Genomic DNA, 72,089 nt, shown 5'->3' with positions numbered 1-72,089 from the left:
AATCATTTTTGGCTTGTGGCGACGCAAAAAAAGAGAATTGGAGAACAACTAAACTATTTTTGAAACATGTGTCCTAAATCCTTTTCATGGGCAAAAAATAAAAGAAAACTTTTTTCCGACGGGAAGTCGAGAGGACCGCTCTTAGCGAGAGTGGCACTTAACTGTTCTAAATCAGCAAAAACGAAAGCAAATTACCCCAATTTTAGGAATTCATTTCCTTAAGGTTCAAACAACTATTAGACAAAATAAGATTAAAATCCATGGAATTCTATTAGCGTGAGAGATATTTGTCGGAAGTGCATTTTTCGAGCTAATTTCAGCCTTTTAGCCTAGGGACTTGCTGTGGGGGCTCTAATACCCCAAGGATAAGCCGGGAGCCCAAACTGCTCAGGATTCTTGAATAACTTAATGACCCCAATGAACTGTGATAAACTATGAAGGTTTGAAAGAAATCGGTGAGATGGCATGTATCACGGCTGTCCGGTCCTCTCGTGGACAGACTCTTAAATATATTTTGAGGTCTAAATTGTCGTGGAAGCCTTCTGAAATTATCAGTTATTTATTATGGGTAGCTGTGTAGTGGTTTTTCGAAATTGTCTTTGGGCAGCCACGGAGCAGACTAAATATTTCAACCTGTAGAATGACAGGAAGGATAGTCCTAGCATTAGATCTAACTAATAGCCAATTTGCGGAGATTTTTCTGCATCAAAGCGTCGACAAGCTTCGTGCAGGATACATATCACATGAGGCAAGTGACCAGTTAAAACTTGAAGTATTGACGAGCCTGCGTGACACTCCTGACATCCGCAAGCGATTTTAAACTTCTCTCTTCACAGATTAGTATGTTAACAAAAACAGAACTGTGGTTGGCAAGGATTCTTTGAGATGCTTCATCAAAATCATTCCTCAAATATTTAAGGTTTTGTCAACTAAATCTTATAAAAGCCTTAAAAAAAATCAAACCAGATTTTAGTGGTTCGTCTTATACCTAACTAATTTACTGATTTCGCTTTATATAAAAGCCTTACGTACCCTAATTTGGGATAGCTCTTTTTTTTAACTTCAATGAAATACAGGATAGAGTATTGTCTCTACTTGTTTCTATTTAATTTATCCATCTAAAAGTCTTTTAGCTCTGTTTCCTTCGATTAACTCTTATTATTTACTCTGTCGGGGTCTGTTTTCCTGTAAAAAAACGAAAAACAACAATTTATTATTAACTCGATTAATATTAAGGATATAAAGCAAATACAAATGAACCAAGCACAATATGTAAAATGTAGATGGCTAACACTTGTATCTGATTGGCAGTCTATGGTAACTTTTCGAAAAAAAGAAAAAAAATATATATATATAAGTGAAAGAATCAAAGAGGACGCATCGATTCTCTGTTACTCAGAGTTTCGCGCCTAAACGCTCGTCAGATAGAACTATATATATATGTTTGACTAGTCAAGGTAACAAGGATCTCCGCCGGGACAGTCAGCGACCAGTAAGCCGTAGCCACATTCACATCTAACTTAACTTTAATTTATGAAATACCTGTTCTCACCGAGTCTTACCTCTGTTTGTGAACTCGAGCCTAACATCATCTCCAATCAGCGTAAACGAAGCCCACTCAGACACTTTGGTCAAGCCGTTTTTTCTCATCCACTTCATGGCCTGATGAAGGGATTCACTGGCACTTTCTCCTTCAACAAGGTGTTCGTAGAACCGACTCATCAGCTTCTCTGTTGCTGAGTCTGAAATGGCCCACAGCGCAACCAACACCGAGCGAGCACCGGATCCTAAGAACGCACGGGCAATTCCAATAACTCCCTCGGCTGTTATCTCTCCACTTCCACTGTGACAGCAGCTAAGTACCACCAGTTTGGCTTTGACTTTCACTCGTGAGACATCAGCCATCGTCAACATGTAAGCTTCCTTAGGTAGGATAGCGTTTCGACTGTTGACAGAAGGAATGGGGGAGAGGGCAATTTCTCCCCTTTCGGCGCTACCATGGGCAGCAAAATGTATTAGGCTCACTGAACTTATCCGCTCTAATACTGCCTGCTTCGTTGCTTCCCCTTCAACCAGGGGGGGAACGCCCACCAGTCGTCCGACCATTTCCGCTTCCTTTCTTGCACCTGGCAATGGCGACAGCCCATCAACCGTGGGATTGCCTATTATCAAGGCACCAGTGTTGCTGTGATAGTCCTCTGGACTATCTTGAATCATCTTGAGTGTCGTCAAAGAAGGAATGACACGGATCCTACGAGTCTCTGACAGGTATTTGGCTCCCTCCTTTTCACTCAGGGCAGCAAAGGGAACTTTGTACAAACTGCGGTCAGGAACAATAATCACTTCAGGCTCCTCAAGCAAATCATAAACGGGGGCAATAAACATTTTGTAACACAAGGATAGACTTGAAATGACTTCCTCGTCCTCGCCCTCCTCCAAGAGTCGCAACCTTGCTGAGCTTTTTTGTTCGGGGGAGAGAGGTTGCGATTCAACCACATTTAAAGACCGATCTTCACAATCTTCAATGGGCAAAATACCAAGACTCCGGAAATTTTTAGCCAAAAATTTACTCAGAGGCAAGTCTTTGGGCAACCCGGCCTGAACTAGATTCTCTTCAGGTGATATTCTTCTATAGTGAAGGACTCCACCTGTTTTCAAGATCCACAAATGCAGATGATTTTGAAAATAAGAAATGTACAGACAAGTACAGTTGTTTTTCGTTCTAAAAATGTTTTCAATGCCAAACCAAGATTGTGGATTAGCAGAGATGTGCGTTTTAACCGAGTACTTCTCTGCCATCAAGTCTGATAGGCCTCTAGCTCGACCCAACTCCTCAACATAAAGAGCATCACGAGTTTTTCCGGTGACACAAAGTAGAGTGCAAAGCAGCTTGTAGGGAAATATTCCTAAGTGCTCCAGAAATGATGTTTTGAACTGATCATTGGCGCCCAAGAAAGATCTCAGCTCCTCATACTTTTCAATACAAAATTGAAGACACGAAAGGGAGTCTTCGACTTTATTTTGAAATAAATACAAAATGGCGTATTCTTGAAGAATTTGGAATACTCTCCTTCTATCTCCAATATCTCTGGAAATGGATAAAGCTTTCTCCAAGCATACTTCTGAAGCTTCATAATCTCCAACAAATCTGGAAATATTTCCAAGATTTGCAAGAACTGCTGCCTCCCCTCTCTTATCACCGATTTCAGTTCTGAGATTAAGCGCTTTTTGTTGATACTCTTTAGCCTTGTCGTATTGCCCGAGCGAATGAAACACAATACCTAGGTTTCCGTAGTCAGATGCCATTCCTTTTCTGTCGCCAATCTCAGTACTGATGACAAGCGCTTTTTGAAGATACTCTTTAGCCTTGTCGTATTGCCCGAGCGAATGAAACACAGTACCTAGGTTTCCGTAGTCAGCTGCTACTCCTTCTCTGTCGCCAAACTCAGTTCTGATGACAAGCGCTTTTTGATGATACTCTTTAGCCTTGTCGTATTGCCAGAGCGAATGAAACACACTACCTAGGTTTCCGTAGTCAGCTGCCATTCCTTTTCTGTCGCCAATCTCAGTTCTGATGACAAGCGCTTTTTGATGATACTCTTTAGCCTTGTCGTATTGCCCGAGCGAATGAAACACAGTACCTAGGTTTCCGTAGTCAGCTGCTACTCCTTCTCTGTCGCCAATCTCAGTTCTGATGACAAGCGCTTTTTGATGATACTCTTTAGCCTTGTCGTATTGCCCGAGCGAATGAAACACTGTACCTAGGTTTCCGTAGTCAGCTGCTACTCCTTCTCTGTCGCCAATCTCAGTTCCTATGACAAGCGCCTTTTGAAGATACTCTTTAGCCTTGTCGTATTGCCCGAGCGAATTAAACACTGTACCTAGGTTTCCGTAGTCAGCTGCTACTCCTTTTCTGTCGCCAATCTCAGTTCTGATGACAAGCGCTTTTTGAAGATACTCTTTAGCCTTGTCGTTTTGCCCGAGCGAATGAAACACAGTACCTAGGTTTCCGTAGAATAATGCCTCTCCTTTTCTGTCGCCAATCTCAGGTCTGATGACAAGCGCTTTTTGATGATACTCTTTAGCCTTGTTGTATTGCCCGAGCGAATGAAACACAGTACCTAGGTTTCCGTAGCATAATGCCTCTCCTTTTCTGTCGCCAATCTCAGTTTTGATGACAAGCGCTTTTTGATGATACTCTTTAGCCTTGTCGTATTGCCCGAGCGAATAAAACACACTACCTAGGTTTCCGTAGTCAGCTGCTACTCCTTCTCTGTCGCCAATCTCAGTTCTGATGACAATTGCTTTTTGAAGATACTCTTTAGCCTTGTCGTATTGCCCGAGCGAATGAAGCATAGTACCTAGGTTTCCGCAGCATGATGCCTCTCCTTTTCGGTCGCCAATCTCAGTTCTAATGACAACGACTTTTTGATGATACTCTTCAGCCTTGTCGTATTGCCCGAGCGAATGAAACACAGTACCTAGGTTTCCGCAGCATGATGCCTCTCCTTTTCGGTCGCCAATCTCAGTTCTAATGACAAGGGCTTTTTGGAGATACTCTTTAGCCTTGTCGTATTGCCCGAGCGAAAGAAACACAGTGCCTAGATATCCGTAGGCAGCTGCTACTCCTTTTATGTCGCCAATCTCAGTTCTGATGAAAAGCGCTATTTGAAAATACTCTTTAGCCTTATCGTATTGCCCGAGCGAATGAAACACAGTGCCTAGGTTTTCGTAGTCAGTTGCTACTCCTTCTCTGTCGCCAATCTCAGTTCTGATGACAAGCGCTTTTTGATGATACTCTTTAGCCTTGTCGTATTGCCCGAGCGAATGAAACACTGTACCTAGGTTTCCGTAGTCAGCTGCTACTCCTTCTCTGTCGCCAATCTCAGTTCCTATGACAATCGCCTTTTGAAGATACTCTTTAGCCTTGTCGTATTGCCCGAGCGAATAAAACACTGTACCTAGGTATCGGTAGTCAGCTGCTACTCCTTCTCTGTCTCCAATCTCAGTTCTGATGACAAGCGCTTTTTGAAGATACTCTTCAGCCTTGTCGTATTGCTCGAGCGAATGAAACACAGTACCTAGGTTTCCGTAGCATAATGCCTCTCCTTTTCTGTCGCCAATCTTAGTTTTGATGACAAGCGCTTTTTGATGATACTCTTTAGCCTTGTCGTATTGCCCGAGCGAATAAAACACATTACCTAGGTTTCCGTAGTCAGCTGCTACTCCTTCTCTGTCGTCAATCTCAGTTTTGATGACAAGCGCTTTTTGAAGATACTCTTTAGCCTTGTCGTATTGCCCGAGCGAATGAAACACAGTACCTAGGTTTCCGCAGCATGATGCCTCTCCTTTTTGGTCGCCAATCTCAGTTCTAATGACAAGGGCTTTTTGATGATACTCTTCAGCCTTGTCGTATTGCCCGAGCGAATGAAACACAGTACCTAGGTTTCCGCAGCATGATGCCTCTCCTTTTCGGTCGCCAATCTCAGTTCTAATGACAAGGGCTTTTTGGAGATACTCTTTAGCCTTGTCGTATTGCCCGAGCGAAAGAAACACAGTGCCTAGATATCCGTAGGCAGCTGCTACTCCTTTTCTGTCGCCAATCTCAGTTCTGATGACAAGCGCTTTTTGAAAATACTCTTTAGCCTTATCGTATTGCCCGAGCGAATGAAACACAGTGCCTAGGTTTTCGTAGTCAGTTGCTACTCCTTCTCTGTCGCCAATCTCAGTTCTGATGACAAGCGCTTTTTGATGATACTCTTTAGCCTTGTCGTATTGCCCGAGCGAATGAAACACTGTACCTAGGTTTCCGTAGTCAGCTGCTACTCCTTCTCTGTCGCCAATCTCAGTTCCTATGACAATCGCCTTTTGAAGATACTCTTTAGCCTTGTCGTATTGCCTGAGCGAATAAAACACTGTACCTAGGTATCGGTAGTCAGCTGCTACTCCTTCTCTGTCTCCAATCTCAGTTCTGATGACAAGCGCTTTTTGAAGATACTCTTTAGCCTTGTCGTATTGCCCGAGCGAATGAAACACAGTACCTAGGTTTCCGTAGCATAATGCCTCTCCTTTTCTGTCGCCAATCTCAGTTTTGATGACAAGCGCTTTTTGATGATACTCTTTAGCCTTGTCGTATTGCCCGAGCGAATAAAACACATTACCTAGGTTTCCGTAGTCAGCTGCTACTCCTTCTCTGTCGTCAATCTCAGTTTTGATGACAAGCGCTTTTTGAAGATACTCTTTAGCCTTGTCGTATTGCCCGAGCGAATGAAACACAGTACCTAGGTTTCCGCAGCATGATGCCTCTCCTTTTTGGTCGCCAATCTCAGTTCTAATGACAAGCGCTTTTTGGAGATACTCTTTAGCCTTGTCGTATTGCCCGAGAGACTTAAGCAACACTCCTATGTTTCCGTGACAGGATGCTTCTCCTCTTTTGTCGCCAATTTCGGTTGTTATGGTAAGGGCCCTCTGAAGATATTTCTTCGCTTTAAGGTTTTCGCCAAGTTTATTAAACATATATCCGAGTCTTATGCAGGCGCTTGCTTCTCCATTTTTTTCACCAGTTTGTCTCTTTATATTAACTGCTCTTTCATAAAGCTTTTTGGCATCTGTAAACCTGTTTTGACTCTCAATTATCTCTGCTAGAGCCATGCTTACATCTCCTTCTGTTACTAAGTCACCAGTCTCGCTGAGTAAGACAAGCAGTTTCATGCCGTATCTTTCCGCACTGATGTATTCAGAGATACTACGATAAGCGCCGAAAAGAGCAGAATAAATGGCCTCGTATATTAGTGGGAGTCGTGAAATGAATTGGTCTTTGCTGTTTTGATCGGTGTTATTTAGCAAAATCAAACATTCGTTCCATATCTCAATGGCTTTCTGAATGCGATCTGAGTTGAGCAGGAACAGGCCAACTACTAAGGCGATGTACATGAAAGCTATCATGGCTTCCATCTGCTGTTTGGTTTCCATTGCCATCCTCTCCTGTTTTTAAGGAAACATTACTTTTAGTAACACAAGTTAACCAAGTGATTCGCTAATCTGGATTCATAATGAGTCACTACAAACAGGGACCCACATGTGAAGTTACAAAAACGGGCTGAGTCGATTACACCTGGAAACTTCTTGTAACGAGCTGAAAGTGTTAGAATTCAAAATATCGACTTAACACAAAAAAATAAGTGAAGAAGAGGCGTGGATAAGTACAACTGAAGTACATCACAACGGATTACATTCGGTAAAACTTGTCAAATCAGTTTGACCTGCACAGTTTTTTTTTTAAAACGGACTGTGTGACTGTCACACTGTGAGAGTCAACTTTTATCCGAGTGATTTTTGATCTAGCTGTTTTGCTTGTTCATCTTATCAAGTAAAAAAAATAAAAGACGCGCGCTTGAGTTGACTAATGATCGTGCGTCGAGGGCTCGCGCCATCAATTGGGAGCTTTTTAAAGGTCGCAGGTTTCTTAAAAAGAAAAAAGGGTATCACGACCATGACACGTTTGTGTACATAGAGGTTACTTCATGGAAAATGCGCGCGTACGATTTTTATTCACGAGTTGTGTAGTATCAGAAAGCGAACGAGTGAGTTTTCTTATACGTATCAACGAGTGAATGAAAATCGTACAAAGCATTTTCCATGCTGTAATGTGTTTATTTCATAGGTGCTGAGATTTTTTCGTGTTGTCTTTGGTAGACAAATAGCACAAATGGGGCGATGGACAGCGTAAAAAGTAGTTTAAAAATTTCTCAACAACAAGTTAATAAAGGTGCATAAAGTTCATAACACTTAAGCTTTCCTGTGTTCATCAGATATCAATCAAGTTCAATGTCTATTAATACATATTATAATAAAGTTCGGATATAACGTGCGCTGTCATTGGTTGAAAGAGCGTGCTCTATGAGAGTATAGAGCATAGGGCTGAGCTAAAGCTGTCACGCCATCTGCCAATTGTACTGTGTTCGAGCTTTTCCGGGACTTCTTTTTAGCTTTTTTCCGATAATTGAAAGTGAAATTTCGGAACTGAAGCGAGCCGGCAAGTAGCAACAAAAGAATCAAACAAAGGTTTGTAAACATACTAGGCGCCGTAATTTACGTTATTAAAACGTGAGCAGATACGAAAATCCTCAAAGGAAAAACAAAATAAACATTCCGAGTTTTAAAGATTTTCACGCTCAGTTAAATTGCAAGCTTACGTACGGTAATAAAAATCAAACACAGCTAACATTCGAAAAGTATATAAAGTTCAGTGTTAAAAAACAAAACAGAACAAAACAGAAATTATGACAAATATAACCAAACTGGCAATTGTTAAAATTCATACTAATCATGACGGTGTCTGAGCGAATATTATCATGCTAAGTTCATCGCAGCTCGCTCATCATGGCGATCTCCGGTCATCACAGTAAAGCAAGCCTCAGAAACTACATCGGCCACCCTTCGAGTGAAAAAATAAGAGCTTGCTCTGATATCCCTTCCGATACCTTGAGTGGAAAGTCACATCAGTCAGTGCAGCCGAGTTTTGCAGCGCTGTCATCACGAGCGATCTTCATGTTCCAGTGAATTCGGCTATCGTTCATTCAAAAAACACTCGCCTTGAACAGTTTTTTTTCGACCTTGTCATGTGAAAAAACTCGCGTGTTTCTATGAGCCATAATTCGGCTGAAGTTCACTGAACATTTCACTACAAGATTCTGTATTATAGACTTAAAAACTTCAGGCAAAAGTGTTAAATTCGACTTGCCGAACTATTTTAGTTTGTAAACTATCGTAGAATGTGAACTTTTGATGGTTTGACACTTTTGACAGCTTTAGTCTTGTACAGCCAATCAGATTATTTGAACCATTCTAACAAGGATTCTTATTGGCTTATTGTAGCGTGCTTTATGAGAGTATAGAGCATGCTGACGACATTGTTGTTCGCTTTGGAAATAAAGTTTGTTTTGAAAATTGAAAGTAATGCTTGGGTAATTTAACGGATTCTTTATTATAAAACAAATAGAGAAGCCTTGACTGTGCTCTGTTCTGTTATAAAGCACTTAGGAAGCGGCTAGAGCACTCAAGAAGTGAGAAGAAACACTCGACTACGTCTCGTGTTTCTCCCTACACTTCTTTCGTGCTCTAGCCGCTTCCTGCGTGCTTTATAACAGAACAGAGCACAGTCAAGGCTTCTCTATTTGTTAATCAAACTCTTTCCCCAGTGTGACGAACATTTGTTTTTCTCGGTTCCAGGTGTACGCAACCACTAACCCCACGTAATGCGCATGCTCTCCGTTACGAATTTTCAAAATGGCGGACAAGCCAAAGAAAGAAAAAAACAAAGCGATTTTGCAATGAATACTCAACATAAACCCTCGTTAGAAAGGCGAATCCACAGAGGAAAGATACAAAACTGTATGATACTGAGATCGATATGATATTAAATCGATACCGAAAGCCCGTTTCCAACTTGCTAAGAAGCGCATTTAATTGCCTTCCGCCACGATCACTAGCTTTCTTGACAGCCTTCTGAAGACAGAATACCTTCTTTCTAAAGACTTCTAATGTGCGGCTATTGATTATTACACCTCGTATACCTGATTGCTCAAACACTTTGTTTACGATTGTTGAAAGGACCGATTCATGGTTCTCCGTCTTCGTCTTTACATTGCTTTGAAATAGTATAGATTAGTAAGCTGAAACGAAAAACTAATCAGGGATGTTTACGAAAAATCCAGCAAACAAGCTTAAAAAAGGCATTTATTTAGACTTCGTACTTCAACGAACTTCACAAATCTTACTTGTTCATCTTGTAAGTAAACGATGGCAGACTAATTCCCGAAGCGCTTTCTGTGTTTCCCGATCCCTCTCCTACTGCTTTCACGCTTACAAAACAGGAAAAAATCAAAAGGAGGAAGATACAGCTGTTTTGAAACGCCATTTGACGAGGGTAAATCTGCTTTTTGTTCGACACTTTACATATCAAAACAAAGGAAATTTGTTCCTCTTTTTGATTCTGGTGGTATATTTTTAATTTGCGCCTTGCGTAAAAGAGATATCGCCCGAGACCCTTCGCTCGGTCGTGTTTTGATCAAAAACGCTTTGTTAATTTCACGCAACCGCTCGGAGAAAAGGTAAAAATGACGAGGGAAAAACTTTACCTTCAAGTTAGAAAATTAGCGAAATAGAAAGCCACAATATTATAGTTTAATATTTCAGAGGTACATTGAGTGCTTTTTCCGTAGAGAATCCGCACAATGGTAAAACATTCGAAAATTACACTCGATTTGAGTGGGGTGTTGAAGTGGGCGTGGTCACTACATTCATTTTAAGACTATTTGTACCCCATGAGTTTGATATGTATAATAAAGGAAGCCATGCCAACAAACTACTTAGTGTCATGTAAAGAAAGCCAATATTCAGTTATCATCAGAGTCACTTTCCAGTTCTCGTACTCGTTGCCATCTTTAGTGCTTACGGAGATAATAAATTCGCTAATGAATTCGTTCAACTCAGCCGCTGGAATATCTTCAATTTTCCTGTCTTCGTCCTTCGTTTTCAAAAAAACTTTTCAAGCAATCTTACATCTCTTTCATTTTTTTGAGCGGTATTTTTGTTTTCGTGTTCTAAAATGAATTCTTCAACTGAGTAAACAGAAGCGAACCTTCCCTCGGCCATTTTTCAAAGCGCGCGGGTTTTGTGCAACGGCTCTCGCATGACGTTCTCTTCAGTACGTTCATTCATCATTAGTGAAATTTCGTCGTTCGCGTTGCTGATTGGACGAACGATAATTTTTTACGGTGAAATTTTGTCGTTCGTACTCCTGATTGGCTACATTTAGAATCAGTACGAATTTTATTCACTACGATTTTTGTGGGTAAATCTCAGTACCTATGAAATAAAATTCGAATCTGCCGCGATCTCTGAATCGTTCGTTGATCTCATAAAATCAAGTCAAATTAAAAGCTAATGCAGGTCAAAGCCACAGGAAAGCCACGTAATGAACCACCACGGATTTCCTTCAGCGAGGAACAGTCCACAACATAGATAGAGGTCTGATTTTATTTTTATAATCATCAATTTCTCAAATTGAACGATACTCAATAACCTTAGTTAACGAGGATAAATTATACGGTATAAGCCACAGAGATTTGAAAAAGTCGCCGTAGAATGAGTCTATTTCATTGTGGTGGCGATTCAATTGCGCCATTTACCGCTTTAACGAAGGGCTAACGCTCGAAACGAGTCAACTTCATATTGCAAACACAAGGATCCAAAAAGCATTTACTGGGCTTTGCCATAAGAGCCTTACCTCTCTACAGCTACTAAATAACGATAGCTGATAAAAAGCAAGTGACTAGAAAAGATTTCCAATCGCACTTACCAAGATGTTGACAACGTGGCTGATGCTTTGAAAATGAATCAACAAAAATTAACGAATTACAGTTGGGATTTTTCTCAACCTTCCAAACTTCTGCTGTCGCAGTGTTTTGGGTATCCAGATCACTTGTGTTTTAGGTTATTCTCTTCCCCCCTCTAGGCTAATCGAAATAAAAAGGAAAGTTTTAATTGTATAATTTTTTTGTGTGCTCCTATACCTATTTATTGCGTCCTATTTTGGTTGAAATTTTCAGCAGATAGTGGTCATATGATAAAGTGCTTATTGATGTGAATTTGGTTTAACTCTCGTTCACGAAGCAAGGACCTCGCTGTGCTTGGTCCGTAGGTTAGGACCCCGAGCCAAATATTAGTTCCTGTCCGACCCTACCACTCAACCAATGAGTACACAATATTTGGGTTTTGTACGTCACACTATCATCACTAATGATGTAATTGAACATGAAAAATGAAAAGTGTTATTCTTTTTTATTCTTTTTTAATAGGGAGCGTCAGGCTTTAGTGTGGGCCTCTTTCAAAGGTTTGATTTTCATCACAAGATCGACCACAGTACAACCTAAGTTTCTTTCTTTAAACGGTTAACTATTTGTGCGTGACAATCGACTCCTGGTCTTCGTAAACTTTTCACTTTCTGGCGAGTGTGATTTGCATGATCGAAGCCAGAAATGCTAAAAAAACTAAGTGACTGTATTTCGGTTTGGCACGTTACACTTTTATAACTAAGGATGAGAAATGAAACATTTTACCCTGTTTATGATGGGAAACGTCAGGCTTCAGTGTTCATCCCTTTAGGAACGGTTGGATTTGCATCACGAGATCGATCAGATCGAGAGTACAAATTAAGTTTCTGCCTTTAAACGGTAAGCTATCTGTGCAAGAAAACTGACCCGTTGTACTCATGAACTTTTCATTTTCTTGCGAGTGTGATTTGCATGATCGAAGACAAAAATAGTAACTTTTGTAATACATAAAAAAACGGACGGAATGGATCGGTAATTTGCTCGAAAATAACTTCATCACTTGTCTTAACTTTAAGGGGAATTTTAATACAGTGACTGATATATGGCAACAAACAAAAACCAAATGACAGAGAAAGGAGGTAGCTTGACTTTCAGTGATAAACAATAGTTATAGTAAATAGTTTAACATATTTCTTTTAGGAAGAGGAGAGACGTGGAGAAAATGGACTGGACCACAGTTAAGTTGTAGGATCCGCGCATCCGGAAGGCACTCTCTTGAAAACTCCTAGCGGAACTTCGCGCTACTTTAACCTTTTTATTCCCTCTTTTCCTCAGACAATTGCAAGAAACTTGCAACTAGAGGGCACTAACACCGAGCGATTATTTGAATGATAAAAATTATATATGGCTTGGGTTCTTCCCTGTCTTCGAAAAATAACAAACAATTGCAAGCTTGACAGGCTTGCTTCCCGTTTAATTTAGTATTGATGTCAACATTACCTGATTTCTCCAAATTCGGGGAAACTTCGTGTTCCAAGGCTACACGGTCAAAGCCAAACAAGTCACATTTGAGAATTATGGGCTCACTGTAGTAGAGGGAGGATCTCAATGGGGTGATGGCTTTTACGGCTGAAGGTTCCAACTCAAGCGAATGAATTTCGGTTTCTTACGTCACGCTTCTATAACCAATGATTGAATTGAAAATGTAAAAATAACTTATTTCATTAATTTTTAACAGGGAACGTTCAAACGTCAAAACAAAGCCATGAGGATTATTCTGGGGGCCAACAGAACCACCTGCACACAATATGTGAGGAACAGTCTAGGGCTGTTAACCACCTGCACACAATATTATTGTATAGTTATTAACATTATACAAAAGAGACGATTCCTCAGATTTGTTTTTATTTTTAGGATTGTACACGACTAAAACTTCCCCAAGCAACAAGAGGTTTACCTAACCAGTGGGGCTGAGCTCCAAAACAGAAATCTACGGAACCAAGGCACTCTCGACGTACTACAATCTAAGACTTCTTCAGGAAGAAAGACTTTCCAAATTGCTGGTGCAAGTGACTGGAACTCACTTCCCTCAGAACTTAGGAAAACAACTAGTATAGGCTCTTTTTAAATTAAAATTGATGCATCTTTGAATTTATGTGTCACGCTTGTCATGCAACTGATATAATACGATTGAGAGGATTTTAAAACTGGAACTCAAATCTGGCCAGAAAGTGATAGAGCATAACGTGATCATCGAAACAGCTCATAAAATCATAAATAAACAAGGTAAGAGTGTTTTGTTAGATTTTTTACAAATTGTACTGATTTATGCCAGTAAACGGTGGCGACAAATAAATATTTCTTTGCCAGCTTCAATAATGACAGAGGATTAAGTTTGGATGATAAAACAACGGATTAGGTTAACAGAAATACCGGAGGTCAAGTGTATTCGCTACATGAGGTCACACAACTCAGTTAATGTTCACGGTGAAAATTTGCATATTTGAGCGGTCGAACGAAAAAGATAATTTCTCGAAAACTGAAATATATTTTCACAAAAAAACTACACCACAATTATTAGGACATATTGGGCTACAAAATATGAAAGTGGGGGTGAAAGCAAATTTTGGGTGACTTGCCGCTGTTTGTCTGATGCTTGCTGACATTAGCTCTTAAAGCGGGGAAGCCCCGAAGATGTTTTTGCGGGTATTACAGATCGGAAGACCTACTTCTTCAATGAAATCAGCTTTCATAAAATATTTTGCAGGATTCCTTTTTCGCCAATGTTTTTTTATCTCTTTTACCAAGAAATATAGTTTAACAGAAGGCACACTTCAAGAAAAGCCAGTCTAATGCGAACGGTTTTAATTTGTTTTTAAGTCTTCACCTTGACAAAGCCAGGACTAGCAACAAGAATGCACTTGATGACTGAAAAATTAAATCAGAAAATAATTTTTTAATAATAAAAGGGTGTTGATGATCAGCAATAAAAAGTGCATGCATCCATAAGTTAATAGCACATACACAACAAAAAAAACCTTGGCCAATGTTTTGGAGTAGGATGCAAAAATCTGAACAAAAATTTGGATTGTGGGAGTGAAGGACCATGGAATGTTTGCGGTAAAATGTAAGGGGCGGGGGGGGGGGGGGTTTGCACAAGACTGAGGAGAATGGAGAACCTCTGTCAAGGACAGATATTAACTTTTTTTTACCTGGGTGCTGCGTGGCAATCAAATATTTTTACTCTAATTGGCTAATTGAACAATTTGGTTACACAAAAGTTAGATTCATAAAATAAAAAACATGAAAAAGTGAGGTTGTAAAGATATTTCCTTGCGTCACGATAATTTACCTGATCCCTCGAGAAGCTCTCTGATATTCTTCAAGTTATTCCTTCCCTCATTGGCAGTTAATGGGCAGTCAATTATCTACAGGCTGCCCTCTATACTCTGTAAGCAACAACGGATTTCCCCACCGTTCCCCTTGAAAACCATGAGATTTACCCCAAACTTCCAGTTGAACTGAAATAAATTTCCATGCTGTTTATGAAGAATAGCAAAACATTTTAGACATCGTAAGAAGGTCAAAGGATTAATTTTTAATAGCCCAGCCTCACTTCCATTCTCATTTAGTCACGTGAGTTACCAAATGAGCGTTTAAGACATCAACGAGAGCATAGATTTACATGAGGGTCTTATATCTTTGGTTCTATTTTGGTGCTATCTTCCTATAATAAACGAAGTTACAAGATGTTTTTTTTTAGTAGCCTCGTTTTCATACACGGTCTACAGGGGCATTTCTAAAAGCGTTTGAGCATTTTTTATTACCTTAAGCCTTTACACCCTAACATCAGTATGCATATTCTCTACACTGATCTCTAGACATTTCCTAAGGTGTTGACAAGGAGAATTTGTCGGACAACCAAGAACTTCTTTGGAAGGTGATCAGTTTCTTTATTCTCCTGACTTCAATGTTTGATTCAGGGGGGTATGGTGAGGAGAAAATAGGTATAAGTCACCCACAGGGGACAAAGGGTTAAACACCTATTAAGTTTATGTTAATGTTTTTAAAAACCCATGAAGGCGCTGAAAATGGAAAAAATTTTCTTACTGTGGAAACGGAAGAGGTCACGTAAATAAAGATGCAATCGCGTGACAATTGATCCTGGGACACCTCTTGGACGTTGTTAAGTAAATATACATCACACACTGAATTGAGTTATTTTTTCATCAACTAAGAGATCTTTCGATAAGAGTAGTTTAGACAATGTTGTGACGAAAAGTAAATACAGACTAATGAATTCACATTGTCCTCTCTTACGTAGTCTCAGTCTGCACGGATTCTTTTACCGGAGGAGTTCGACTTATGTTTTTTAAGTTCAACTTGTTTCGGCTATTACGAACAGAAGCTTTAAGAATGTCTTTCCAATTGTCATGTTCGTTCGCATCATATTCCGACGCAAGGTGCGATATATCAGCGAAGTATCCAGGAGGAAATGAATTTTTTACCTTGTCTTCCTGTGAGAAAGATGTAAAATCTCACCTGCGACAGCTGAAGGTGCCTCAGACATCTGTTCGGTCAGAAAAGGAACTTATTTCGGCCGGGGCAGGATTATTCGATCAGGACGAGGCTGTTGTAACCGTTTGTCCAAAGCATGGCGCAGCGCTAGGTGCTTAGTGGAGTGCAAATCTGAAACGCCACCATCCGTTGCACGGAAGTGAACGAAGAAAACCGGAGAGAGGAGCGGATGTCCAGAGAAGTAATGGTAAAAAGGAATGTACTTGTTCCCGTCAGTGGAGGTATGTTTTTAATCTATTATCTGATTTTGTTCTTGCATTTGCTTGTTCTTCGCCTTCTGATGCATTTCATTTCCATTCAAGAAAAATAACGTAAACTTTGTTTTCTATAATTAGTCAAAGATGACACCGGACCAATAGAATTATTTCGCTAATCTGGCTGGTTAATGTATGACGCTATCTGAATCTGAATATTTTTGTGACGGAAAAGTTGCCCGATGGTGAATTTTGGAATGGGCTGAAAAAGCAATTGAATATGGACAAACGAAACTTGTAGACTGGCCAGTCACATCGTAGGAAGGTCAAAGGAATATTTTTAATAGCCCAGCCTCACTTCCATGCTCATTTAGTCGCGTGACTAATCTTATGACGCCCAGTTACTAAATGAGCGTTTAAGACATCAACGAGAACATAGATTTACATGAGGGTCTTATATCTCTGGTTCTATTTTGGTGCTATTTTCCTATAATAAACGAAGTTACAAGATGATGTATTTAGTAGCCTCGTTTTCATGCACGGTCTAAGGGGCATTTCTAAAAGCGTTTGAGCATGTTTTATTACCTTAAGCCTTTACACCCTAACATCAGTATGCATATTCTCTACACTGATCTCTAAACATTTCCTAAGGTGTTGACAAGGAGAGTTTGTCTGACAACCAAGAGCTTCTTTGGAAGGTGATCACTTTCTTTATTCTCCTGACTTCAATGTTTGATTCAGGGGGATATGGTGAGGAGAAAATAGATATAAGTCACCCACAGGGGACAAAGGGTTAAACACCTATTAAGTTTATGTTAATGTTTTAAAAAAACCCATGAAGGCGCTTGAAAATGGCAAAAAAATTTCTTACCCGGGAAACGGAAGAGGTCACGTGAACTCACTAAAATTTACCTGGAAGGTATATTAAAGTTCACACGGCAACCAGGTGGACAATCAGACATAGTTTGAAGCTACACTGGTTTGCAGATTTAATGAATGTAACCGAAGAAGTTACAATTCATAGACCCAACGTTTCGACACTCCTGTCTAGTGCCTTCATCCTGTCTAGTGCCTTCATCATTACCTGGAAGGTATTGACTCTCTTTTGTCGCGAAACTCGTGGATTCTAAAACTTTGAAACGACGTTCGATGAATCCTGAAACTGGAGTTTGAGTCCATTGGTAAACTATGCTAGCTGGTTTCATGAGCAGATCAAGCTCTAACGAAATTTGACAGTTTTGAAGTTTTAAGCGGATGCAAAAATCGAGACAAAAATTCGTCATGACACAATTTGTTCTTTGATTTTGTCAGGAGAATTCTGGTTTTGTCTGCTATTGCATATAGCCCAGATAGGCACTTACGAACCAATTTTTAGTTAAATGATAGCCTTCACTCTCGAGAAATTGCAAATATATTACCCATGTGATCCGAGTACAACTTAAATTCCAAAAACTTCAAAAACATCTCCAGACAGTCTGGCTTTCTTTTATTGCCTCACATTTTCCCTTGTGCTGTGGTTGTTAACAAGTACCTCCACCGCATTTTTAATGTTTCTTAAAGTGTTCAGATGTTTAGAACATACCAATAACTGTTAAATTTTTTTCCATATCGTGGTCAAACTGACCGGAACGAAACAAAATTAACTTGTAATCGAGGATTTCGCTGGATAGCTGATAGTACTTCAAATAACTCGTTATGTCGTCCTGGCATTCTAAGTGAGAAATCAGGCCACTCCGATCTTTGCTTCCCATGAATCAAGTAACCTTTTTAAAAGTTAAAATTCTCATTAAAATGTAATTCAGTCCGTTTTAATAACTTTCGATTCTAATTCGTTACACTAACTGGTTTCAATTTGTAGAACCCGCGGAACAGGCCATATGGCAAGGGGAAAAATTTGCACAATTACGTCATGCAATATATCAAGCTGGGTTTGTCCAGTTGATTTTGATGGTCGCAGGGAAATGTCGAGTTTGTCGCTCAAAACCGTTGTGGTCCATGAGAGCGTAACATCATTAGTGATGGAAACAAATCTGCGGAAAGGAGGGTTAGTTCATCGGGTTCCGTATGCTAAATCTCGGGAGAAACTGCAAGAATTATTTCAGAGTGTATGCGTGTTGTTTTGTAAATATAAAGACTGCAACCTATTTACTGGGATACCTGTGGTAGCCCAGTCATAAAATGCCTTTCTTTTTTTGTCGTCTTTTTTTTTTCCTCCGCCACAAAATGGAAAAATTGCGCAATAGTACTCAGAGGTCGTTGGGCCCTCAACACCATGACAACTAACTGTAATCCATGTTCACATGCTGATCACGATCACGCGTGTTATCTTGATGATGATTGACGTTATCATGCACGGACAGGGCCGGGTCAAATGACGAACCACGAAATTTTTGCTGATAAAAATCTTTTGCCGGTCGTTTTGTATTTGAACGTGTTTGGATAACGGTCACCTGGAGTATTATGGCGCAAACGCTCAAAATACTTACAGACGCATACACAAGTCGTATTGTTCACGGCCAATCCTCACTAAAAGATGTTATTGAGCAGTAACTTTGGAACGGATTGAGTCGCGAACGCTTGAAAGCCTTGTATGCCTTGTATGCCTTGTATGCCTTGTATGCCTTGTATGCCTTGTATGCCTTGTATGCCTTGTATGCCTTGTATGCCTTGTATGCCTTGTATGCCTTGTATGCCTTGTATGCCTTGTATGCCTTGTATGCCTTGTATGCCTTGTATGCCTTGTATGCCTTGTATGCCTTGTATGCCTTGTATGCCTTGTATGCCTTGTATGCCTTGTATGCCTTGTATGCCTTGTATGCCTTGTATGCCTTGTATGCCTTGTATGCCTTGTATGCCTTGTATGCCTTGTATGCCTTGTATGCCTTGTATGCCTTGTATGCCTTGTATGCCTTGTATGCCTTGTATGCCTTGTATGCCAAGTATGCCTTGTATGCCTTGTATGCCAAGTATGCCAATGTCTTAGTTGAAAAACGTACACTTGTTGTAAAAAGCAAATCTGAAATCTGAAACCAAACTGTATATACTCTATGCAATCTACTGAACAACACTACTACCGTGAGACTGAAGAACAAAACTCTAATGGATGCAAACTGCTGGTGAAGAAGGACGCCATGTTGGATTCACTTGATGCCAGGGAACGTAGCTGCGATAACAGTGCGAATGGTATTAATTTCACGATCAGTAAGGTGAATCTTATGTTTGTTTTCATTGTAGTTGTATGGATATTCTTTTTTAATAGATACATGATCCAAAATCCTGTGTTTTTTGTGTATAATGTTATTATGCTAAGTATTGTTTACGCAATTGTCTTGTCACAGGCAGCCCAAGCTCACGCCTCGAGAAAAAACCAACGATTAATTCATGAACGCGTCATGCGTTGTGTGACTCGGTGTTCAGTTACGAGAGAATTTGAAAACTTTCAAAACATCACGAGTGACCATAAATCACGAAATGCACGAGCAGGTTAATACGATTTTTTATTTATTATATTCTCGATTTTTTTATAATTTGGTGTTCAAATTTGGCGCTTCCCCGGTGTTTCCATGGCAACTTCTCCATATTGCACTCTATAACTTCTATTGCACTCTATAACCTATTTATGCATTCATCATTGACCAATCAGAAACGCGATATTTTGTTGAGTATATGATAATAAGGAATAGTATAGGGAACGAAATATGGTCGATTTACAACGATAAATATTTCGAAATATGAACATTTTTCTCGTAAAATCAATAAAACTTTCTCATACCCTGTGTATCCGTTGTAGTTTCTGGCGATTTCTGCCGTTTTAAGCTTGCTTCAGTACCATCACTGTTATTCACGTCATCTACTTTTATTACGTTGGTAAAATCTATACAGACATCACACCAACCAACTCGCGCGTACTGTAAGAAGACTATATTGAAGGCTTGAAATTATATTACGGTCGATTTTCATCAAGAAATGGGCCAGGAATATTCCACAATAGTGCAAATAATTGTGAAAGCTGATCGCGGAAAAGCGATTGCGTGACGCTCGGTAAGCTGTAAGATGACATGATATTATATACCAGACGTAAAAACTCTTCAGATTCTCAGTCTGCATTTTATACTTACTCTGCAGTCTGCAGTCTGCAGTCTGCAGTCTATATTTTGTATCCGGTCTGCAGTATGCTGTCTGCAGTATGCTGTCTGCATTTTGTACTAACAGGTATCCGTGGCACCAATACAGTTAGTTTTGGTTACATTTATTCGCACAACACATAAAATCTACAAAAAATTCCTGTGTGTGAGTTAATTCGACATTTTTGTTCTTTTCCGCGTTAATACTCTTCTTTCCTTTTGTAAAAATGTAGACATCACTTACAATGTTTCAAGTAATCCACCCACCCTACAAAAAATAACTCTTGCATGCATAGCATGCCTATTTTTAGAAATAGGTGTATGCCCTTGGCCAGACGCTCACTGTTTCAGTATACTAGTCCGACACCCGTAGTATCACTACACTTGATTCCAAGGATCCATTACCATCCAGGTATCCCAGTTACCCTGCTCACAGGGTCTAGTTTAACTTGTTTTTGCGTCCTTTTAAGCAGCGCGATATGTCTGTTATGACCAGAGTGCCAAATTTTATTCTTTAATTTTGATCTTCTCCGCACTGTGCATAGTTCATGACCTGATATTTCAACGTAAATTATCGAGAAGGCGCCTTCCGATCACCTTTGTCTACTTTGTAAGTCACGCAAGCGCGCTAGCGTTGCGACCGATCACGTTTACGCAACGTTTTAGGACAACTCGGCATCTAATCTCCACACAGTTGCAGTGAAAACCTAAAATCCTCAACGTAGAAGATAAACGAACGAAGTTTGAACTGTCAAAAGGAGATCTTGGTCTATTCCAAGAATCATGCAAAGGATCTTTGACACGAGCGCAATTGAGCAAACACGTGGATTTGCATTGTTTTTAAGAAGTTGATGGATGGAAGCTAGAGATATACCCGCGGGTTTGAGGCAATCCATGACCTCATTGGTGTATAAACTATACACTGATAAGCTTTTCCAGCCCGATTAACGCCTGCATTTTGAGAATTCTTTCGTACAAAGTAGTGAATTTTTGACATGCAAATTAAGGTCAAAGAGAAGGGTCTCCTGTGACGGTGGTATGAAAAATATTTCAGCTGAAGTTTCCATATTTTGTCTGTGAACTAACTGAATACACCTTGTAACTTGTAGCAAGATAGAATTCCGTGAGCTACATTGTTGCAGTCGCTGCGCGCTGGACAAAATCTTTGAAATTTACACTTTCGATCGCTGTTCATAGGGGTGGTCTGCCCAAAAATCATTTTTGGCCTGTGGCGACGCAAAAAAAGAGAATTGGAGAACAATTAAACTCTTTTTGAAACATGTCTTACACCCTTTTTATGGGAAAAAAAGAAAAGAAAACTTTTTTCCGACGGGAAGTCGAGAGGACCGCTCTTAGAGGGAATGGCACTTAATAGCTGAAGTCACATTCCCTTTGCTTTTCTCCTAAGATAAGATATAGGAATTGTTACTTAACTTTTCTCTTCTCTCGACTGTTTTGTTTTCATAATTTTGACAAGACGCTTACTATGCTTACACATGGGAAATAATAGATTTAGCGCTGACTCTTCAAAGTACAAGAATAAAATCTAAATATTGAGGCAAGGAGCACGGGACTAATTTTCATATATGACTACGACGACACTTAAGTGAATTTTTAATATGGTCTACCACAGGCACACATTTGGTTCGGTGCTGATCTGCAATCAGGATCACCTTACTTCCCGCAGTCGATCGGCGATGCATCAGTGGCCCAATCCCCCGAGATGAATTATATATATTTACCTTTTATCTTTTTTGAAAAATAATTACACAACTAAATACCCCTCAATTGGGACTAGAAATCCCATAACTAATGAAATGAGAGTTGATATTTCAAACGTAAAATTATCTTCGCCTGTAATAGACACTTTCATAATCCTGTAGATTTTGCTTAAGTGTATCATTTCAAATATAGAATCAGCAGGCAAGTTCCCATCACGGGTTTGGGTGGAAAAGGAACACCTGTAGACGGGGTCGACAGGTAAGTTAACTTTCGATATGTAAAAAGCTGATAAAGTAGAAACTTTCTTGGCAGCTCTCGTGAGTGGTTAGCTACACTAATAACCGCCTTTGCAATGCCTGTCGGAACTGCCATATTACCTACTAACTGCACATTTCCTTACGCTGTTGCAGACACTTTTTTAGTTACGATCTAGAACTTTCCTTTCTCTTTAAGCCCCTGTAAGAAGAAGCCCTAAAGCAAGTCCCTTCATTTTCTCGCGCTTACTTAATTCCAAGGAACATGATCAATTTCCGAACTTTATTGATTCTTAGTGTTGTTTACTTCTATGAAGTCCAATAAATAAACATAATGAGATACAAGGGTAGAAAAGTGTTTGAGATCAATGTTTGTAAAAAAAATTTCTCTCTTGTAGGTGCTGTAAGGAGCATGATGACTGTTACCAACGCGTTAAAGACTCCGGAATCTGTTTTTTTAGCTTTGATGTTTACATCGATGTTTACAGAAGGGTCGGATGCAGCGGATGTGGTATGGAATAATACATTTTGCTTTCTTTCCTTCTTTCTTTGCAAATTGTATAGCCAGAGTTAAAAGATTTAGTCATGATATGAGTCTTGGCTGCCTGTAAAGTCATTCTAATTTGGCAAGATATGAATCGTCGCTATTGTTGTCAATAATCATTGATATAAATTTTATTCCAATGTTTCAGCTAGTGAACCAAGCAATAATGCATGTGAACTTGCCATCTGCGAATGTGACAGTGTTGCAGCTAAATGTTTGGGCAAGAACACATTCGATTCGCGGTACAAATATTATCCCAATTTCCTATGTTAAGAAAAAATTATGGAAAAGAGTGACAACCTCTCCCTCAAACACTTGTAAATGTTAATGTTATTAAGGCAAATAAAAAGTGACTTTAGATGTGCAAATATACTTTCAGTCATTGGCGCACAAAAATCTTTTTTAGATTATCCTCACTTGAACGATCAGACCACAAGATCAACGGTTATTCTCGGCTTCAAACAATTCACAGTCGAAAACTTGTGTCCTCAAAATTGTTTTTTGAATTTACTTGTTATAAAACGAATAAAATCTTTCCATGTTTCATTCCAGAGCCATAATGTATAATACAAAAACGTGCTGGGTTCACAAACCACCCAGTAATTTTTAGCGGGTTGGGATAACTCTTTCTTCCCAGGCTTTCTCTGAACGATTTCCGCAACGGATCTTATAATCAAATACCACGCACTCTGCGCTAAGCTTCTCTGCTTCGTAAGAAAGGGATTACCTTCAACAACTTAAGCTTTCAAAATGGTGATAGTGGCAACAACGATCGAAACAAGAAAATACCATCCGCAAAAAGCCTATAGAAAAATAAATATAATATGACGAGCTAATGGACAAAACTTTGGATCTATTAAAGCTTTTCCTGCTATTCATTAGTGCTGTAACTGATTTCCTTCTCAAATTGGAGGCAATTCTTCTCGAAAACTCTTGCAGGAATTAGCGAAAACTTAGGCCGAGTTCACATAACCTCACCTGAACACGACAGAGGTTGGGAGAATATAATTCAAAGTAATAAAGAATGTCTCGTGGAGGACATCATAGGAATCCAAAATTACCTTGAAAAACGCTTACTGCGCATTTTTTTGCCCATTTCGTCGTCTTTGCTTGAGTTCCCTCGACGAGATCATCCTTTCTTTTGCTTTTTTTGACGGTGGGGAGGGGAGGGGGGCGATGATAAAAACCAAATCAAAATTTGGCTACTCTTCTCCATTTCCTTAACATTTATACTTGAATTTTTTGCGATCGTTGCAAAAGACTTGAAATATTTTCAAATTGTGCTGTAAAACAAAAATTGTGGCGTTAAAAACCATGTTTCATACTTCCATCTAAACACATTAATCGAGCAATGAGCGCGCCCGCTCTATCTAGATATTTTATAAAGCTACACAACTTTCCACTGTTGGATGAAAATTGCTTTTACTAAATGATCTTTCCCTCTAACTTAACTGTTCTGAAAGGTCATCGTAAATGCGCGTGCTTTAATGGCTTAGTGATAACTGCTGATCATGAACAATGCACCAATCACACGCAGCGCTAACTCCCTTAAAGCGCGGTCGGCACAGCCTCAATTTAATCAATGTTTTTAATTAAGGAGGAAGTAGTGACTGGCTAAATTTTATCAGTTTGTCAGAAATGAACGAACAAATAATTATTGGCTAGGGCGTTGTAAAAACGAGGTAACTCTTTAACATACTTGTCGTCCAACGGGCGGTCGATTAGTCCTAAAATAGACAGTGGGCAAGCTCACGCTCAATGGAGATCACAGCTATTGGCAGCGAGCGAAAATCATCTGCCCTCTCAGTTTACCTATGTTTTTCCTCTGCTCACCCTGCCTGTTTTCTCGCCCCACTAACTGAGATCTTAGAGGAGCTACTGCTGCTAGAGAGCAGGATTTAATTTGCAATACAGCAAAAGCAGCGAGGACCACAAGATTCGAGTCAGTGATCGAATTTCGAGAAGTCTGAGAGGGGTCCGTGCGAGACTCCTCGAAAAACTCTCGCTGAGTCGGACCGAGTTGAAATGTAAAAGCAGAAACTCAGCGGAAAACTTTAAGATGAACTGTATATTTTCGCTAGTAATCAATTGATTTCTCGAAAAGACTCTTGCTTCCATATTCCTAACGGCTGCACTTGACTGATCATCCTCTCAAAACTGAAGCAGAATATTTCCTCAGTCAATGAAGGTCACGTAGGAATGTGTACAAGGTTCCTGACATGTTGAAGTATACCATTCTTTCTCATTTATACCAAGTTGCAAAATCTCGCTGAGAAGGAACAATTCCCAATGTAAAAGCGGAAACTCAGCGGAAAACTGTAAGGTTAACTTTATATTTTCACGAGTAATCGATTGATTTCTCGAAAAATTGACTCTTGCTTCATCTGTTCTTAATTGCACTTGAAAGATAATCCTCTTAATACTGAAACAGTATACTTCCTCAATCATTGAAGGTCACGCAGGAACGTACACAAAGTTCCTGTCATGTTGAAATATGTTATAAGTCCACTCCGACTTTCATATGTAAAGGAAGGTGAACTGAAGGGAATCTTGCAACGGCGGAATCTTAGCAATAATTCCACGTGCAAGTTTTATGATGTATTGACAATTTCGCTGAATGTTTATCGGTGTCAAAGTAATACTTTCCGTTTGCACTTTTCTTTCCGATTGAGGGGATAGTATAAACAAACGTACACTTACTCAGAAACTCAGAGCACAAAATGTAGTAAGTTAAACATTTCCATTTTAATTATTTTTCAAATCGATGTTGTGGATAACCGAAAGTGGACACCTAAAATCAAAGAAAATCGTGCACGAAACGGCATACTAAAATTCTCCGCGCTACAGCTCACTTTCTTATAAGGCTAAAGGCAAAGTAACAGCTAATCATAGATTACCTAACGTTCTTGGGACTGCAGTAAGTGCTTGAACTATCGAGGAAGAACTTCTTGATTATTTGAAGCCTCCAGGAGTTTTCAAAACTGCTGTTGAATCGAACTACGAAGAGTGGAAACTTCGATCACTTGCCTGGTGCAGAAAGTTTTGAGAAAATTAACTTAGAAATCATGGTAATTTGATGAGTGTTGATGCACCGTTAAATTTTAGATGCCTTTATTCTGATCTGTTTGGTTAATTTTTCTTATTTTTCAGGCCTTTCGTTATCTTTTTGTATTAGTACTTGCTGTTTTCACTATCCTGAATATTGAGGAAGCTCAAGGTAAATCAATTTTCAACGAGTAAAGCTATTTTTTTTTCTTTTTTTTTCTCAGTGATTTGATTTAATACTACAGAAACTCAAGGAGTAAATTCATTTTCATGACAAAAGACTTCATGTCGGTGATTTAGAATGTGGTTGTGCATTGTGTGACTTGGACCGAAGCTAAGCTTGCAATCAATGTTTTGAAAGCTGTCTTAGGTGAACACACAGAGTCATGATTGTGAATGTTTGGCGATTGAATTTTAGGTGACTGCTATAAAACATGGAGCAGGTGTTCGAGATGGAGTAGCTGGGGCACTGGAACATTGTGGAAGACCTGCAATGATAAGTAAGTTTTGATTCACGAATTCTTCGTTTGTAACTTGATGTCATTGTGAGCAGGCCTGAGTAGACCTGGTAGGAAATATAGACAACAAGCTATTCAGAAAAAGAAAATTAGCCACAAGTATTGAAAAGTAAAATCATGATCCGAGGAAATGGTCAAAGCTGAACAAATAAAACTAAGTATATAGAAAACTTGAAGCCAGGTTCAACTACGCGAGGATACAAAAAGGTGTAATAAACACTAGCACGACTAGCTGCCCGTGGGTGTAACTGAGCTATTCGGGCGGTGTGCGTTTCCAATTATCGTAGTCCTAAAATTAGGTTGTATTACAAGATTTAAGATTGTCACGAAGGGTTTCGTTTTAATTCGCAGATGCATTGAGCTGGGTTACCCTGGTGGAAGTTGTCAGCTCTGTCCCAGCACTTGTTGAATGAGCGACAAAGCTTACCAGTGCAAGTGTTTTGGAACCGGATCCTGTTGAAAACGCAGTCATGGTTGTTTGGAACAACAACGACAAGAATTTCAAAATAATGCAGCTTTTAAAACAAGATAGATGATTAGTTTTTCCTGCGGTTTAATTTATAAAGCTAGAGTGGAGTAAAGTGTATGCATAGCCATGTGAATCTTGTTTATGAATAAAATGCTTTGTCATATCGCTGGTTCAGTGTTACTCATGATTTGTTCCTAATTCCTCACGGAATAACGTGTTACAACCTGACATCGGTATTGAAGTTCTCCATACTGTTCTCTGTACTTTCGTATGGTTCTTACAAGGAGAATTTCTCCATACTGTTCTCTGTACTTTCGTATCGTTCTTACGAGGAGAATTTCTCTAACAATGAAGATCTTCTTTCGTTCTCGAGAATTTCCTTTATTCTAATGATCCTAATGGGAGAGTAATACTGTGGGGAGAAATTAGATGCTTATCACTCTTAGAGGTTAAGGGGTCCAGTTGCATTCCTTGGCGTCCTTTCCAGTCTTTCTTTTCAAGTAGTTATTTGAATTTTGGTTTGGAGGAGATGTTTATTGCACAGCCAAACAGTCATGAGAAAGTTTTACTGCTATTCACTTTTTAATTTGTGCGTTGAAAACTCGTGATATGATTGATATGATTGGCCCAGACAAAACTAAAACAAAGTGATGTGACCGAGAGAGGATTGGAACGATACTTTTTCTTGCTATCTCCCTCTTAGAGGGCATATTGTAATGCTCGGCAGAACAGATTTTAAAATTTTAAGAGACATCATTGACTCATTTTTTCTGTATTACTGTACTACAGATCTTATTTTCGATGGACATGTCATCTTTATTCTCGCCCCCCGTTATGTGTTGCACGTACACGTATGAGCTCTCCGCAAAAAAAATTATTAAATTTGATACGGATCCTTTCCGGTGAGATGTCTTAAGAGCGAATTTTTTTTATCACCGCGTGGGAGGTGGCACATGATCGGAAAAATCACTATCCTCATATTTCGCTCAGAGATACCTTAGGGTAAGTCTATAAACGTGGTATAATTTTTTTGTTCAAAGCTGTTTTTATTTTCTAGAAAATCACCAAACACTACATCGAGCCCCAACCGCCATAAAATGACCGAAATGAAGTCGACGAGAAGGGCAACAAAACCTTTATTCCTCAAAAGCGCAAAAGAAAGCAAGTCTTTCTGAATTTTACCTATTTGTATACGAGGTATTAAAAAATGATTTGAATTTAATAACGGGCTTGTTGACATAACTATGAATTATTGGCGAATATTTGAAAATAGCCAAAATTTGATTGATTAAAAATTACATTTTGGAGCAGTTTTTCAATAAAAATTTTTCCTACCTGGTATAACTCGGAATCACTTGAGATGAGCATTTTTACAAAGTGGAAAGAATGTTCTTTCCATGGATATAAAAATTAATTTGGGGCTCTTAATTACTGCGAAGAAGTAGCTCGGTCTATTTCGTGCAAATCGCAATGCCGCCATGTAAACAACCGCAGATAATCCAATTAGGCTTTTTATTATCGAAGCCATAATTCCAACAAAATCTTATCGCTTTGACCTATGCTAGATTGTAAACTGGATTTCTTAGGCTCACCTGGCGAAAAACACCTTTCTAAGATTGGTTCCTTGCCTCAATCTTGTTATAAAGAGACTTGACAACAGCTTCGATAGTACAGCACTACAGGCGGTGTATACCAAATCACAGTGAAAACATCTCACGAAGGTTCCTGCCGGAAACGTCGCATTGCTGGACAGTTATAACCATATTTCAGCTTGGAACACTCACATTTTACATGTCTTCCTTTCACAATAAGAATGGAAGTTTGGTTTTTTTATAGAACGAGCCAGAGCATCCTGACAGATGAAATGAATCATTGACGTTCGTTTTTTGCGATGGTGTCACGCAATAACATGTCACTCGAAAGGAGACTCGGTTACCAATACGCTCTTATTTTCTTTCCTTCTTATCCCCTATTTTTTATTTCCGGGAAAAAGTTTTAAATCCAGAATTTAAAATTACCGTTGTTTGCATTTTTTAAGCGCGATACCACTCATGCGTCACCCTAGACTGCTAAATGAATTAGGTATATGTTACTACAGCATAGAGGAAATTTCACTGCATTAATTTTTAACGACGTAAAAAAATGTGTTATCCTATTTTGTAAATTGTGACGGCTTGCAGGGTAGACAGGTGCAGGAGTGGAAAAATTAAATTGGGAGTAGCTTTCTAAATAATAATAATGCGCTAAAAAAATAAATTAGATTAGGCACGGTTTCTAACCATATAATGAGCGTCGCGCCATAAATTTTCCAAAGCAAACTAAAATGGTGTTTTCGTTTGGCCGCCGATTTTTTTAAGAGGTAAGCGTACCAAATGGAAATCAATTACTCCTTTCAAAGATTAGTTGGGAGATGCTGCTCCCAAGATAAGCGAAGTCGAGTTGCAGGAAAAGCTTCTCTTATAGTCCCTCTGCGCTTATGTGAGAAAAACATCTCAGCGCACAAACAGGCTGTGGGCGTGAATGATGTTGAATCAGAAGTCGATCTCATTTTAGCACGGGCATCGATATTCACTTTGCCTTCCAATATTTCGGTTTCTCGATATCTCCGTTCATCGTAAGCAGCCTTACGTGAGCAAGATCGAAGCCCTTTGTTTTAGCTGTACCTGTCAGCAGTGACGAACTTCATGTAGCTTGAATATTGGTTTCATTGACCAGGAAAACACCTAAAGTATATGACACTGTATTCTTTTCCTTTCTTTCTTTCTTTCTTTTTTTTTTGTTTTGCTTTATAAAACCCATTCAGTTAGCTGGTATGGAGGAACTTCCTGATTTCTTGAATCTCCGAGGGTACGCCGCCTCTGTCTTGTCGAGAATTCGGGATCTCAAAGAATGGCCGATTAATTGATTAAGGGACGGGAAACAACTTTTTCCGAGTTCGAGTTGAGAAAACTGTCAAGTTTCTAGCGATGGCCATTATCATCGTAGCAATCAAGGTACAAAATCGAAAGGTTTAAATTGATGAGCACGCTATCGTAAGGAAAATTAAAAAAAAACAACAACAACAACAAAAACAAAAAACAGAGATTGTGTAAGTCCAAAGCTTTAAAAAATGTAATTGTAATGACCTACAGTCAGGCGATATCAAATAACACGTAATGTCTCACTCGAAGATTTACGTTTTTAGTGAAGTTTAACGTTCAAAGTGCTTAGATAAAGCACGAAATTGTTAGTCTGTTGTTCTGTTTACATAGTCGGTAGAATTTTTCCTGTGTCATTAGAAAAGAACGCCTCACCGTGGAACCTGTCTGCCTGCCACTGAAGGTCATGGTAGACCTTATCGATCCACTAGGGACACGTAGGTGATGTATATAATCACGGAGCACTAGACAATTAACTTCCAGTTGTTTTAGTTAACTGGGAAGTTCGTCATTTGAGAGGTTACGCATGACGTTTGTTTTTCCCGCGAACGTCAAAAATTCAATTTCTGTCGTCTGTCTCTAGGCGTGTGTACACGGAATTAAGTAGGTTTGTGTTTGTCGTGAATGTGTTATTTTATTTTATTTTTTGTGCAGGATTCTTTTAAGAATTCCATAAATAGGTAACAAAATGAAAGGCAAGCTTGCGTTTGCCGTTTGCCGTTAAACGTCATGCTTAGAGTGCCTATTGATAAATAGAATCTTTGCAAGCGCGAAGTCGTGGAAATAAAGTCGATAACAACGCATGTATAGTCAGTACCAGGGGGTGACTAAATTTACGAAAACGTCAAATAGTAGTTTTTCAGAATAGCACTGATTCAAAACACTCAAAAGAGATCTACAGCGTTTTTTAAGTGAATTCGTGCAGGTTTTTTTAAAACATAACACTGACTAAGAAATAAATATTAGTTGGCCCTGCACTCGGTACAGCGATGTCTGCAGACGAATGCCTGTCTGGGTGTCCTGTGCACGTTTAGCGTGATTGCGTGACAAACATGAGTGATGACACACGACTTCGTTGGTGAACATCATTGTGCCATTTGGGGAGCCAAACGTTTCTTAAATGAAACTGTAAGCAATCAAAGCATCTTGGTTTATCGTGCTAAAAAGACTTTTGTATATACTGGAGTTGTATGGAAGCAGAAATAAGTCAAGAGTTGCGATGGTTTGCGATGATTTATGAACAGCTCCGAGCCGGACGTTGTAAACACTTTTCAAGTGAACATGGCGATTTGAAACAAAAATAATGGAAACATCACTCCTTAATCACTGGTTTCAGAAGGTAAGGGTAACATATTGAGTTTCTGATAAAGCACAGCTCAAAGCGGTAAGATTTTGCAGAAATTATGGCTTCGATAATAAAAGAATAATTGGATTATCTGCGGTTGTTTACACGGCGGCGTTGCGATTTGCACGAAATAGATCGGGTTATTTCTTCGCAGTAATTAAGAGCCCCAAATTAATTTTTATATCCTTGAAAAGAACATCGTTTCCAATTTTCAGTAATGCTCATCTCAAGTGATTCCGAGTTATACCGAGTAGGAAAAATTTTTATTGAAAAACTGCTCCAAAATGAAATTTTTAATCAATCAAATTTTGGCGATTTTCAAATATTCGCCAATAATTCATAGTTATGTCAATAATCCCGTTATTAGATTCAAATCATTTGTTAATACCTCGTATACAAATAGATAATATTCGGAAAGACTTGCTTTCTTTTGCGCTTTTGAAGAATAACGTTTTTGATGCCCTACTCGTCGGCTTCATTTCGGCCACTGTTATGGTGGTTGGGGCTCGATATAGTGTTTGGTGATTTTCTAGAAAATAAAAACAGTTCTGAACAAAAAAATTATACCACGTTTATAGACTTACCCTAAGGTATCTTTGAGCGAAGTATGAAGGTAGGGCTTTTTCTAGGCATGTGCCACATTTTTTTGATTTCACGCGGTCTCCAGAAAAATTCTCTCTTAATGACATCCTTAGAAAGTAGCGACCGATGAAACAATGAAATGAAATGTCTCGCTCAAGAAGTAGTTCTGCAAGAATTTCAGGGAACACACTCAGGCCAGCTTTAGCCGGTCTTCAGCTTTTGCTTTATTTGAGGGTGCCATCTATATTTTTCACACAAGGGTACTCTTGTTCGCGATAAAATCTTCGCAAAAAAAAACTATCAAACTCGATATATTTCCGGTGAGATGTCTAAAGGACACCTCGTGGAAGGTAGCAACTGATGAAATAACATATTTACTTCAATCTCATCTGCAATTTCTTGGGATGAATTTCCTCAGAGTTCTGATCGATATTATTTTAAATTAAACCGGAAGCTCACTTTTGAATAGGCTATTGTAAGGCCGTCTTACTCGACAGTTTTTTAGGGGAAATTACAGTTTTATGAAAAATCTGAAAGCCAAAACACGGCAAAGGATCGGGCTTGCAAAGTTTGCTTTGAGACATACACCACGGTCTGCAGCGCATAGTTAGGTTTAATTTTTTAGTGAAAATTTTTTAATAAAGAATGTCTTGTAGAGGACATCATAGTAATGCAGAAATTACCTCGAAAAACACTTACTGCGCATTTTGTTGCCCATGTTGTCGTCTTTACGCAGGCAAAGTGCTGAAGTTTTTCTTTCTTTTGCTTTATTGCGGGGAGGCTATAAAGACCAAATTAAAATTTGGCTGTTCTTTCTCCATTTCCTTAACATTTGTACTCGAAATTTTTTGCGATTTTTGCGCAAATTGCGCCGTGAAACACAGTGTGACGTCACGACCGTGTTTCGTACCTCCATCTGAACACATTAATGGACCGATAAGAGCGTCCGCTTTATCGCTTCACGGGTTTTTCAGAACCAACATAGTGACCAGCTTCCAGTTGGCTTGTTAGTTCAACTGGTAGAGCACTGCACCGGTATTGCAGAGGTCATGGATTCAAATCCCATACAGGCCTGAATTTTTTTTCAGGGCTTATTTTCATTACTGCTCAAGTAGTGATCATTACTGCGAAGATCGCTTTCACATTCACGTCTTCATCCGCAGTTCACGTATATGATTTTCATGTATTCACAGATATTTAAAATGTTTTATAAAGCAAAATAAGTTTTCCACTGTTGGATGAAAATTGCTTTTACTAAATGATCTTTCCCTGTAATTTAACTGTTCTGATAACTCATCATAAATGCGCGTGCTACGATGGCTTAGTGATACCTGCTGATCATGAACAATGCACGAACCGCACGCAGCGTTAGCTCCCTTAAATCACGGATGCATAGAGACTAGAGCTATTGGCAGCGAGCGATAATCATCTGCCTTCTCAGTTTACCTACGGTTTCCCCTGCCAGCCCCGGTTTTTTTTATTTTGTTTTGTTTTGTTTTTTTTTGCCCCACTGACTCAGTTCTAAGAAGAAGTTACTCCTGCTAGAGAGCAGGTTTTAATCAGTGCTGTGGCAAAAGCAGCAAGGCACGCGAGATTCGAGTCGGTGATCGAATTGCGAGAAGTCTGTGGGGAGTTCGTCTCGACTAAAAAAATCTCGCTGAGTCGGACCAAGTCGCATTGTAAAGGTAGAAACTCAGTGGAAAAGCTTTAAAGTTAGCTGATTATTTTCACTATTAATCAATTCATTTCCCGAAAAGTTTACTCTTGCTTCCATATTCCTAATTGCACTTGATTGATTATCCTCCTGTATTGTCCTCCTTGATTGATTATCCTGTACTTCCTCAGTCAAGGACTGGATCACGTAGGAACGTGCACAAAGTTCCTGACATGTTAAAATATGCCAAGTCTACTCCGACTTTCACATGTAAAGGAAGTTGAACTGAAGGGAATCTCGCAAAGAATCTTAGTAATAATTCCACGGGCACGTTTTATGTGATGTAGTCACGTTTTCGCTAAATTTATATCAATGTATATTTATCTCCCGTAACGCCCGTTGTTTTTCATAGCAGCAAAGGTCAACTGAAAATGATACACGTTAGCTACCTTTAATCTTATCGACTTCACATAGTACTACGAAATGTACCAAGAAAATCTGGAGGTCAAATGTACAACATTATCAATTGAAGAAGCTTTCGATTGAGGAAATATTCAAGATTGGTAGAACTATATTCATTCAATTCCGCATCAGAAACTTGCTAACCGTGATTGACAACTCATTTGCAAGTAGAGAAGAAAACGCACTGTTACATGCATGCTCAAGAAACAAGTAAATAAATAATTATAGTACATCGACTTTGGTTATAATTGGAAAGCTTGAATGAAATTTTTCATGACCGTACCATGAACTGTGCTTCATAAGTTGATATCTGTCTGAAATCATGGTCAAATAAGAGATCGTTTTGTCCACTGCCTTAACTTCGCGTCAAGATTGCTTCCGAATTAGGAAAATAACACAACTTGAGACCGAAGTTAGAAAAGTTGGAGGGAAGTTAATCAGCGATTCATTTGCATTCAGTTTAGGAGAGTCGATTAATGTTAGCCACTCACCCGTCAGCTCCGAGATATTTTAGTTTGGATCAGTTCACTGACTGCGTGACAGGCGATCAGTGAACGGTTGAGCTGTAAATCACAATCAGGTGCGTATTTCACCGCAATAGGATCGTGCATTTCAAAAATTAGACATAACGTTGCGTTAAATAATGCTGGATATCCCTTCGGCTGACTAATCGTCTCTTCAACTTAATATATGGCTTGAAAGAATTATATCACCACTCACATAGAGGTGCAAGGAAAATTGTTCAGGACTGAAATCAAGTTACAGCCGAGGTATGACTGCTGCGCTGTAACTAATCCATATTAGAAAACTTTAATTCCCTCATCGTTCCTCTATCTTCGTTCCATGAGTCAGACTCTCGTTATTTAATGAGGAGATCTGTGAGTTCGGTAACTGACCTTTTTGGAATACCTCTGTCTTTAATCTCCCACGGGTGGTTTGCCTTCGACCGTTGTCTTAAAACGTTACTTCCAATGATTTTTGGAAATACGAGGAAATCTGGGTCTCACGTTCCGGGAATCTATATTCAATGTTATGTCCCACTTTTGTCTTCATTCCACAATTGGATTTTCTCAGCACATTTTACGCACTTATAAAGAGTTGAATTCAGATAAGCTGTATATTTTTCGTTTGACCCAAGCTGCTCCTAAAACAATTATGCGCGTAATAGGACAAGGAATCGAAATACACAGATGAACAATGTAAACTTGATGTCATAACAAAAACATCAAATGGGGTGAAATTTTCAGGTCAAATATTTTGTAAGATACGTTACAAGAGTCCCTTCTGTCTATTTTCCTTTTTGGCTGAGAGGGAAGTTTAAACAGACCTTATATTCTTAATCCTTCTCAGAAACTGAGTTCGTGTTCCTACGTGATCTGGTATTGTTCGAGGAAGTGCTGTTGTAGTATTTATAGGCTCTATGAGTGTAACATCGTAAATGCAGAACGAGTTACTTACGAAGAGAGAATAATTCAAACATAGTGTCTGATCTCTCCGAAAAAATGGTAATACCAGCTATTCTCCGTTTCAAGCAAACCGTAATCTAGTATGCTGGAACGTGAATTCAGGGTTGAATTTAAAAATTCCACTTTATATGCCGCGGGACAAAAAGGCAAATGCTATCAAAATGTCGCGAGCTCAACCAATGTTAAGAGATATTTTACTCCCTTAGCATAATTTTCTCTTTAACCTTTGAATTTTCTTCGCAGGTTTTCCGCCTTGGATGTTACCTACTTCTTCTCCTCCCTGCTCATTTTAACGCCTTGGGATTATCAGTTGTTGAAGGTAATATTTGCATCGTAGTAAATGTACCATCAATATTCAATGATATTATATGCTGCTGTCAAAATGCAGCGTAAAACCAACATGATTTTTAAACAGTTAAAACTGTTCTAAATCAGCAAAAACGAGAGCAAATTACCCCAATTTTAGGAATTCATTTTCTTAAGGTTCAAACAAGTATTGGACAAAATAGGATTAAAATCCATGGAATTCTATTAGCGTGACAGATATTTGTCGGAAGTGCATTTTTCGAACTAATTTCAGCCTTTTACCCCAGGGACTTGCTGTGGGGGCTCTAATACCTCAGGGATAAGCCGGAAGTCCAAACTACTCAGGATTCTTGAATAACTTAATGACCCCAATGAACTGTGATAAACTATGAAGGTTTGAAAGAAATCGGTAAGATGGCATGTATCACGCCTGTCCGGTCCTCTCGTGGACAGACTCTTAAATATATTTTGAGGTCTAAATTGTCGTGGAAGCCTTCTGAAATTATCAGTTATTTATTCTGGGTAGCTATGTAGTGGTTTTGCGAAATTTTCTTTGGGCTTAAAGCCACGGAGCAGACTAAATATTTCAACCTGTAGAATGACAGGAAGGATAGTCCCAGCATCAGAGATCTAACTAATAGCCAATTTGCAGAGATTTTTCTGCATCAAAGCGTCGACATGCTTCGTGCAGGATACATATCACATGAGGCAAGTGACCAGTTAAAACTTGAAGTATTGACGAGCCTGCGTGACACTCCTGGCATCCGCAAGCGATTTTAAACTTCTCTCTTCATAGATCAGTATGTTAACAAAAACAGAACTGTGGTTGGCAAGGATTGTTTGAGATGCTTCATCAAAATCATTCCTCAAATATTTAAGGTTTTGTCAACTAAATCTTATAAAAGCCTTTAAAAAAATCAAACCAGATTTTAGTGGTTCGTTTTTTACCTAACTACTTTTCTGATTTCGCTTTATATAAAAGCCTTACGTACCCTAATTTGGGATAGCTCTTTTTTTTAACTTCAATGAAATACCGGATAGAGTATTGTCTCTACTTGTTTCTATTTAATTTATCCATCTAAAAGTCTTTTAGCTCTGTTTCCTTCGATTAACTCTTATTATTTACTCTGTCGGGGTCTGTTTTCCTGTAAAAAAACGAAAAACAACAATTTATTATTAACTCGATTAATATTAAGGATATCAAGCAAATACAACTGAACCAAGCACAATATGTAAAATGTAGATGGCTAACACTTCTATCTGATTGGCAGTCTATGGTAACTTTTCGAAAAAAAGAAAAAAAAAATATATATATAGAAGTGAAAGAATCAAAGAGGACGCATCGATTCTCTGTTACTCAGAGTTTCGCGACTAAACGCTCGTCAGATAGAACTATATATATATGTTTGACTAGTCAAGATAACAAAGGATCCCCGCCGGGACAGTCAGCGACCAGTAAGCCATAGCCACCTTCACATCTAACTTAACTTTAATTTATGAAATACCTGTTCTCACCGAGTCTTACCTCTGTTTGTGAACTCGAGCCTAACATCATCTCCAATCAGCGTAAACGAAGCCCACTCAGACACTTTGGTCAAGCCGTTTTTTCTCATCCACTTCATGGCCCGATGAAGGGATTCACTGGCACTTTCTCCTTCAACAAGGTGTTCGTAGAACCGACTCATCAGCTTCTCTGTTGCTGAGTCTGAAATGGCCCACAGCGCAACCAACACCGAGCGAGCACCGGATCCTAAGAACGCACGGGCAATTCCTATAACTCCCTCGGCTGTTATCTCTCCACTTCCACTGTGAGAGCAGCTAAGTACCACCAGTTTGGCTTTGACTTTCACTCGTGAGACATCAGCCATCGTCAACATGTAAGCTTCCTTAGGTAGGATAGCGTTTTGACTGTTGACAGAAGGAATGGGGGAGAGGGCAATTTCTCCCCTTTCGGCGCTACCATGGGCAGCAAAATGTATTAGGCTCACTGAACTTATCCGCTCTATTACTGCCTGCTTCGTTGCTTCCCCTTCAACCAGGGGGGGAACGCCCACCAGTCGTCCGACCATCTCCGCTTCCTTTCTTGCACCTGGCAATGGCGACAGCCCATCAACCGTGGGATTGCCTATTATCAAGGCACCAGTGTTGCTGTGATAGTCCTCTGGACTATCTTGAATGATCTTGAGTGTCGTCAAAGAAGGAATGACACGGATCCTACGAGTCTCTGACAGGTATTCAGCTCCCTCCTTTTCACTCAGGGCAGCAAAGGGAACTTTGTACAAACTGCGGTCAGGAACAATAATCACTTCAGGCTCCTCAAGCAAATCATAAACGGGGGCAATAAACATTTTGTAACACAAGGATAGACTTGAAATGACTTCCTCGTCCTCGCCCTCCTCCACGAGTCGCAACCTTGCTGAGCTTTTTTGTTCGGGGGAGAGAGGTTGCGATTCAACCACATTTAAAGACCGATCTTCACAATCTTCAATGGGCAAAATACCAAGACTCCGGAAATTTTTAGCCAAAAATTTACTCAGAGTCAAGTCTTTGGGCAGCCCGGCCTGAACTAGATTCTCTTCAGGTGATATTCTTCTATAGTGAAGGACTCCACCTGTTTTCAAGATCCACAAATGCAGATGATTGTGAAAATAAGAAATGTACAGACAAGTACAGTTGTTTTTCGTTCTAAAAATGTTTTCAATGCCAAACCAAGATTGTGGATTAGCAGAGATGTGCGTTTCAACCGAGTACTTCTCTGCCATCAAGTCTGATAGGCCTCTAGCTCGACCCAACTCCTCAACATAAAGAGCATCACGAGTTTTTCCAGTGTCACAAAGCAGAGTGCAAAGCAGCTTGTAGGGGAATATTCCTGAGTGCTCCAGAAATGATGTTTTGAACTGATCATTGGTGCCCAAGAAAGATCTCAGCTCCTCATACTTTTCAATACAAAGTTGAAGACACGTAAGGGAGTCTTCGACTTTATTTTGAAATAAATACAAACTGGCGTATTCTTCAAGAATGTGGAACACTGTTCTTCTATCTCCAATATCTCTGGAAATGGATAAAGTTTTCTCCAAGCATACTTCTGAAGCTTCATAATCTCCAAAAAATCTGGAAATTTTTCCAAGACGTGCAAGATCTACTGCCTCCCCTCTCTTATCACCGATTTCAGTTCTGATATTAAGCGCTTTTTGATGATACTCTATAGCCTTGTCGTATTGCCCGAGCGAATGAAACACAGTACCTAGGTTTCCGTAGTCAGCTGCTACTCCTTTTCTGTCGCCGATCTCAGTTCTGATGACAAGCGCTTTTTGATGATACTCTTTAGCCTTGTCGTATTGCCCGAGCGAATGAAACACAGTACCTAGGTTTCCGTAGTCAGCTGCTACTCCTTTTCTGTCGCCATTCTCAGTTCTGATGACAAGCGCTTTTTGGAGATACTCTTTAGCCTTGTCGTATTGCCCGAGCGAATGAAACACAGTACCTAGGTTTCCGTAGTCAGCTGCTACTCCTTTTCTGTCGCCGATCTCAGTTCTGATGACAAGCGCTTTTTGATGATACTCTTTAGCCTTGTCGTATTGCCCGAGCGAATGAAACACAGTACCTAGGTTTCCGTAGTCAGCTGCTACTCCTTTTCTGTCGCCGATCTCAGTTCTGATGACAAGCGCTTTTTGGAGATACTCTTTAGCCTTGTCGTATTGCCCGAGCGAATAAAACACAGTACCTAGGTTTCCGTAGTCAGCTGCTACTCCTTTTCTGTCGCCAATCTCAGTTCTGATGACAAGCGCTTTTTGGTGATACTCTTTAGCCTTGTCGTATTGCCCGAGCGACTTAAACACACTACCTAGGTTTCCGTAGTCAGCTGCTACTCCTTCTCTGTCGCCAATCTCAGTTCTGATGACAAGCGCTTTTTGAAGATACTCCTTAGCCTTGTCGTATTGCCCGAGCGAATGAAACACAGTACCTAGGTTTCCGTAGTCAGCTGCTACTCCTTTTCTGTCGCCAATCTCAGTTCTGATGACAAGCGCTTTTTGGAGATACTCTTTAGCCTTGTCGTATTGCCCGAGCGAATGAAACACAGCACCTAGGTTTCGGTAGTCAGCTGCTACTCCTTCTCTGTCGCCTATCTCAGTTCTGATGATAAGCGCTTTTTGAAGATACTCTTTAGCCTTGTCGTATTGCCCGAGCGAATGAAACACAGTACCTAGGTTTCCGTAGTCAGCTGCTACTCCTTCTCTGTCGCCAATCTCAGTTCTGATGACATGCGCTTTTTGGAGATACTCTTTAGCCTTGTCGTATTGCCCGAGCGAATAAAACACAGTACCTAGTTTTAGGTAGCATGATGCCTCTCCTTTTCTGTCGCCAATCTCAGTTCTGATGACAAGCGCTTTTTGGTGATACTCTTTAGCCTTGTCGTATTGCCCGAGCGAATGAAACACAGTACCTAGGTTTCCGTAGTCAGCTGCTACTCCTTCTCTGTCGCCAATCTCAGTTCTGATGACAAGCGCTTTTTGGAGATACTCTTTAGCCTTGTCGTATTGCCCGAGCGAATAAAACACAGTACCTAGTTTTCCGTAGCATGATGCCTCTCCTTTTCTGTCGCCAATCTCAGTTCTGATGACAAGCGCTTTTTGGTGATACTCTTTAGCCTTGTCGTATTGCCCGAGCGAATGAAACACAGTACCTAGGTTTCGGTAGTCAGCTGCTACTCCTTCTTTGTCGCCTATCTCAGTTCTGATGATAAGCGCTTTTTGAAGATACTCTTTAGCCTTGTCGTATTGCCCGAGCGAATGAAACACAGTACCTAGGTTTCCGTAGTCAGCTGCTACTCCTTTTCTGTCGCCAATCTCAGTTCTGATGACAAGCGCTTTTTGGAGATACTCTTTAGCCTTGTCGTATTGCCCGAGCGAATGAAACACAGCACCTAGGTTTCCGTAGTCATCTGCTACTCCTTCTCTGTCGCCAATCTCAGTTCTGATGACAAGCGCTTTTTGGTGATACTCTTTAGCCTTGTCGTATTGCCCGAGCGACTTAAACACAGTACCTAGGTTTCCGTAGTCAGCTGCTACTCCTTTTCTGTCGCCAATCTCAGTTCTGATGACAAGCGCTTTTTGAAGATACTCCTTAGCCTTGTCGTATTGCCCGAGCGAATGAAACACAGTACCTAGGTTTCCGTAGTCAGCTGCTACTCCTTCTCTGTCGCCAATCTCAGTTCTGATGATAAGCGCTTTTTGAAGATACTCTTTAGCCTTGTCGTATTGCCCGAGCGAATGAAACACAGTACCTAGGTTTCCGTAGTCAGCTGCTACTCCTTTTCTGTCGCCAATCTCAGTTCTGATGACAAGCGCTTTTTGGAGATACTCTTTAGCCTTGTCGTATTGCCCGAGCGAATGAAACACAGCACCTAGGTTTCCGTAGTCATCTGCTACTCCTTCTCTGTCGCCAATCTCAGTTCTGATGACAAGCGCTTTTTGGAGATACTCTTTAGCCTTGTCGTATTGCCCGAGCGACTGAAGCACTGCTCCTAGGTTTCCGTGACAGGATGCTTCTCCTCTTTTGTCGCCAATTTCGGTTGTTATGGCAAGGGCCCTCTGAAGATACTTCTTCGCCATAAGGTTTTCGCCAAGTTTATGAAACATATTTCCGAGTCTTATGCAGGCGCTTGCTTCTCCATTTTTTTCACCCGTCTGTCTCTTTATATTAACTGCTTTTTCATAAAGGTTTTTGGCGTCTGTAAACCTGTTTTTACTCTCAATTATCTCTGCTAGAGCCATGCTTACATCTCCTTCTGTTACTAAGTCACCAGTCTCGCTGAGTAAGACAAGCAATTTCATGCCGTATCTTTCCGCACTGATGTAGTCAGAGATACTACGATAAGCGCCGAAAAGAGCAGAATAAATGGCCTTGTATATTAGTGGGAGTCGTGAAATGAATTGGTCTTTGCTGTTTTGATCGGTGTTATTTAGCAAAATCAAACATTCGTTCCATATCTCAATGGCTTTCTGAATGCGATCTGAGTTGAGCAGGAACAGGGCAACTACTAAGGCGATGTACATGAAAGCTATCATGGCTTCCGTCTGCTGTTGGGTTTCCATTGCCATCCTCTCCTGTTATTGAGGAAACATTACTTTTAGTAACACAAGTTAACCAAGTGATTCGCTAATCTGGATTCATAATGAGTCACTACAAACAGGGACCCACATGTGAAGTTACAAAAACGGGCTGAGTCGATTACACCTGGAAACTTCTTGTAACGAGCTGAAAGTGTTAGAATTCAAAATATCGACTTAACACAAAAAAATAAGTGAAGAAGAGGCGTGGATAAGTACAACTGAAGTACATCACAACGGATCACATTCGGTAAAACTTGTCAAATCAGTTTGACCTGCACAGTTTTTTTTTTAAAACGGACTGTGTGACTGTCACACTGTGAGAGTCAACTTTTATCCGAGTGATTTTTGATCTAGCTGTTTTGCTTGTTCATCTTATCAAGTAAAAAAAATAAAAGACGCGCACTTGAGTTGACTAATGATCGTGCGTCGAGGGCTCGCGCCATCAATTGGGAGCTTTTTAAAGGTCGCGGGTTTCTTAAAAAGAAAAAAGGGTATCACGACCATGACACGCTTGTGTACATAGAGGTTACTTCATGGAAAATGCGCGCGTACGATTTTTATTCACGAGTTGTGTAGTATCAGAAAGCGAACGAGTGAGTTTTCTTATACGTATCAACGAGTGAATGAAAATCGTACAAAGCATTTTCCATGCTGTAATGTGTTTATTTCATAGGTGCTGAGATTTTTTCGTGTTGTCTTTGGTAGACAAATAGCACAAATGGGGCGATGGACAGCGTAAAAAGTAGTTTAAAAATTTCTCAACAACAAGTTAATAAAAGTGCATAAAGTTCATAACACTTAAGCTTTCCTGTGTTCATCAGATATCAATCAAGTTCAATGTCTATTAATACATATTATAATAAAGTTCGGATATAACGTGCGCTGTCATTGGTTGAAAGAGCGTGCTCTATGAGAGTATAGAGCATAGAGCTGAGCTAAAGCTGTCACGCCATCTGCCAATTGTACTGTGTTCGAGCTTTTCCGGGACTTCTTTTTAGCTTTTTTCCGATAATTGAAAGTGAAATTTCGGAACTGAAGCGAGCCGGCAAGTAGCAACAAAAGAATCAAACAAAGGTTTGTAAACATACTAGGCGCCGTAATTTACGTTATTAAAACGTGAGCAGATACGAAAATCCTCAAAGGAAAAACAAAATAAACATTCCGAGTTTTAAAGATTTTCACGCTCAGTTAAATTGCAAGCTTACGTACGGTAATAAAAATCAAACACAGCTAACATTCGAAAAGTATATAAAGTTCAGTGTTAAAAAACAAAACAGAACAAAACAGAAATTATGATAAATATAACCAAACTGGCAATTGTTAAAATTCATACTAATCATGACGGTGTCTGAGCGAATATTATCATGCTAAGTTCATCGCAGCTCGCTCATCATGGCGATCTCCGGTCATCACAGTAAAGCAAGCCTCAGAAACTACATCGGCCACCCTTCGAGTGAAAAAATAAGAGCTTGCTCTGATATCCCTTCCGATACCTTGAGTGGAAAGTCACATCAGTCAGTGCAGCCGAGTTTTGCAGCGCTGTCATCACGAGCGATCTTCATGTTCCAGTGAATTCGGCTATCGTTCATTCAAAAAACACTCGCCTTGAACAGTTTTTTTTCGACCTTGTCATGTGAAAAAACTCGCGTGTTTCTAAGAGTTCACTGAACATTTCACTACAAGATTCTGTATTAGAGACTTAAAAACTTCAGGCAAAAGTGTTAAATTCGACTTGCCGAACTATTTTAGTTTGTAAACTATCGTAGAATGTGAACTTTTGATGGTTTGACACTTTTGACAGCTTTAGTCTTGTACAGCCAATCAGATTATTTGAACCATTCTAACAAGGATTCTTATTGGCTTATTGTAGCGTGCTTTATGAGAGTATAGAGCATGCTGACGACATTGTTGTTCGCTTTGGAAATAAAGTTTGTTTTGAAAATTGAAAGTAATGCTTGGGTAATTTAACGGATTCTTTATATAAAACAAATAGAGAAGCCTTGACTGTGCTCTGTTCTGTTATAAAGCACTTAGGAAGCGGCTAGAGCACTCAAGAAGTGGGAAGAAACACTCGACTACGTCTCGTGTTTCTCCCTGACACTTCTTTCGTGCTCTAGCCGCTTCCTGCGTGCTTTATAACAGAACAGAGCACAGTCAAGGCTTCTCTATTTGTTAATCAAACTCTTTCCCCAGTGTGACGAACATTTGTTTTTCTCGGTTCCAGGTGTACGCAACCACTAACCCCACGTAATGCGCATGCTCTCCGTTACGAATTTTCAAAATGGCGGACAAGCCAAAGAAAGAAAAAAACAAAGCGATTTTGCAATGAATACTCAACATAAACCCTCGTTAGAAAGGCGAATCCACAGAGGAAAGATACAAAACTGTATGATACTGAGATCGATATGATATTAAATCGATACCGAAAGCCCGTTTCCAACTTGCTAAGAAGCGCATTTAATTGCCTTCCGCCACGATCACTCGCTTTCTTGACAGCCTTCTGAAGACAGAATACCTTCTTTCTAAAGACTTCTAATGTGCGGCTATTGATTATTACACCTCGTATACCTGATTGCTCAAACACTTTGTTTACGATTGTTGAAAGGACCGATTCATGGTTCTCCGTCTTCGTCTTTACATTGCTTTGAAATAGTATAGATTAGTAAGCTGAAACGAAAAACTAATCAGGGATGTTTACGAAAAATCCAGCAAACAAGCTTAAAAAAGGTATTTATTTAGACTTCGTACTTCAACGAACTTCACAAATCTTACTTGTTCATCTTGTAAGTAAACGATGGCAGACTAATTCCTGAAGCGCTTTCTGTGTTTCCCGATCCCTCTCCTACTGCTTTCACGCTTACAAAACAGGAAAAAATCAAAAGGAGGAAGATACAGCTGTTTTGAAACGCCATTTGACGAGGGTAAATCTGCTTTTTGTTCGACACTTTACATATCAAAACAAAGGAAATTTGTTCCTCTTTTTGATTCTGGCGGTATATTTTTAATTTGCGCCTGCGTAAAAGAGATATCGCCCGAGACCCTTCGCTCGGTCGTGTTTTGATCAAAAACGCTTTGTTAATTTCACGCAACCGCTCGGAGAAAAGGTAAAAATGACGAGGGAAAAACTTTACCTTCAAGTTAGAAAATTAGCGAAATAGAAAGCCACAATATTATAGTTTAATATTTCAGAGGTACATTGAGTGCTTTTTCCGTAGAGAATCCGCACAATGGTAAAACATTCGAAAATTACACTCGATTTGAGTGGGGTGTTGAAGTGGGCGTGGTCACTACATTCATTTTAAGACTATTTGTACCCCATGAGTTTGATATGTATCATAAAGGAAGCCATGCCAACAAACTACTTAGTGTCATGTAAAGAAAGTCAATATTCAGTTATCATCAGAGTCACTTTCCAGTTCTCGTACTCGTTGCCATCTTTAGTGCTTACGGAGATAATAAATTCGCTAATGAATTCGTTCAACTCAGCCGCTGGAATATCTTCAATTTTCCTGTCTTCGTCCTTCGTTTTCAAAAATCTTTCAGGCAATCTTACATCTCTTTCATTTTTTTGAGCGGTATTTTTGTTTTCGTGTTCTAAAATGAATTCTTCAACTGAGTAAACAGAAGCGAACCTTCCCTCGGCCATTTTTCAAAGCGCGCGGGTTTTGTGCAACGGCTCTCGCATGACGTTCTCTTCAGTACGTTCATTCATCATTAGTGAAATTTCGTCGTTCGCGTTGCTGATTGGACGAACGATAATTTTTCACGGTGAAATTTTGTCGTTCGTACTCCTGATTGGCTACATTTAGAATCAGTACGAATTTTATTCACTACGATTTTTGTGGGTAAATCTCAGTACCTATGAAATAAAATTCGAATCTGCCGCGATCTCTGAATCGTTCGTTGATCTCATAACATCAAGTCAAATTAAAAGCTAATGCAGGTCAAAGCCACTGGAAAACCACGTAATGAACCACCACGGATTTCCTTCAGCGAGGAACAGTCCACAACATAGATAGAGGTCTGATTTTATTTTTATAATCATCAATTTCTCAAATTGAACGATACTCAATAACCTTAGTTAACGAGGATAAATTATACGGTATAAGCCACAGAGATTTGAAAAAGTCGCCGTAGAATGAGTCTATTTCATTGTGGTGGCGATTCAATTGCGCCATTTACCGCTTTAACGAAGGGCTAACGCTCGAAACGAGTCAACTTCATATTGCAAACACAAGGATCCAAAAAGCATTTACTGGGCTTTGCCATAAGAGCCTTACCTCTCTACAGCTACTAAATAACGATAGCTGATAAAAAGCAAGTGACTAGAAAAGATTTCCAATCGCACTTACCAAGATGTTGACAACGTGGCTGATGCTTTGAAAATGAATCAACAAAAATTAACGAATTACAGTTGGGATTTTTCTCAACCTTCCAAACTTCTGCTGTCGCAGTGTTTTGGGTATCCAGATCACTTGTGTTTTAGGTTATTCTCTTCCCCCTCTAGGCTAATCGAAATAAAAAGGAAAGTTTTAATTGTATAATTTTTTTGTGTGCTCCTATACCTATTTATTGCGTCCTATTTTGGTTGAAATTTTCAGCAGATAGTGGTCATATGATAAAGTGCTTATTGATGTGAATTTGGTTTAACTCTCGTTCACGAAGCAAGGACCTCGCTGTGCTTGGTCCGTAGGTTAGGACCCCGAGCCAAATATTAGTTCCTGTCCGACCCTACCACTCAACCAATGAGTACACAATATTTGGGTTTTGTACGTCACACTATCATCACTAATGATGTAATTGAACATGAAAAATGAAAAGTGTGATTCTTTTTATTCTTTTTTAATAGGGAGCGTCAGGCTTTAGTGTGGGCCTCTTTCAAAGGTTTGATTTTCATCACAAGATCGACCACAGTACAACCTAAGTTTCTTTCTTTAAACGGTTAACTATTTGTGCGTGACAATCGACTCCTGGTCTTCGTAAACTTTTCACTTTCTGGCGAGTGTGATTTGCATGATCGAAGCCAGAAATGCTAAAAAAACTAAGTGACTGTATTTCGGTTTGGCACGTTACACTTTTATAACTAAGGATGAGAAATGAAACATTTTACCCTGTTTATGATGGGAAACGTCAGGCTTCAGTGTTCATCCCTTTAGGAACGGTTGGATTTGCATCACGAGATCGATCAGATCGAGAGTACAAATTAAGTTTCTGCCTTTAAACGGTAAGCTATCTGTGCAAGAAAACTGACCCGTTGTACTCATGAACTTTTCATTTTCTTGCGAGTGTGATTTGCATGATCGAAGACAAAAATAGTAACTTTTGTAATACATAAAAAACGGACGGAATGGATCGGTAATTTGCTCGAAAATAACTTCATCACTTGTCTTAACTTTAAGGGGAATTTTAATACAGTGACTGAAATATGGCAACAAACAAAAACCAAATGACAGAGAAAGGAGGTAGCTTGACTTTCAGTGATAAACAATAGTTATAGTAAATAGTTTAACATATTTCTTTTAGGAAGAGGAGAGACGTGGAGAAAATGGACTGGACCACAGTTAAGTTGTAGGATCCGCGCATCCGGAAGGCACTCTCTTGAAAACTCCTAGCGGAACTTCGCGCTACTTTAACCTTTTTATTCCCTCTTTTCCTCAGACAATTGCAAGAAACTTGCAACTAGAGGGCACTAACACCGAGCGATTATTTGAATGATAAAAATTATATATGGCTTGGGTTCTTCCCTGTCTTCGAAAAATAACAAACAATTGCAAGCTTGACAGGCTTGCTTCCCGTTTAATTTAGTATTGATGTCAACATTACCTGATTTCTCCAAATTCGGGGAAACTTCGTGTTCCAAGGCTACACGGTCAAAGCCAAACAAGTCACATTTGAGAATTATGGGCTCACTGTAGTAGAGGGAGGATCTCAATGGGGTGATGGCTTTTACGGCTGAAGGTTCCAACTCAAGCGAATGAATTTCGGTTTCTTACGTCACGCTTCTATAACCAATGATTGAATTGAAAATGTAAAAATAACTTATTTCATTAATTTTTAACAGGGAACGTTCAAACGTCAAAACAAAGCCATGAGGATTATTCTGGGGGCCAACAGAACCACCTGCACACAATATGTGAGGAACAGTCTAGGGCTGTTAACCACCTGCACACAATATTATTGTATAGTTATTAACATTATACAAAAGAGACGATTCCTCAGATTTGTTTTTATTTTTAGGATTGTACACGACTAAAACTTCCCCAAGCAACAAGAGGTTTACCTAACCAGTGGGGCTGAGCTCCAAAACAGAAATCTACGGAACCAAGGCACTCTCGACGTACTACAATCTAAGACTTCTTCAGGAAGAAAGACTTTCCAAATTGCTGGTGCAAGTGACTGGAACTCACTTCCCTCAGAACTTAGGAAAACAACTAGTATAGGCTCTTTTTAAATTAAAATTATATCATGCAACTGATATAATACGATTGAGAGGATTTTAAAACTGGAACTCAAATCTGGCCAGAAAGTGATAGAGCATAACGTGATCATCGAAACAGCTCATAAAATCATAAATAAACAAGGTAAGAGTGTTTTGTTAGATTTTTTACAAATTGTACTGATTTATGCCAGTAAACGGTGGCGACAAATAAATATTTCTTTGCCAGCTTCAATAATGACAGAGGATTAAGTTTGGATGATAAAACAACGGATTAGGTTAACAGAAATACCGGAGGTCAAGTGTATTCGCTACATGAGGTCACACAACTCAGTTAATGTTCACGGTGAAAATTTGCATATTTGAGCGGTCGAACGAAAAAGATAATTTTTCGAAAACTGAAATATATTTTCACAAAAAAACTACACCACAATTATTAGGACATATTGGGCTACAAAATATGAAAGTGGGGGTGAAAGCAAATTTTGGGTGACTTGCCGCTGTTTGTCTGATGCTTGCTGACATTAGCTCTTAAAGCGGGGAAGCCCCGAAGATGTTTTTGCGGGTATTACAGATCGGAAGACCTACTTCTTCGATGAAATCAGCTTTCATAAAATATTTTGCAGGATTCCTTTTTCGCCAATGTTTTTTTATCTCTTTTACCAAGAAATATAGTTTAACAGAAGGCACACTTCAAGAAAAGCCAGTCTAATGCGAACGGTTTTAATTTGTTTTTAAGTCTTCACCTTGACAAAGCCAGGACTAGCAACAAGAATGCACTTGATGACTGAAAAATTAAATCAGAAAATAATTTTTTAATAATAAAAGGGTGTTGATGATCAGCAATAAAAAGTGCATGCATCCATAAGTTAATAGCACATACACAACAAAAAAAACCTTGGCCAATGTTTTGGAGTAGGATGCAAAAATCTGAACAAAAATTTGGATTGTGGGAGTGAAGGACCATGGAATGTTTGCGGTAAAATGTAAGGGGCGGGGGGGGGGGTTTGCACAAGACTGAGGAGAATGGAGAACCTCTGTCAAGGACAGATATTAACTTTTTTTTACCTGGGTGCTGCGTGGCAATCAAATATTTTTACTCTAATTGGCTAATTGAACAATTTGGTTACACAAAAGTTAGATTCATAAAATAAAAAACATGAAAAAGTGAGGTTGTAAAGATATTTCCTTGCGTCACGATAATTTACCTGATCCCTCGAGAAGCTCTCTGATATTCTTCAAGTTATTCCTTCCCTCATTGGCAGTTAATGGGCAGTCAATTATCTACAGGCTGCCCTCTATACTCTGTAAGCAACAACAGATTTCCCCACCGTTCCCCCTGAAAACCATGAGATTTACCCCAAACTTCCAGTTGAACTGAAATAAATTTCCATGCTGTTTATGAAGAATAGCAAAACATTTTAGACATCGTAAGAAGGTCAAAGGATTAATTTTTAATAGCCCAGCCTCACTTCCATTCTCATTTAGTCACGTGAGTTACCAAATGAGCGTTTAAGACATCAACGAGAGCATAGATTTACATGAGGGTCTTATATCTTTGGTTCTATTTTGGTGCTATTTTCCTATAATAAACGAAGTTACAAGATTTTTTATTTAGTAGCCTCGTTTTCATACACGGTCTACAGGGGCATTGCTAAAAGCGTTTGAGCATGTTTTATTACCTTAAGCCTTTACACCCTAACATCAGTATGCATATTCTCTACACTGATCTCTAAACATTTCCTAAGGTGTTGACAAGGAGAATTTGTCTGACAACCAAGAGCTTCTTTGGAAGGTGATCAGTTTCTTTATTCTCCTGACTTCAATGTTTGATTCAGGGAGGTATGGTGAGGAGAAAATAGATATAAGTCACCCACAGGGGATAAAGGGTTAAACACCTATTAAGTTTATGTTCATGTTTTAAAAAACCCATGAAGGCGCTGAAAATGGAAAAAAATGTCTTACTGGGGAAACGGAAGAGGTCATGTAAATAAAGGTGCAATCGCGTGACAATTGATCCTGGGACACCTCTCGGACGTTTTTAAGTAAATGTACATCACACACTGAATTGAGTTATTTTTTCATCAACTAAGAGATCTTTTGATAAGAGTTGTTTAGACAATGTTGTGACGAAAAGTAAATAAAGACTAATGAATGCACGTTGTCCTCTCTTACGTAGTCTCAGTCTGCACAGATTCTTTTACCGGAGGAGTTCGACTTATGTTTTTTAAGTTCAACTTGTTTCGGCTATTACGAACAGAGGCTTTAAGAATGTCTTTCCAATTGTCATGTTCGTTCGCATCATATTCCGACGCAAGGTGCGATATATCAGCGAAGTATCCAGGAGGAAATGAATTTTTTACCTTGTCTTCCTGTGAGAAAGATGTAAAATCTCACCTGCGACAGCTGAAGGTGCCTCAGACATCTGTTCGGTCAGAAAAGGAACTTATTTCGGCCGGGGCAGGATTATTCGATCAGGACGAGGCTGTTGTAACCGTTTGCCCAAAGCATGGCGCAGCGCTAGGTGCTTAGTGGAGTACAAATCTGAAACGCCACCATCCGTTGCACGGAAGTGAACGAAGAAAACCGGAGGGAGGAGCGGAGAAGTAATGATAAAAAGGAATGTACTTGTTCCCGTCGGTGGAGGTATGTTTTTAAGCTATTATCTGATTTTGTTCTTGCATTTGCTTGTTCTTCGCCTTCTGATGCATTACATTTCCAGTCAAGAAAAATAGCGTAAACTTGGTTTTCTATAATTAGTCGAAGATGACACCAGACCAATAGAATTATTTCGCTAATCTGGCTGGTTAATGTATTACGCTATCTGCATCTGAATATTTTTGTGACGGAAAAGTTGCCCAATAGTAAATTTTGGAATGGGCTGAAAAAGTAATTGGACACGGACAAACGAAACTTGTAGACTGGCCAGTCACAAGAGCGCAAAGATGCGCGAGGAACCGCGACTCTACGTGCCTTTTTCAAAGTTTCGCCTAAGATCTATTATTAAATAGAAAAAGGAAACAAAAGCAAACAAAACACGAAAAGAGGAGAGGTCTATTCTTTTCATAAAAGCAAAGTTAGTAATTCATACAAACACTACCGCCTGAGAAGCCACCGCATTTTGTTTTTCCAAAAATGATCCTCTAGACTTCCCTTGTCACATAAGAAATAAATTTTCCTTCTCCATCTCTTTTTAGCGGTTTTATTTGAACCTTAGACATATTACAAAAGTGAAATATACCATAGGCGTTTTGAATTCAAATAAGATAGCCTCATGATAATGTATTAGGAGCTATCGTAGGTATTTGCAGACTATGCCGCAGTGAACATGGTTCTGTTCTTCTCGAAGTTCCCTTAACAACTGAGAATAAGCCTTCCCCTGTTCATATGCCTACACCAGTCAGTGAGCCTAGAGCCTGTTTCTCGTCACTCCAAGAACAGTCTAGTGAGGTAAATAAGTCAATGCTTTTTTAATACCTTAGTGATAATGAAGTTTGCGTCCTGCGTCCTACAACATTTTGCGCAATGTGCATCTTTGTTTTTTATTTAATTCTAGGTTATGACATCTTCACAACTTCAATTGGGGGTAGTTGATGAAGCTTCCAAGACACTTACCATTCCTGAGGACTTACAAGCTCTTCAGCCCCAACTGGGGGTTGATGATGCTAGCCCTGATGCCTTCTCATGCGCTTCACAAGGGTCAGTTACAGAAATTGAAACTTCATTGGAATGGGTGCCTACTCCTCAAGTGCAACATAAGCTACACTCTCTCAATAACTTCCTTCGAAACGCTGCGAATGGAGAAGTAAGTCCCATTCGATCCCAGCTTTGTACAGATGCCTCGAGGTTGTCCTCGTCGTCAAGTCGCTACTACAGACGTAAAGCAGTGCAAGCAGTAGAGACAGTTCTGGAGGCAATTGCGCCAGAGCAGTCCTCTTGGCTTTTCCAACGGGTGACTGAGAAGTACCTCATTGGAAGGGGTGGAAACATGTCTGAAAAACTTTTTCTTGCAAGGCTAATAAAGCTCTATGAAGATACAGATTCATGGTATACTAGACAGCAAATACTTATGATTTTTGTTTGTGACCATTCAAAGTCAGAATTGTTGACTTTGATCCCGGTTTCTCAAAATGAAGGATTGATGAAGCAAGGAAATACGCTTTTCTTCATGAGCCTGGTCAGCAGATAGAACCACCAGAGATAAAGCGAAGTAGACAGCATCTAGTAAAGGTCGATCACTTTCCAGTCCGTTTTTTTTTGCAAGATGTGACGTGCGGAACAAAAAAGTTGAAACTTTTTGATGGAGAAACATTAGAAATTCCTAACGTAGTGAGAACCGTAATTGCATTAAGGTTAATCCATCTGTATACATCATACTGTTCCGAAACTGGATTTCAACCTTTGGGTTGATCGACGTTATGTAACATACTGAAGGTAGGTAAATTCGAAATTAAAATTATGTACGATGCGAAACGCAATTTCCCTTGTCGATCCTCATCATGAAATGAAAGCCACTCTACGCTTCCTTTAAACTTTTTCGCTGTTAGTTGTGTAAGCACTTGTTATGATGCCTTGGTCTTAGACTTTAGAATGATCTCACTCATGAGTAAGGAGATCACATGTACATCAAAGATCGGTATGACCTATGCGAGGATATATCAAATACGTATGTTGTATTACAGATCTAATAGGCGTTAATTTATTCCCGCATGTTTCAGGACCTAGTTACCAGATAGGTGTCACCTCCAAGGGGAGAGATATCCCACTGCTTAATATTTTAAGACACCTAGAATTGTGCATAGTTCGTCCTTAATATAATCCTACTTGTTTGAACCCTCTATGAAAATGAGAATGAAGTATATCGAGAGAACATACCGTCTAACTTGGCTGGTAACGTTTCTTTCCTTCAAAGCTTTGCGCTGCTTCTAAAAAGAAATCTCTCACAGGACTTGATAGCATTCAAACAGATGGTGTGTGTGCTTTCAGAAAATTGGTGGAAACAGCAGAAATATTATGCTCACTTGGTAAGGAAAATTTTAGACAAACTAGTTGTGCGAAAGTAATGTGAACAAATTACTCGAAGAAGGTTTATTCTCGTAAGTATATATAAGGTCTAAACGAGGAAGGTGTGAGAGACATCAAACGCCGCTTGAAAGTTTCAAGACAGTAACTAAAGACCGATTACAAAATCCACCTGTCAGTAGAGAGTCCTTGTCCTGACCATTGCAGGCAATATGCCTTGAGTTCTTCCGAACCAGAGTTTCGCGGAAGCTGTGAGCATCAGCATATGGTTATTTGTGAACGATGTGAGGATTTAAAGAATTCAATAGCAGACATCCAGTTGGTATTTAACTCGCAAGAAGTCATATTCAGGTGATCATGGACTCAGAGCCATAAGCATTTAGTTGCCGATTACAACCTTCGTTTCCTCATGGGATGGAGAGTGTATCGCAGTTAACCATAGTTAGAGTTGACTGAATAATAAAAATTGTTATATGCCCGAGTAGTGTAGAAAAGCTGTGACATTTCTCATATTCATCTCAAAATCTCATAGATTATCAAATATTTTTCTTCTGACTGTTGACAACTTGAAGCATGTGACGGTCCTATTGAGCATCTCAGGGTTTACAATGCGTCTTAACTGAAACCCCAAAAAATGAATTTTCCAGAAATAGTTTTATTTGATAATTTTACAAACTTGTCCACCAATTAAAGGAATTCCGCCCATCCAAAAAAACCCCACTCTGCATGAATTTTCAGAAAAAGAAATAGCATATCTTTATGCGTCCATTTGAACTACAGCATGACGTAGACAACGCAATCACTTATATCAACGAGTGGAGAGCGCACATCCTCCGGGAAGCCCATCAAGACACCGCTAAAACTGCTGTTGTTGAGAACCTGGCAATAACCAAGTGCTCATAATCATGGACTGGGCCATGAAGTTCCTCCCAGTTGGTTACCGAGAAACAGAGAGAATGATTCAGGAAAAAGGGCAAGTCGTGGCACGTTTCTGTCGCTGTCAAAAAGAGCGCAGACGGTCAAGTTGAATTAGACTTTTAAGTCCGAGTTTGGAAATTCTAAAACATACAGAAATTTAACTGCAAAATAAATTTTACATGTAATTGTCAGTTAATCTTCATCTCATAAATAACTTTTGGAAGCACTGGCTCTCGGGTGAGAAAAACAACTTTAGGCGTTTATGCTCTTAAATAGACTGATAATGAGAAGACCGACAAAAACCCTTCATTTTTTTGACAGCACTATCAGCACTAATGTTAAGAAAAACTCTTCTACAGCAATGGGAATCTCAATAGATATCGTTATTAGCGGCAAAAGTTATTCGTCAGAGCTCAGTTGTTGTTTCTTTCTAAATTAAAGTTTGGTTAAAGGTAAGAAGAGCAACTGTCACATAATTTACCCAAAATCAGATGGAGGCTTCTAGACCCACTTTTCCCAGGGAAATGATTTTACGGTGCATTGAGGATAATCGTTATAGGTATGTAAAGTGGCCAACTTGTGTAAATTATATTTGGCAAAACTCGCTGCCAACTGCCGACATCTGTTACTCAATTCGGTATAAATGTTTAATGTATGATTTATACATACATTCATAAATCTTTTCTTTTTCCAATAAGCTGTGTAAGCGTGAATTTCGGTGATATGTGACTTCTCAGCATTACTTCAACGACAACGAACGTCCACGATCCCATTCTCAAAATAAAATTGACTGAATAAACATCAAGTTTATGGCAAAAATCGCATAAATTAACGTCAATAGTCACGTACTTAAGAGGGCTGTGATCACGCATCTTTTACAGAGCCCAAAAATTTTTTTGCCCAAAAAAATTTCTGTGATCATATGTTTGTCGATACACAATGTTGCCCATTGGAGATTTTGGAATTAAAAATCCCTATTTTTTTCTCTTTTTGAATAGTTCCGGTCAATGGCTAACTGTTCTTAATCAGCAAAAACGAAAGCAAATTACCCCAATTTTAGGAATTCAATTTCTTAAGGTTCAAACAACTGTTAACAAAATGAGATTAAAATCCATCGTATTGTAATAGCGTGAGAGATGTTTATTGGAAGTGCATTTTCGAGTTAATTTCAGCCTTTTACCCCAGGGATTTGATGTGGGGGCTCTAATACCCCAAGGATAAGCTTTGAACCCGAACTACTCAGGATTCTCGAATAACTTAATGATCCCATAAACTGTGAAAGTTTGAAAGAAACTAAATCTTACAGAAGCCTTTAAAAAAAATCAAACCAGATTTTAGTGGTTCGTTTTATACCTAATTACTTTACTGATTTCGCTTTATTTAAAAGCGTTCCGCATCCTAATTTGGGATAGTTCTTTTTTTTTAATTTCAATGAAATAACGGATAGAGTATTGTCTATACTTGTTTCTATTTAATTTATCCATCTAAAAGTCTTTTAGCTCTGTTCCCTTCAAGTAATTCTCATTATTTACTCTGTCAGGGTCTGTTTTCCTGTAAAAAAGTCAAAAACAACAATTTATTATTAACTCGATTAATATTTAGGATGTGAAGCAAATACAATTATACCAAGCACAATATGTGAAATGTATATGGCTAACACTTGTATCTGATTGGCAGAGAGGTACTTTCGCGATTCAATATCTTACACCAAAGAGCGTCTATAGTAACTTTTCGAAAATTTAAAAAAAATATATATATATATATGTATATAGATATATATATAGATAGATAGATATATAGATATATATTAAACTAGCCTTGATGTTCAAGGTAACAAAGGATCCCCGCCGACAGTCAGCGACCAGTAAGTCGTAGTTACCTTCACAACTAATTTAATTTTAATTTATGAAATACCTGTTCTCACCGAGTCTTACCTCTGTTTGTGAACTCGGCCTAACATCATCTCCAATCAGCGTAAACGAAGCCCACTCAGACACTTTGGTCAAGCCGTTTTTTTCTCATCCACTTCATGGCCTGATGAAGGGATTCACTGGCACTTTCTCCTTCAACAAGGTGTTCGTAGAACCGACTCATCAGCTTCTCTTTTGCTGAGTCTGAAATGGCCCACAGCGCAACCAACACCAAGCGAGCACCGGATCCTAAGAACGCACGAGCAATTCCTATAACTCCCTCGGCTGTTATCTCTCCACTTCCACTGTGACAGCAGCTAAGTACCACCAGTTTGGCTCTGATTTTCACTCTTGAGACATCAGCCATCGTCAACATGTAAGCTTCCTGTGGTGGGATAGCGTTTCGACTTTTGGCAGAAGGAATGGGGGAGAGGGCAATTTCTCCCCTTTCGGCGCTACCATGGGCAGCAAAATGTATTAGGCTCACTGAACTTATCCGCTCTATTACTGCCTGCTTCGTTGCTTCCTCTTCAACCAGGGGGGGGGGGGGGGAACGCCCACCAGTCGTCCGACCATCTCCGCTTCCTTTCTGGCACCTGGCAACCCATCAACCGTGGGTTGCCTATTATCAAGGCACCAGTGTTGCTGTGATAGTCCTCTGGACTATCTTGAATCGTCTTGAGTGTCGTAAAAAAGAAGGAATGACACGGATCCTACGAGTCTCTGACAGGTATTCGGCTCCCTCCTTTTCACTCAGGGCAGCAAAGGTAACTTTGTACAAACTGCGGTCAGGAACAATAATCACTTTAGGCTCCTCAAGCAAATCATAAACGGGGGCAATAAACATTTTGTAACACAAGGATAGACTTGAAATGACTTCCTCGTCCTCACCCTCCTCCACGAGTCTTCAACCCTTTTTATAGACCGATCTTCACAATCTTCAATGGGCAAAATACCAAGACTCCGGAAATTTTTAGCCAAAAATTTACTCAGAGGCAAGTCTTTGGGCAACCCGGCCTGAACTAGATTCTCTTCAGGTGATATTCTTCTATAGTGAAGGACTCCACTTGTTTTCAAGATCCACAAATGCAGATGATTGTGAAAATAAGAAATGTACAGACAAGTACAGTTGTTTTTCTTTCTAAAAATGTTTTCAATGCCAAACCAAGATTGTGGATTATCAGAGATGTGCGTTTCAACCGAGTACTTCTCTGCCATCAAGTCTGATAGGCCTCTAGCTCGACCCAACTCCTCAACATAAAGAGCATCACGAGTTTTTCCGGTGTCACAAAGCAGAGTACAAAGTAGCTTGTAGGGAAATATTCCTGAGTGCTCCAGAAATGATGTTTTAAACTGATCGTTGGCGCCCAAGAAAGATCTCAGCTCCTCATACTTTTCAATACAAAGTTGAAGACACGAAGGAGAGTCTTCGACTTTATTTTGAAATAAATACAAAATGGCGTATTCTCGAAGAATTTGGAACACTGTTCTTCTATCTCCAATATCTCTGGATATGGATAAAGCTTTCTCCAAGCATATTTCCGAAGCTTCATAATCTCCAACAGTTCTGGACATATTTCCAAGATTTGCATGATCTCTTGCCTCCCCTCCCTTATCGCCGATTTCAGTTCTGATATTAAGCGCTTTTTGGAGATACTTTAAAGCCTTGACGTATTGCCAGAGTGAATTAAACACAATGCCTAGATTTACGTAGTCAGCTGCTTCTCCTTCTCTGTCGCCAATATCAGTTCTGATGACAAGCGCTTTTTGATGATACTCTTTAGCCTTGTCGTATTGCCCGAGCGAATGAAACACAGTACCTAGGTTTCTGTAGTCAGCTGCTACTCCTTCTCTGTCGCCAATCTCAGTTCTGATGACAAGCGCATTTCGAAATGTGATCATTTTTCTCGTAAAATCAATAAAACTTTCTTATACCCTGTGTATCCGTTGTAGTTTCTGGCGATTTCTGCCGTTTTAAACTTGCTTGACCATCACTGTTATTCACGTCATCTACTTTTATTACGTTGGTAAAATCTGTACAGACATCACACCAAGCACCTCGCGCATAGTAAGAAGACTATATTGAAGGCTTGAAATTATATTACGATCGATTTTCATCGAGAAATGGGCCAGGAATTTTCCACAATAGTGCAAATAATCGTGAACGTTGATCGCAGAAAAGCGATTGCGTGACGCTCGGTAAGCTGTAAAATGACATGTTATTATATACCAGACGTAGAAACTCTTCAGATTCTCAGTCTGCATTTTGTATCCACTCTGAAGTCTGCAGTCTATATTTTGTATCCGGTCTGCAGTCTGCTGTCTGCATTTTGTACTAACAGGTATCCGTGGCACCAATACAGTTAATTTTTGGTTACATTTATTCGCACAGCACATACAATCTACAAAAAATTCCTGTGTGTGAGTTAATTCGACATTTTTGTTCTTTTCCGCGTTAATGCTCTTCTTTCCTTTTGTGAAAATGTAGACATCACTTACAATGTTTCAAGTAATCCACCCAGCCTACAAAAAATAACTCTTGCATGCATAGCATGCCTATTTTTTGAAATAGGTGTATGCCCTTGGCCAGACTTGAGCTCACTATTTCAGTATAGTAGTCCGACACCCGTAGTATCACTACACTTGATTCCAAGGATCCACTACCATCCAGATATCCCAGTTACCCTGCTCACAGGGTCTAGTTTAACTTGTTTTCGTGTCCTTTTAAGCAGCGCGATATGTCTGTTATGATCAGAGTGCCAAATTTTATTCTTTAATTTTGATCTTCTCCACACTGTGCATAGTTCATGACCTGATATTTCAACGTAAATTATCGAGAAGGCGCCTTCCGATCACCTTTGTCTACTTTGTAAGTCACGAAAGCGAGCTAGCGTTACGACCGATCACGTTTACGCAACGTTTTAGGACAACTCGGCATCTAATCTCCACACAGTTGCAGTGAAAATCTAAAATCCTCAACGTAGAAGATAAACGAACGAAGTTTGAACTGTCAAAAGGAGATCTTGGTCTATTCCAAGAATCATGCAAATGATCTTTGACACGAGCGCAATTGAGCAAACACGTGGATTTGCGTTGTTTTTAAGAAGTTGATGGATGAAGTTAGAGATAAACCCGCGGGTTTGAGACAATCCGTGACCTCATTGGTGTATAAACTATGCACTGATATGCTTTTTCAGCCCGATTAACGCCTGCCTTTTGAGAATTCTTTCGTACAAAGTAGTGAATTTTTGACATGCAAATTAAGGTCAAAGAGAAGGGTCTCCTCTGATCACGGTGGTATGAAAAATATTCCAGCTGAAGTTTCCATATTTTGTCTGTGAACTAACTGAATACACCTTGTAACTTGTAGCAAGATAGAATTCCGTGAGCTACAATGTTGCAGTCGCTGCGCGCTGGACAAAAAATCTTGTCTTGTCTCTTAATATGACGAGTTAATGGACAAAACTTTGGATCTATTAAAGCTAACTGTTCCTGCTATTCATTAGTGCTGTAACTGATTTCCTTCTCAAATTGGAGGCAATTCTTCTCGAAAACTCTTGCAGGAATTAGCAAAGACTTAGGCTGAGTTCACATAGCCTCATCTAAACACGACAGAGGTTGGGAGAATATAGTTCAAAGTAATAAAGAATGTCTCGTGGAGGACATCATAGGAATCCAAAATTACCTTGAAAAACGCTTACTGCGCATTTTGTTGCCTATTTCGTCGTCTTTGCCTGAGTTCCCTCGACGAGATCATCCTTTCTTTTGCTTTTTTTGACGGTGGGGAGGGGGGGGGGCGATGATAAAGACCAAATCAAAATTTGGCTACTCTTCTCCATTTCCTTAACATCATTTATACTTGAATTTTTTTGTTATTGTTGCGAAAGCTTTGAAATATTTTCAAATTGTGCTGTAAAACAAAAATTGTGACGTTACAAACCGTGTTTCATACTAAACACATTAATCGACCAATGAGAGCGCCCGCTCTATCTAGATATTTTATAAAGCTACAAAATGTTAAATGAAAACTGCTTTTAATAAATGATCTTTCCCTCTAACTTAACTGTTCTGAAAGGTCATCGTAAATACGCGTGCTATAATGGCTTAGTGATAACTGCTGATCATGAACAATGCACCAATCACACGCAGCGCTAACTCCCTTAAAGCGCGGCCGGCACAGCCTCAATTTAATCAATGTTTTTAATTAAGGAGGAAGTAGTGACTGGCTAAATTTTATCAGTTTGTCAGAAATGAACGAACAAATGATTATTGGTAAGGGCGTTGTAAAACGAGGTAACTCTTTCTATATATATTTATCATTACTTTAGAGTAAATGTGATAATAATTTTAACATACTTGTCGTCCGACTGGCGGTCAGTTAGTTCTAAAATAGACAGTGGGCAAGCTCACGCTCAATGGAGATCACAGCTATTGGCAGCGAGCGAAAATCATCTGCCCTCTTAGTTTACCAATGTTTTTCCTCTGCTCACCCCGCCTGTTTTCTCGCCCCACTAACCGAGATCTTAGAGGAGCTACTGCTGCTATAGAGCAGGATTTAATTAGCAATACAGCAAAAGCAGCGAGGCAAGATTCGAGTCGATGATCGAATTGCGAGAAGTCTGAGAGGGGTCCGTGCGAGACTCCTCGAAAAACTCTCGCTGAGTCGGACCGAGTTGAAATGTAAAAGCAGAAACTCAGCGGAAAACTTTAAGATGAACTGTATATTTTCGCAAGTAATCAATTGATTTCTCGAGAAGTTTACTCTTGCTTCCATATTCCTAACGGCTGCACTTGACTGATCATCCTCTCAAAACTGAAGCAGAATATTTCCTCAGTCACTGAAGGTCACGTAGGAATATGCACAAAGTTCCTGACATGTTGAAGTATACCATTCTTTCTCATCTATACCAAGTTGCAAAATCTCGCTGAGAAGGAACAACTCGCAATGTGAAAGCGGAAACTCAGCGGAAAACTGTAAGGTTAACTTTATATTTTCACGAGTAATCGATTGATTTCTCGAAAAATTGCCTCTTGCTTCATCTGTTCTTAACTGCACTTGAAAGATAATCCTCTTAATACTGAAACAGTATACTTCCTCAATCATTGAAGGTCACGTAAGAACGTGCGCAAAGTTCTTGTCATGTTGAAATATGTTATAAGTCTACTCCGACTTTCATATGTAAAGGAAGGTGAACTGAAGGGAATCTTGCAACGGTGGAATCTTAGTAATAATTCCACGTGCAAGTTTTATGATGTATTGACAATTTCGCTGAATGTTTATCGGTGTCAAAGTAATACTTTCTGTTTACACTTTTCTTTCCGGTTGAGGGGATAGTATAAACAAACGTACACTTACTCAGAAACTCAGAGCACAAAATGTAGTAAGTTAAACATTTTACATTTTTAATTATTTTTCAAATCGATGTTGTGGATAACCGAAAGTGGACGCCTAAAATTAAAGAAAATCGTGCACGAAACGGCATACTAAAATTCTCCGCGCTGCAGCTCACTTTCTTTTAAGGCTGAAGGCAAAGTAACAGCTAATCATAGATTACCTAACGTTCTTGGGAAAGCAGTACGTGCTTGAACTATCGAGGAAGAACTTGATTGATACTGTTCTTTGTACTTTCGTATGGTACTAACTCTAACAATGAAGATTTTCTTTCGTTCTCGAGAATTTCCTTTATTCTAATGATCCTAATGGGAGAGTAATACTGTGGGGAGAAATTAGATGCTTATCACTCTCAGAGGTTAAGGGGTCCAGTTGCATTCCTTGGCGTCCTTTCCAGTCTTTTTTTTCATGTAGTTATTTGAATTTTGGTTTGGAGGAGATGTTTATTGCACAGCCTTGCAGATATCGGGATACGAATGAGTGTGTTGTGTATTTGATCATTTTGAGAGTTGTATGGTCAAACCACTTTTTAATACTGTTTTGAATATGAAAAATTTTAAAGCGAGCTTACGAAACAAAATTGCCAACAATTACAGGACTTAACTAGTAGAGTTCTTCCGTTTTTCAAAACTTAAGACTAATAAATTTAACACTAATTGAGACCACTAATTATTTACCCTTTGCTGTCACCTACTTTCTTCCGAAGAAAATGGAGTCTCATCAGTTATTGTGAAATCATGATACTTGATCTGCAATCAGTATGAAGAGAGCTCACTAAGAGATTTCGTGAAATCCGTTATTTCTCATCCACTTCATGGCTTGTGATTGGTGGATTTGGCTGGGTGGACTTAATATGATTGGCTGCATCAATTGTCTGATTACAGCCAACTGTCCGATTACAACTGTACGGAATGATCAATGAAAAATAAAACAGCTTATGCACCAATGATAAGTGAATTTGGAAAAGCAATGAAAGGTAAGTCGTTTCATGTAAGGTATACGTGGTTCAACAATCAAACAATCATGAGAAAGTTTTACTGCTATTCACTTTTTAATTTGTGCGTTGAAAACTCGTTTTCACAAAATGTTCTATTTTTCAATTTTATTTTCTACTTTGTTTTCTATTATGTTTAGTTTTCCATTTGTCAACTTCATGTTTTATTCTGGTTTTCACCCATGAGACTGGGGAATTGTGCCCTTTTACTTTCATGCTTCTTGATAGGGGTTTCTTTTGAATTGTCTGTTACTGACTCGTACGTCATTTGCACAACGGTAAAGTTAAAAGAGAAGTATCAGTCTTCCTAGATGACATTGTCGGATTAATGACCATTGATGTACTTCGAAAGGATCGTGCGAGTTGAGGGCAAATGAGGGCTTCCACCTTAGATATTACACTCCTTGCCATTCATTTCCTAAATAAATATTTCATCCTCTGCTGGAAGATCTCTTCGCAAAATTCTTGCTTTTCTGTTTCAGGTTAGAGAAACTCACCTTAAAGAAGACGCAGGAAAAGGAGAAAAGAAACTTTCTATAAAGAGTAAAATTTCGTAAATAGTGAGACAGCCCTCTTTTAGGCCAAGTAAGAAGACTAACAATAACTAGATCGATGAAAAACAGGTTTATGAAAGTGTGGGAATTTTTTGTTGTTTTAAATAGTTAATTTCGGAAAAAGGATCGATAAATGGCCAATTTTACTTGATAGTCACTTACAAATCGCTTCAAACATCTTTGAAAAATTTGTTTAAGAATTTCGATTTCACAGTTACTGATGACATTCCATTTTCTTAGGCAAAAAGTAATTGGCAGCGGAGGGTAAATAATTAGTGTTTAATCAATTAGTTTTAACTTTTTGAAAAACGAGAGAACTCTGCTGGTTGAATCCTGTAATTGTCCGCAATTTTATTTCATATGCTCGCTTACAAACTTTTCATACTCAAAATTTTATTTTAAAGTGATTTGACTATAGCGCTCTTAAAAACAGTGTGGATAACTTGAAGTCAGGTTGTAAATAGTTAGGAACCTCGTGACGTATCCCAGATTTTTTCATTTCAATCACGTTATTCCGTAAGGGATTAGGAAGAAATCATGAGTAACTGCTGAACCAGCGATGTAACAAAGCATTTTATTCATTCGTGTTATAAAATTCAAAGTCAAGTGGAAAGTTATTGTGTCGAACGATTTCAGCTCTGAATTCTCGTAAATTTGATAGAAAAATACCGAATTATCTTTACATCAAGGAGAGAACTTCAAGAGGAGAAGTTAATTTACAGTTCTGGCCATGGACAGTTTTGTCTATACCATTTCCTTTGATATGATTGGCCCAGACAAAACTAAAACAAACTGATGTGACCGAGAGAGGATTGGAACGATACTTTTTCTTGCTATCTCCCTCTTGGAGGGCATATTGTAATGCGAAGGAGACGGCAGAACAGATTTAAAAATTTTAAGAGACATCATTGACTCATTTTTTCTGTATTACTGTACTACAAATCTTATTTTCGATAGAAATGTCATCTCTATTCTTGCCCCCCGTTATGTGTTGCACGTACACGTATGAGCTCTCCGCAAAAAAAATGATCAAATTTGATATGGATCCTTTCCGGTGAGATGTCATAGTGACATCCGTATAAGTAGCGACCGATGAAACAACATGTTAGAGGAAATGTCTCGCACTAGAGGTAGTTCTGCAAGAATTTCAGGGAACACACTCAGACCAGCTTTAGCCGGTCTTTGGCTTTTGCTTGATTTGAGGGCGCCATCTATATTTTTCACACAAGAGTAGTCTTTTTCGCGATGAAATCTTCGCAACAAAAAAAAAACTATCAAACTCGATACCATTCCAGTGAGATGTCTAAAGGACACCTCGTGGAAGGTAGCAACTGATGAAATAACATATTTACTTCAATCTCATCTGCAATTTCTTGGGATGAATTTCCTCAGAGTCCTGATCGATATTATTTTAAATTAAACCGAAAGCTCACTTTTGAATAAGCTTTTGTAAGGCCGTCTTACTCGACAGTTTTTTTAGGGGAAATTACATGAAAAATCTGAAAGCCAAAACATGGCAAAGGATCGGCCTTGCAGGGTTTGCTTTGAGACATACACGGTCTGCAGCGCATGGTTAGGTTTAATTTTTTAGTGAAAAATTTTTAGTGAAAATTTTTTAATAAAGAATGTCTTGTAGAGGACATCATAGTAATGCAGAAATTACCTCGAAAAACACTTACTGCGCATTTTGTTGCGCAGGCAAAGTGCTGAACTTTTTCTTTCTTTTGCTTTATTGAGGGGAGACGATGGAGACCAGATTAAAATTTGGCTGTTCTTTCTCCATTTCCTTAACATTTGTACTTGAAACTTTTTGCGATTTTTGCGCAAATTGTGCTGTGAAAAACAAAGTGTGACGTCACGACCGTGTTTCGTACCTCCATCTGAACACATTAATCGACCGATAAGAGCGCCCGCTTTATCGCTTCACGGATTTTTCGGAACCAACATAGTGACCAGCTTCCAGTTGGCTTGTTAGCTCAATTGGTAGAGCACTGCACCGGTATTGCAAAGGTCATGGATTCAAATCCCGTACAGGCCTGAATTTTTTTTCTGTCCTTATTTTAACTACTGCTCGAGTAGTGTTCATAATAGAGATAATGCTGTTTGGAATGATTTCAGAACTCATTTCCAGGATAACCAGGTTCCTTTATTTGTTTTTTTCGGTGAGTTTGTGAAAATTTACCGCTACATTTATTCTGGATTCCAGAAAGGAAGCACGATCGTCAGCAAGCGATCTAAGATTTTAGGGCTCAGTTACCTTTTGTAATTGAGCGTGGCTTTAAGCAACGTAAGGGCTTTTCTTTGATACATTTCCTAAACCATGTATGAAAGCTCTAAGAACGGGTGCTGTTAATTTTATCGTGATATAATTCATCAATAAATTAAACTTTCTTCATGTTGAAGTTTATCAAAATGAATCAACACGAAGGTTACCTGCTATATTATTCAGTGTTATTTGTTGTCATTGTTGTTTTAACCGTGATTAAAAAGTGTTCGGCGAATTGAAGTCAGAGATAAAAAAAATTTGAGAATAGCTCGGGTTTGCACTTTTTTACGTCTTTAGTTTTTGATCAGCGCCGGTGAAAACTAAGACAAGAAAGTCATCTACGAAAGAAAATAACAATCAACTTGATTTCGGCACGGCTTTCTAAATCTATTTATTTGATTCAGTCTTGAACGACGTTATTCGTTAAAAAAATTAAATTAAACAAAAACAAAATAAAACAGGAACAAAGTCTGATTCCTCAGTCTAACTGTTTCGTTGGTGACTAGTTTGAGTGCATTTCATTCGTTCATGGTTAAACGGGAACACATTGTAAACAACTCCATCGTTGGGTCGATTGATCTCTACATGTTTTCGCTATAACTCCTGATAACTCCGTTCAAAATACATTGCAACTCTAAGAAGGTGCTTCAAAGAGGTGTACTGTCATGAATGAGAAAAATATTCAGTAAACAAGGGAAAAAACGGCGACGATTTCAACTCCAAATTATACTTTACAAAATTATGAAGAAAAACGAGTAGTGCTGAAATCTAGAAGCACGAAACGAAATGACAGCGATAAGAATCATCGAAAAAAATATTTAGTGGGCTTCAAAATTTGATAGATGAATCTGAAGACTCGAAACTAAACTGAAATGGAATAATTTCAAAGCTTAATCGCCCATGTGGATTCATATTAACAACTCACTTGTAGTAAACTATCCTCGGTTTGTGCTTGTTACACTCTCAAAGAGGATAATTTCGTTTCCTTCAGGTGGTTCGTTCGTTTCCTTCACGTTTCCTTCAGGGTAATAACCCTAACCCTAACCTAACCCTAACCCTAACCCTAACCCTAAACCCTAACCCTAAGCAGCGCGATATGTCTGTTATGACCAGAGTGCCAAATTTTATTTTTTAATTTTGATCTTCTCCACACTGTGCATAGTTCATGACCTGATATTTCAACGTAAATTATCGAGAAGGCGCCTTCCGATCACCTTTGTCTACTTCGTAAGTCACGCAAGCGCGCAAGCGTTACGACCGATCACGTTTACGCAACGTTTTATGACAACTCGGCATCTAATCTCCACTCAGTTTCTGTGAAAACCTAAAATCCTCAATGTAGAAGATAAACGAACGAAGTTTGAACTGTCAAAAGGGGATCTTGGTCTATTCCAAGAATCATGCAAATGATCTTTGACACGAGCGCAATTGAGCAAACACATGGATTTGCGTTGTTTTTAAGAAGTTGGTGGATGGAAGCTAGAAATATACCCGCGGGTTTGAGGCAATCCGTAACCTCATTGGTGTATAAACTATGCACAGATATGCTTTTTCAGCCCGATTAACGCCTGCATTTTGAGAATTCTTTCGTACAAAGTAGTGAATTTTTGATATACAAATTACGGTCCAAGAGAAGGGTCTCCTCTGATCACGCTGGTATTAAAAATATTTCAGCTGAAGTTTCCATATTTTGTCTGTGAACTAACTGATACACCTTGTAACTTGTAGCAAGATAGAATTCCGTGAGCTACATTGTTGCAGTCGCTGTGCGCTGGACAAAATCTTTGAAATTCACACTTTCGATCGCTGTTCACAGGGGTGGTCTGGCCAAAAATCATTTTTGGCTTGTGGCGACGCAAAAAAATAGAATTGGAGAACAACTAAACTATTTTTGAAACATATGTCCTAAACCCTTTTCATGGGCAAAAAATAAAAGAAAACGTTTTTCCGACGGGAACTCGAGAGGACCGCTCTTAGCGAGAGTGGCACTTAACTGTTCTAAATCAGCAAAAACGAAAGCAAATTACCCCAATTTTAGGAATTCATTTCCTTAAGGTTCAAACAACTATTGGACAAAATAAGATTAAAATCCATGGAATTCTATTAGCGTTAGAGATATTTGTCGGAAGTGCATTTTTCGAGCTAATTTCAGCCTTTTAGCCCTGGGACTTGCTGTGGGGGCTCTAATACCCCAAGGATAAGCCGGGAGCCCAAACTACTCAGGATTCTTGAATAACTTAATGACCCCAATGAACTGTGATAAACTATGAAGGTTTGAAAGAAATCGGTGAGATGGCATGTATCACGCCTGTCCGGTCCTCTCGTGGACAGACTCTTAAATATACTTTGAGGTCTAAATTGTAGTGGAAGCCTTCTGAAATTATCAGTTATTTATTCTGGGTAGCTGTGTAGTAGTTTTTCGAAATTTTCTTTGGGCTTAAAGCCACGGAGCAGACTAAATATTTCAACCTGTAGAATAGCAGGAAGGATAGTCTTAGCATCAGAGATCTACCTAATAGCCAATTTGCAGAGATTTTTCTGCATCAAAGCGTCGAGGCAAGTGACCAGTTAAAACTTGAAGTATTGACGAGCCTGCGTGACACTCCTGGCATCAGCAAGCGATTTTTAAACTTCTCTCTTCATAGATTAGTATGTTAACAAAAATAGAACTGTGGTTGGCAAGGATTCTTTGAGATGCTTCATCAAAATCATTCCTCAAATATTTAAGGTTTTGTCAACTAAATCTTATAAAAGCCTTAAAAAAAATCAAACCAGATTTTAGCGGTTCGTTTTACACCTAACTACTTTACTGATTTCACTTTATATAAAAGCCTTACGTACCCTAATTTGGGATAGCTCTTTTTTTTTTACTTCAATGAAATACCGGATAGAGTATTGTCTCTACTTGTTTCTATTTAATTTATCCATCTAAAAGTCTTTTAGCTCTGTTTCCTTCGAGTAACTCTTATTATTTACTCTGTCGGGGTCTGTTTTCCTGTAAAAAAACGAAAAACAACAATTTATTATTAACTCGATTAATATAAAGGATATAAAGCAAATACAACTGGACCAAGCACAATATGTAAAATGTAGATGACTAACACTTGTATCTGATTGGCAGTCTATAGTAACTTTTCGAAAAAAAAAAAAATATATATATATATATAAGTGAAAGAATCAAAGAGGACGCATCGATTCTCTGTTACTCAGAGTTTCGCGCCTAAACGCTCGTCAGATAGAACTATATAACTATATATATATATATATATATATTATAAGAGGAAAAAACGACGAGACTACATTTCCCGACAAGCCTGTTTCGTGAATCGCTTCACTCTTCAGGGGTTTAATTAAACCCCTGAAGAGTGAAGCGATTCACGAAACAGGCTTGTCGGGAAATGTAGTTGCGTCGTTTTTTCCTCTCATAATATTTATTCTGCTCTGCTTCAACGTATTGAGCAGTGTTCCACACGAAAATCGACTTGCAGACTTCCTATATATATATATATATATGTTTGACTAGTCAAGGTAACAAAGGATCCCCGCCGGGACAGTCAGCGACCAGTAATCCGTAGCCACCTTCACATCTAACTTAACTTTAATTTATGAAATACCCGTTCTCACCGAGTCTTACCTCTGTTTGTGAATTCAAGCCTAACATCATCTCCAATCAGCGTAAACGAAGCCCACTCAGACACTTTGGTCAAGCCGTTTTTTCTCATCCACTTCATGGCCTGATGAAGGGATTCACTGGCACTTTCTCCTTCAACAAGGTGTTCGTAGAACCGACTCATCAGCTTCTCTGTTGCTGAGTCTGAAATGGCCCACAGCGCAACCAACACCGAGCGAGCACCGGATCCTAAGAACGCACGGGCAATTCCTATAACTCCCTCGGCTGTTATCTCTCCACTTCCACTGTGACAGCAGCTAAGTACCACCAGTTTAGCTTTGACTTTCACTCTTGAGACATCAGCCATCGTCAACATGTAAGCTTCCTTAGGTAGGGTAGTGTTTTGACTGTTGACAGAAGGAATGGGGTAGAGGGAAATTTCTCCCCTTTCGGCGCTACCATGGGCAGCAAAATGTATTAGGCTCACTGAACTTATCCGCTCTATTACTGCCTGCTTCGTTGCTTCCTCTTCAACCAGGGGGGGAACGCCCACCAGTCGTCCGACCATCTCCGCTTCCTTTCTTGCACCTGGCAAATCAACCGTGGGATTGCCTATTATCAAGGCACCAGTGTTGCTGTGATAGTCCTCTGGATTATCTTGAATCATCTTGAGTGTCGTCAAAGAAGGAATGACACGGATCCTACGAGTCTCTGACAGGTATTCGGCTCCCTCCTTTTCACTCAGGGCAGCAAAGGGAACTTTGTACAAACTGCGGTCAGGAACAATAATCACTTCAGGCTCCTCAAGCAAATCATAAACGGGGGCAATAAACATTTTGTAACACAAGGATAGACTTGAAATGACTTCCTCGTCCTCGTCCTCGCCCTCCTCCAAGAGTCGCAACCTTGCTGAGCTTTTTTGTTCGGGGGAGAGAGGTTGCGATTCAACCACATTTAAAGACCGATCTTCACAATCTTCAATGGGCAAAATACCAAGACTCCGGAAATTTTTAGCCAAAAATTTACTCAGAGGCAAGTCTTTGGGCAACCCGGCCTGAACTAGATTCTCTTCAGGTGATATTCTTCTATAGTGAAGGACTCCACCTGTTTTCAAGATCCACAAATGCAGATGATTGTGAAAATAAGAAATGTACAGACAAGTACAGTTGTTTTTCGTTCTAAAAATGTTTTCAATGCCAAACCAAGATTGTGGATTAGCAGAGATGTGCGTTTTAACCGAGTACTTCTCTGCCATCAAGTCTGATAGGCCTCTAGCTCGACCCAACTCCTCAACGTAAAGAGCATCACGAGTTTTTCCGGTGACACAAAGCAGAGTGCAAAGCAGCTTGTAGGGAAATATTCCTGAGTGCTCCAGAAATGATGTTTTGAACTGATCATTGGCGCCCAAGAAAGATCTCAGCTCCTCATACTTTTCAATACAAAGTTGAAGACACGAAAGGGAGTCTTCGACTTTATTTTGAAATAAATACAAAATGGCGTATTCTTGAAGAATTTGGAACACTGTTCTTCTATCTCCAATATCTCTGGATATGGATAAAGCTTTCTCCAAGCATACTTCCGAAACTTCATAATCTCCAACAGTTCTGGACATATTTCCAAGATTTGCAAGATCTACTGCCTCCCCTCCCTTATCACCGATTTCAGTTCTGATATTAAGCGCCTTTTGGAGATACTTTCTAGCCTTGCCGTATTGCCCGAGTAAATGAAACACAGTACCTAGGTTTCCGTAGTCAGTTGCTTCTCCTTTTCTGTCGCCAATCTCAGTTCTGATGACAAGCGCTTTTTTATGATACTCTTTAGCCTTGTCGTATCGCCCGAGCGAATGAAAAACAGTACCTAGGTTTCCGTAGTCAGCTGCTACTCCTTTTCTGTCGCCAATCTCAGTTCTGATGACAAGGGCTTTTTGATGATATTCTTTAGCCTTGTCGTATTGCCCGAGCGAATGAAACACAATACCTAGGTTTCCGTAGTCAGCTGCTACTCCTTGTCTGTCGCCAATCTCAATTCTGATGACAAGCGCTTTTTGATGATACTCTTTAGCCTTGTCGTATTGCCCGAGCGAATGAAACACAGTACCTAGGTTTCCGTAGTCAGCTGCCATTCCTTTTCTGTCGCCAATCTCAATTCTGATGACAAGCGCTTTTTGATGATACTCTTTAGCCTTGTCGTATTGCCCGAGCGAATGAAACACAATACCTAGGTTTCCGTAGTCAGCTGCTACTCCTTTTCTGTCGCCAATCTCAGTTCTGATGAGAAGCGCTTTTTGAAGATACTCTTTAGCCTTGTCGTTTTGCCCGAGCGAATGAAACACAGTACCTAGGTTTCCGTAGAATAATGCCTCTCCTTTTCTGTCGCCAATCTCAGGTCTGATGACAAGCGCTTTTTGATGATACTCTTTAGCCTTGTCGTATTGCCCGAGCGAATGAAACACTGTACCTAGGTTTCCGTAGCATAATGCCTCTCCTTTTTTGTCGCCAATCTCAGTTTTGATGACAAGCGCTTTTTGATGATACTCTTTAGCCTTGTCGTATTGCCCGAGCGAATAAAACACACTACCTAGGCTTCCGTAGTCAGCTGCTACTCCTTCTCTGTCGCCAATCTCAGTTCTGATGACAAGCGCTTTTTGAAGATACTCTTTAGCCTTGTCGTATTGCCCGAGCGAATGAAACACAGTACCTAGGTTTCCGCAGCATGATGCCTCTCCTTTTCGGTCGCCAATCTCAGTTCTAATGACAAGGGCTTTTTGATGATACTTTTCAGCCTTGTCGTATTGCCCGAGCGAATGAAACACAGCACCTAGGTTTCCGCAGCATGATGCCTCTCCTTTTCGGTCGCCAATCTCAGTTCTAATGACAAGGGCTTTTTGGAGATACTCTTTAGCCTTATCGTATTGCCCGAGCGAATGAAACACAATACCTAGGTTTTCGTAGTCAGTTGCTACTCCTCCTCTGTCGCCAATCTCAGTTCTGATGACAAGCGCTTTTTGATGATACTCTTTAGCCTTGTCGTATTGCCCGAGCGAATGAAACACTGTACCTAGGTTTCCGCAGCATGATGCCTCTCCTTTTCGGTCGCCAATCTCAGTTCTAATGACAAGGGCTTTTTGATGATACTTTTCAGCCTTGTCGTATTGCCCGAGCGAATGAAACACAGCACCTAGGTTTCCGCAGCATGATGCCTCTCCTTTTCGGTCGCCAATCTCAGTTCTAATGACAAGGGCTTTTTGGAGATACTCTTTAGCCTTATCGTATTGCCTGAGCGAATGAAACACAATACCTAGGTTTTCGTAGTCAGTTGCTACTCCTCCTCTGTCGCCAATCTCAGTTCTGATGACAA

At 39.5% G+C, this 72,089-nt stretch overlaps 3 protein-coding genes, 1 long non-coding RNA gene and 1 pseudogene across 4 annotated transcripts in view; 2 read left to right on the top strand and 3 right to left on the bottom strand.

Moving 5' to 3' along the window:
* Positions 1-1,162: 1,162 nt before the first annotated feature.
* LOC136281910 (tetratricopeptide repeat protein 28-like) lies at positions 1,163-6,978 on the bottom strand. Its single transcript, XM_066168947.1, has 5 exons — positions 6,532-6,978; positions 5,202-5,571; positions 3,236-4,961; positions 1,563-3,115; positions 1,163-1,185 (listed from the first exon to the last, which is right to left on the bottom strand). The coding sequence occupies exons 1-5, from the start codon at positions 6,976-6,978 to the stop codon at positions 1,163-1,165; spliced, it is 4,119 nt and encodes a 1,372-aa protein (XP_066025044.1).
* Positions 6,979-30,803: 23,825 nt separating this feature from the next.
* Positions 30,804-35,927, top strand: LOC136281506 (uncharacterized). Its single transcript, XR_010717805.1, has 3 exons — positions 30,804-31,041; positions 35,455-35,530; positions 35,805-35,927. It is a non-coding gene; the product is annotated as an uncharacterized lncRNA (long non-coding RNA).
* Positions 35,928-36,639: 712 nt separating this feature from the next.
* Positions 36,640-47,577, bottom strand: LOC131789641 (tetratricopeptide repeat protein 28-like). The gene is made up of 6 exons (XM_066168946.1): positions 47,454-47,577; positions 40,322-41,624; positions 39,722-40,201; positions 38,966-39,601; positions 37,043-38,605; positions 36,640-36,662 (listed from the first exon to the last, which is right to left on the bottom strand). Exons 2-6 carry the CDS (start codon positions 41,616-41,618, stop codon positions 36,640-36,642), a joined length of 3,999 nt encoding a protein of 1,332 aa, XP_066025043.1. The 5' UTR covers positions 41,619-41,624; positions 47,454-47,577.
* A 2,760-nt stretch (positions 47,578-50,337) lies between these two features.
* On the top strand, positions 50,338-53,991 carry LOC136281909 (uncharacterized; annotated as a pseudogene).
* A 14,103-nt stretch (positions 53,992-68,094) lies between these two features.
* LOC131792651 (tetratricopeptide repeat protein 28-like) overlaps positions 68,095-72,089 on the bottom strand; it is a 10,020-nt gene continuing 6,025 nt past the window's right edge. Inside the window, exons 5-7 of the mRNA XM_066168945.1 lie at positions 70,664-71,211; positions 68,757-70,303; positions 68,095-68,117 (exon numbers count right to left, since the gene is read on the bottom strand). Coding sequence (XP_066025042.1) covers positions 68,095-68,117; positions 68,757-70,303; positions 70,664-71,211 — 2,118 coding nt within the window. The remainder of the gene's footprint in view (positions 68,118-68,756; positions 70,304-70,663; positions 71,212-72,089) is intronic.

Source organism: Pocillopora verrucosa, chromosome 6 (assembly GCF_036669915.1).
Source record: "Pocillopora verrucosa isolate sample1 chromosome 6, ASM3666991v2, whole genome shotgun sequence".
Lineage (NCBI taxonomy): Eukaryota > Metazoa > Cnidaria > Anthozoa > Scleractinia > Pocilloporidae > Pocillopora > Pocillopora verrucosa.
This window is presented reverse-complemented; position numbering and strand designations above follow the sequence as displayed.

Excerpts from the sequence above, each read along its gene's own strand:
- LOC136281910 (XM_066168947.1), bottom strand. The coding sequence starts at position 6,978 with ATGGCAATGGAAACCAAACAGCAGATGGAAGCCATGATAGCTTTCATG. Across the intron at positions 4,962-5,201 it reads AGCTGACTACGGAAACCTAG|GTACAGTGTTTTATTCGCTC; the intron begins GTAATGTGTTTT and ends ACCGATACCTAG. Across the intron at positions 1,186-1,562 it reads GCTCGAGTTCACAAACAGAG|GAAAACAGACCCCGACAGAG; the intron begins GTAAGACTCGGT and ends GTTTTTTTACAG.
- LOC131789641 (XM_066168946.1), bottom strand. The coding sequence starts at position 41,618 with ATGGCAATGGAAACCCAACAGCAGACGGAAGCCATGATAGCTTTCATG. Across the intron at positions 40,202-40,321 it reads AGCTGACTACGGAAACCTAG|GTACTGTGTTTCATTCGCTC; the intron begins GTACTGTGTTTC and ends ACCGAAACCTAG. Across the intron at positions 39,602-39,721 it reads AGCTGACTACGGAAACCTAG|GTGCTGTGTTTCATTCGCTC; the intron begins GTACTGTGTTTC and ends ACCGAAACCTAG.